The sequence below is a fragment of the Girardinichthys multiradiatus genome, chromosome 22, assembly GCF_021462225.1.
Source record: "Girardinichthys multiradiatus isolate DD_20200921_A chromosome 22, DD_fGirMul_XY1, whole genome shotgun sequence".
Classification (NCBI taxonomy): Eukaryota; Metazoa; Chordata; class Actinopteri; order Cyprinodontiformes; family Goodeidae; genus Girardinichthys; species Girardinichthys multiradiatus.
The window spans coordinates 10,857,814-10,929,902 of NC_061814.1; the positions used below are offsets into that span (position 1 = coordinate 10,857,814).

Below are 72,089 nucleotides of genomic sequence, written 5' to 3' on the forward strand. Positions count from 1 at the left end.
TCCCTGCAGCTACTCAGCCTTAAATATCTACAGAAATGTTAAAGTCATTGTCTGACTGCAGATGAGCACAGGACGAGCCTCTGTCGCTTTTAAACGGACTCAAAAATCTCTTTTTGTATATAAGGACCATGTGACTATGTGAGTGCAGATTAGATGACGTCCACACCGCCCCCACAACTCAATTTTGTGTAAACATTTTTAAATAGTTTAATTTCAGTCGCTCTGTTCATGTCTGTCTGTCTGTCTGTCTGTCTGTCTGTCTGTCTGTCTGTCTGTCTGTCTGTTTGTCTGTCTGTCTGTCTGTCTGTCTGTCTGTCTGTCTATCTATCTATCTATCTATCTATCTATCTATCTATCTATCTATCTATCTATCTATCTATCTATCTATCTATCTATCTATCTATCTATCTATCTATCTATCTATCTATCTATCTATCTATCTATCTATCTATCTATCTATCTATCTATCTATCTATCTATCTATCTATCTATCATCTATAAAAATAATAGGCCTACTTTCGTTTGAAGGCCTGTGAACAACAGCAAAAAATAAATAAATAAATAAATAAATTATGTGTAGTGACGCATTCTGACCACCGGGCGACAGTGTTGTATTTCAGTGAATCTTGGAGTGAGACAGTGTTTATTGATGACACAAAATGTATAAAAGATATGCTTGTATTTACACACACACAAACACACACACCGCGCCATAAATAAATCATAACCCTTTTGTTGTTTGTTTTCCTCAGCAGAATTAAAATCCACTGCGCCACAACAATATTTCCATCATCTTAATTAGCTGGACGTCGGGCAAAAAGGAAACATCAAGTCCAGTTTGATAATTTTTGTTGTACAATAGTGAGTTGCACTGTCTTGCAGTAATCGAAGACGTCATTTCCGCTTTTTTGTTTCACTTCAAAATAAAACAAAATACTGTGCTGTGATGAGGCCTCTGCACTCACCGGGGCAGGCGCTCAATTTATGTTGCACCTAATGACGAAACATCGAAATTACGCACTTTATTATTATGGGATGTTTTTTATGAATCTATTTTTATTAAACTCTTTGTTTTCGAATATATGAGGCTCAACATTTTGCAGAACGAATAATTATAAACGCCTCCACTTTGTTTAGGTCGAGATGATTATAAATGAATAACTGAGACCCAATCGGTTATTCGCCAGTAAATGCAATAAAACATGTGAAATTTCACCAAAATCACAGCATTGGAAACAAACACGCGCTTAAATATTTTTGTTTTGGATTACTGCAGATTTTTTTTCTGGGGACACGTTGACCAGAAATAGCAGGTCTTACAGTTTAATTAGATGTAATTGTTATACTAGTATATATTATTATTCATGTACATCTTCTATACGGCTTATTCCATAGTGGGTCACGGGGAAGCTGGTGCCTATCTCCAGCAGCCTACGGGCGAGATCGCAGGGCAATATAGAGACATACCGGACAAACAACCATACACACACTCATTCACACCTAAGAGCAATTTAGAGAAACCGATTTACCTAACAGTCATGTTTTTGGACTATGGGAGGAAGCCGGAGTACCCGGTGAGAACCCATGCACGGGGATAACATGCAGTCTCCACCTTCTTGCTGCAAGGCAACAGTGCTACCAAATGCGCCACCGTGCAGCCTATAATTATAATTATTATTATATATTATGGTTATAATTATTTATTTAAAAGCAGCGTTTAGTTGACCTTGCTTATGCGCAGCCCCCAAAAGGGGATATATAGATATATCTATATATCTATAGGCCTAAAAGAATTTGTCTATGAACGAGAGAAGGTTGCTGGGGGTAAATATTGGCTAACCAGGCTTCACTTTCAATCTTCTAGGTATATAGGCAAAAAAAAGGGCAATCACCATATTTCCGGACGAGATAAAGGCAGTGATTGGGTCGTCCTCCACTGTTTGGAGGGAATATAGTCGTCAAGTCACACCATTAGTTTGGGTTTAAAACCTCATGATGTTCTCTGTAGATGTTTTGGTTATTTTAAACATATATACATATATATATATATATATATGTATATATTTTTTGCCTGCAGCGCTGTAGAGAAGCTTGCGTCAAACGGAACACCGTTAATGAAATGTATATGAAAACCAATTAAAACAAAAAACATCAAAGCTAAATTTTCCGGATGCGGGTATTAATGTGGAACTTTCTCTTAAATGCGAATCCAAAAACCACCTCCCCTCCTCTATTTTATTCTGCACACATCCTCCCTGACATACTCACAGCTCACAAAAAACATTTTTTACGAGCGTGTACAGACCGCAATTGGTCCCAGGCGGTGGTGTGCGCGCGCGCACCGCGTGCCCTCGCGGTCAGTTTTTCTTCGCGCGCTCACGACAGCAGAGAAATGCGCCTCTGAATGCCCGCGCGCCTCCACGCTCGGTAAAGAATTTCATTCTTTTTTTGTTGCTTTTCATTAACATTTTGCAGCTTTGTTCCACAGCAGCTGCTTTGTTCGTTAACTGTTTCATTTTACGTTTAAAACATGAAACATGTTCGTATTTTGAATGAAGAAATTTGGCTTAAGAAAGGTTTACAGCTTAACAAGCAGCTGTTAAAAGTGATTTCTCCCCCATCTTCATTCATCTGTGTCCGTTGTGCCAATTATTTTTCTTTGCAAAAAATTAATACACGTTATCTGATATTTCATACGTTTTCACTTGCTGTCTGTTATTTGGATCTCAGATCGCAGCAGAGGAAGATGGAATCCATTCATGGCGGTCAAATCAGGTACCGACACTCATCCTTTGTGGAACATGGTTTAATCTATCTATGTCTAACTGTAAGCATATAATTTTCTGCATCACGCACTGCATGCAGAATGTCCCCTGAGTGTCTCATTTTGTAATTTTGTTGGTGCACATTGTGTGCCAAACTGGCTTCTAAGTATTATAAAACCAGTTCATGCACTCCCTGCATTTCCGAATGCTACTGCAAAGGCAAAGCGCCACAAGGTTTATAAGAATGAAATGTGCAAAGGGTATACGCGTTAATATATAGATGCTTTAATGAGTTGAGTTGAGGTGAAGTCATGGTTCAGCCTGAAAAAATAATCTTTGTGAATGTGTGATAGTGCAGGTCTGTAGCAACAGTTATTGATTAGGTGATAGCTCTTTAATTGTATCTGTGCAGGTGAGTTCCTAATGTTCAACTCTCAGTTTTATTGTTTTTCAAAGTAAATGAATCATAAAGGTGAAAACCCAAATATTGGCATATATTCTCTGATGTTTTGCATGTTATCTTCTTTTTCTCATCTATCAACATTGACCTGTTTAAGCTCTATATTAATGCAAAAAAGGGAAAGAAAACGAATTTAGCAGTCTTCCTTCATAAAATGCAATTGGACAGATGGACAGGGACAGATTGGGAATGCATTCCCTCCACTATTGTTTTCGTTGACGTTGTGTTTTACGAGGGCAGCCTGACTGTCGGTGAAACAAAGACGCAGTATGTTTTTCCTCTTTTTTTTTAGTTTTGCATTTGCTTTTTTCCCCCTCTGACAAGGGCAGCAGAGGGAGGGAGGGAGGGATGCAGAGAAACAAAGACAGTATTTCACTGGTGCTGCTCAGTCGAGCTCGACTGCCACTCAGTATTTACAACCTACTGCAATGCGGCAGAGAACCTGTGTGTGTTTGTGTGTGTGTGCTTCTACATCATGGTGGGGACCCAGAAATAGATGGGGTTACCAACTCATGGTATTCTCTTATATATGGGTTTTTGAGAGCTTGGTTTTGGTTAAATCTGGGTTGTGTGTGTGATGGTTATAGGTAAAGGTAATAAGCTAAAGAATGCAGTGCTTCTATAGAATGTCCCCATAGGTACAGGGAAACAGATGTGTCAATGTGCAAGTCAGAAACAAAGAAACAAAGGAAAGCTGGGGAGACAGTGATGTAACCAAAGAGGCAAACGATAAATTGAATCCCCGGAGAAACGGAAAAAGGCCAGAATGTTAAGGAAAAATTATCCCAGCAATGTGTGTTAAAAGGTTTTTGTATTTGGGTGTTGTGTAAATCATGGTTGTCTGCACGTGCGAAAGAGAATGTGTGTTCTTACCTCAGCTTCAGCATTTATCAGGGCAGAATGCATTTAGGAGGTTTCTTCCGATAAAATAGTGGTTAAAAAAAATAAAAAATTAGATAAGAATGCTGTTCAGGTATTTCTTATTGCAACTCTGACAGTTATTTGCCTGTTTTCATGTAATGTTTTAATTTAAAAATTTGTTATATGATTGTTCTTCTCTTAAACTGTATTTTCAGGATCTGCATGGCTAAAAGCAGGTAACTTCCCCATCTGAAACAGGTAAAACTTCTAAATGAAATGAGAAAAACATATATTAAGGGTTTTTATTACCTATCCATTTTTCTGTATGTGTGTGTATTTGTAAATGGACCACCATAAAGATTCTAGTGTGTGACTCCACACTGCCACCTAGATAAACGCTAGAAGTGACTCCACCTTAGGCGGATGTTGTATAATCATCTGTCCATTGAAGTGGACATCATGCATCACTTGCTATATTTTATCTGAAATCGGGATGATTACTGTCAGTAAATGTTTCTGCAGCGTGTCTAATTATGTGAGTTTACAAAAAATGTATTTTTGTTTCACAAGAAGGAAGTACAATACCTGGCATAAAGACCTGCAACCAGGGTAGTGGAGCTAATGTTTAAGTTTCTTTTGCCAAAATAGCAATTGTTATAGTATATAGCGGGGGAAAGGGGGGACATCTGAGGAGTAAAAATGACAAGGTGCAGGATGGCGGGTGTGAGACCGAAGCATGGAGCGGGAGGAGGCTGAAAGGTCAAACACTCATAGATTCATTGCATAGAAAAATCTTAGAAAACAGTAAGGGATCTGGCCTCTTTATATTATTTTAAAGTTTGGATACGTTACGTGGTATCATTTGTTTGTCTACATACAAAGTACAAACATATTTCAAAATCTAAATGCTTGTTTTTCCACTTGAGTGGGTATATGAAAAACTGTTTTAAAAGTGCATGTTTAAATAATGAAATCCATTGTTTTTCTTTGTGTATTTTTTGCATGCTGATGAAGATATCAGTCGATTCATAAAATGGGAGAAAAAAGAGGAACCAAACAACCGGAATGTGTTTTGTACTATTTCCATATTAACCTCAAAGGTGTTATTGCCGGTACGCATTACCAGGCAAAATGATGGGATTTGTAGTCCAATAGCAGTAAAGTAAGGAGCAGTGGCAGCTTTTTTAAAAAGTGAAACATGACTCACTGCCCAGGGTGAACTTCGGTCACAGGGTGGCGTCTCTGTGAATTCCTGAAAAGCAGATACTGTAAAGGAAAGATTGGCACAAAAAAGGGATTCTTAGATTTCTCAAAAGCCTAAATGTCGTCACATACAGTGATGTATTTTAAGCATTTATTTCCATAAGTCTTGCTAATTTTGGTTTATAGCTAATGAAAACCCTTAATGCAATTTTATCATAAAACGTTAAAAATCCATGAAACAAATAAAAAAGGATTTTAATACAGAAAATTATGTCAATTTTCTGAACAGTCAATCTACTCGTTACCTGGTCGAAACTACATGTGCATGAATTACTGCAATAATATGGTGTAGGATGGAAGTGGTTAGCCTGTGGCTCTGCTGAGGTATTAATAGAGGTTTTGATTTCTCAGTGTCTCATTTTCCTCTTGACAAATAAAATGTACTCTTATTTCAAGAAAAGGACTTTGGACCACAGTTCCACTGTCCAGTTCTTTTTCTCCTCAGTCCAAGTGAGATGCTCCTAATGTTGTCTCTTATTTAGGAGTGACTTAGCACAAGAAATTGTCGAACATGTCTTGGTTGCCCATGTTCCCTTAAATTCTTGAATGACCTTAGCTTTACAAACCTCGTAAGGTGGAGTTTATCAGTATTGCCTTTCCATCTTTTTATTCTGTACTTTTTCCTTCCACAAAATTTTCCACATATATGCTAGAATACAGCATTTGTGAACAGCCAGCCTTTTGCACAATGATCTTGTGTGGCCTACCCTGGTTGGAGAGAATATCAGTGACAATTTGTGAGAAACAGAATTTGGGATTTTAGTTGGTTGAGAAGCCAAATTCATCGGTATAAACGCAAATGTAATGCATTGTAAGTCATGATTAAGGATAATATATGGATTTCACTTTTTGAATTGAATTTCTAAAATCATTGACTTTTCGATTATGTTGTAATGTATTGAAATGTGAGTGTATATAAGACAAGATTCATGCAAGAACCACCTTAAGGTAAGAGGAATAAAAGCTAGATGTGAGGCTGCAGCTGTGAGGAAAAAAGCAACGCCTTGACTTCAGTGCAGCATGACGGCGTTTTTTACACCGCCATGCTGCAACACTAGATGGCGCGCTAGACTCAAGGATGGTTTGCGGCTCTGCAGATTTAGTTCAGACTCAGATTGAGGCACCATCTTTACCTCCAGGTTGGCCATTTCCGAGGTCGTGAGAGGTTTCTCCCATTTTACCCTGACTGCACCCTGAACAAAGCTACTGCCTTCAGCTGCTGGACCCAAATCATTTCATCATGGACTCCGCACTGAAATATGCGTCATTACGCACAATGCAGATACTTTGCATTCCAACCTTATTGGTTGTTCTGTGCTTGCATTTCTGCAGGACTCTTATTTTTCATTAATGAAAATGTTTCATTTTATTAATCACTACTATTGAGCGATTGCTAAAGATTTGGGAGCATTTCTGAAAAAAAAAAAATCATTAGAATTTACATTAATAACAGAAGCAGGTGCATTATCAGGTATTTGTCTTTTTAGTGAAAGATGCGTTCGCAACGCTGGCCTGTCTTGTTTTTACAGTGCACTCCCCCCAGCATGTTGGGAGCCCAGCTAAAGCAAGCAAAGCTGTGTCCAGTTTGACACAGTGACACACACAGAGCCGCAGTATGTTTTCACAGAGCTTGTTTATGGTTTTATTGCTCCCCATTAACGGAAATCAAAGCAGGAAACAAATGCTCCTGAGAGCATTCCAAACACATCCGGAAAAATGCGAGCAGCGTCCAGTTTCTGCTTGTTTTTGGAGCAAAACACGGGGGTCTCGACGGGGAGCGTCTGTTTTACGCGCACAAATATCTGATAAAAAAAAAAAAAACAACACACATTTCATACAGTAAAAGAAAGAGTAAAAGTTAAAGATTACAGATAAAATAATTAAGAGAATACGGCAAAAACAGGGTAGATTGGTTGCTACTAAAAAGACCACCGGATTGGTAATTATCCAAAGCACAGCCCCCCACTTGTAGTTGAGATTAAAGGTCTGTTCCCACTTTTTTTTTTTTCTTTGGCGCCATTATCGAATAAAGTGGCTCTCGGTGCAGGCCCCTAATAATTTATGAACCCATCCGGGAGCAAAGGAAAAAAAAAGGCGGAACACGTGACGGTAATAAAGTGTGTTTTATTGCTGCCGTTTGACAAGCCCCAAAATATAACAGAGAGAGAAACGCAGACAGGCGGCCAGATGGGACTGTGGCAGATATTTGTCCCAAATCAACAGAATGTGGCACTGGTTCTCTGCAGGGACGGATCTAATAATCAGCTTCGATCTCTTTCCAAAACGGATTTTCTTTCTTTCTTACTTTTTTTTTTTTTTTAACAGAAACCAACACATCGTGTTTTAACGCGAGATCAGGGCATAGTGAGTAAGTATACGTCTTGTTCATATTTGGCGCAAATATCTAGTTATGACTGCGGCAAAAGGAGGGACGATGAATGTTTGAAGTGCGCGCGCGCGCGCGCGCGTGTGTGTGTGTGTGTGTGTGTTTGTGTGTGTAGGGGGGTGTTCCCCAGAATTAAAGCGAAGGTCGCGGGAACCCCCCATTGGGCCACTGTAGATGCGAGCGAGGGGTTCAGAAATCCACCAGTGGTCCAGAATCAACCCAACTGGACAACTCAGACCAGAAGTTCGGTTTAGGCTTGAAAAATCGGACATTTTGATGGAGATGTAGACTATATTGAGTTAAGTTCAAAGAGAGGTTTAGTGGAATAGCCGCAGTCACGGCTTCTGTTAACCATGGTTGTCTATTTTGTCTGCAAATATTCGCTGGGGCAATTGCATATTTAGTAAAAACAAAAGCAATATATATATATATATATATATTTAAATTATTAATATTCTAACTATATACACAACTGGATTATTTGTCAATTTTATAGACATTATTTATGGAATGAAACACCAGTAGTTTATAGGACTAGCAAAACTGTTATAAATGTTGTTATAAATTTGTGAGCCAGTAAATCTTTTTTTCATGTAGCACCTTTCATACAAATGGATGCAGCTCAATGTTGTGCAAACAGAGCATGTGCATTAAACAGAACGGCAATCAGTACAAGTAGTAAAACAAAACATTTAAAATCCTCCAAATCACAAGATGGACCGAGAAATAACACATGTAGGGTACGTCAAAAAATGATGTAAGGTTGCATAAAAATAATAAAAACAAAAGGGAGGATTTTAAATAAGCATTTCGACACGTAGCAATAGTCTAAATGGCCCCAATATTTCTAAATTAACTTACAATGAAAACACTCTCAGGATACACAGAGAAAATGTGACAAATAAATGTTACCTTTATTTGTGCTTTACACGCTCCTTAATTCGTTAGCACAGACCTAGAATAATCTCACGTTGGAGTGCAGCTCACTCTGTTGCTGAAATCTTTTCTCAGTTTCATTCAGATCACATTTGCCAGCTTAATACAACAGTCAGTCAGTCAGTCAGTCATTTTCTACCGCTTATTCCATAGTGGGTCACGGAAGAGCTGGTGCCTATCTCCAGCAGTCTATGGGCGAGAGGCAGGATACACCCTGGACAGGTCGCCAGTCCGTCGCAGGGCAAATACAACAATTAGTTTTAAATATTTCCACTGTAAAACGTTTTTCGTGTTAATATGGGTTGAATTTTAAAGAAGGAATCAGATGTTCAGTTTAGAAGCGTTAAGGCCATGTTCAGTCATTATTTTGTGTGACCAGAAATCTGCTAAACTCGGTGTTTGTGTTACACGTAGTTTCAGTCTAGAGTGGTTAACAAAAATCGCAGAAAATATTGTAATAATCATCTCTTGGCCCTGTCTTGTATTAGTATGATGTTAAAAGGTCATAATAAAATATTTATTATAGTTTTCTTTCTCTGAAACATTTATTCCTTTAGAAATTAAAGGGAGGAGTGGTCAAAAAATTCCAATAATCCAAAACAATCCAATTTAATTTTTTACATTAATATTTTTTACACTTGCATTTGTACAGTTACATTTTCTTTCCCTTTTCCCCAAAATGAAACCAGCAATCCACATAAAAGACACATAAATCTCCATCACTCCATCACCCATGCGCGCTTTTAACGATCAGGCCCCGGCAGCAAATCTCCTATCACGCTGTTATATTTTAATTTCTAATTAACAGTTTCCTTTAAATATCCTGGAGAATAAAATTTACCAGACTAATCGGAAGTGCTGGAAATAGATTTGACTATTCTCCCTGAAATAAATTGATGTTTGTTCATTTTTGCGACTTCATTTCATTTTCACCAAACAATTTATGTGACTTAGATCACCAGAAAAGTGAGTCACATAGAGTGGATCGTGAGCGGCTTAAAACAATTTTTGCTGTCTTCATGTAAAATCCGACCCATTTAATTTTCGGGGACTTAATCCTCCCTTTGGCGTTTTATTTGCCTCATTTACAGTCGGACTGAGCGCCCACGCTGCTCAGCCTGAGACGACGCGGCTCCCAGAGCTTGTAGGTCGCAGTTAATGTCTAAACCGGGTTAAAGCAGCACCCAGCTCGGCTTTGACCCGGTAGCGGGCCGGGGGTGGAGGGGTGAGCCCGCGGTCAGCCTGTCTAAGATGAAAAAGTGAAACGACCCCAGAAAGAAAAGCCGCAACTGAATGGCGCTTTTTCTCTCTATACCTAACTGGCATGAGAGGGGAATTTATTTCCAACCTTCTTCTGTGACGGAGAAAACGTTGTTTGAGTTCATGCCAGCTAAAGTTTGTGATTGTTTTGGTCGCAATATGTGCAAAGATTCCTTTAGAACTGGATGCGAAGTTACGCAAAGCATCGAAATGAGCAGTATAGATCTGCAGCTGCCATATTCAGTTTAAATCATAAGAGGAGATGGATATTGGCAACACCAGCGTGACGTTAATCAATACCCTGCGAGTAATCCAATTCACAGCAGGAGAGCGTTATTTTGTAAAGAAACAAGCCAATCATGTAAATTAAAATCTTCAGAATTTGATATAAAGTTTAAAGCTGCAGCAGTTTGGCCTCCTTTATTTTCAGGGCAAAGCTTGGTTTTTGCACAACAATCATCTAAACCCGCGCGGAACAATGGGCTCGCGACTCCCGCAGGCCGCGTGAACTCTGCGTGGCTCCCCCGCACCCAGCTCTCGCCCCCGCGCTGGCCTGTCCAGCGGTCTGAGAACTAATGAAACGGTGAACCAGCGGTCAACGATTCTGATTGACCCTCCGGCGACCCGACGGCAGCTAGGCTACATTCTTAAAGAAGAATGCGCTTTGAAACAGCGAAACATCTCTCCCCTTGGTTCGTGTTGTTGTCTCCAAAAGGACCGAGTCCCACCCAAAGTTCAAACTCCATTCAGAGGTACGATCAGCTAATGACTCCTTCTATCCATTTAACCAGGGAATCTAGGCTGGAATAATCCTGAAAAATGAACTTTTTTCGGACACTGATGGTTAAAGCTGAATGGGTATTTTTGGTGCATCTGCAGAAAAGTGAAGCTTCATTTCTCATCTAAACCATCACCTCCTCCCAGTAAAATTGCAAAGAAGAGATGAATTTGCCTTCTGGTTGAACAATGCACATTCTAAAACCTGCTGGGTTAAAGTGATAAGACAGAAAATGCTTTTTGGGTGTTTTTTCGCCAGTAGATTAGTGGTTTCTTAAATCTCAAACTTAAAAGAACCTCTGTGCCGTAGCATATAGAGTAGCTCATTTCATGATGACCTTTTAAGTTAAAGTGATCAAATGTGTCTTAATACCAAATGCGTCTTAATTCCTTAATAAAAAATTAAATAGCCCTTTACAGATATGCTCAATCAGAAGCTGCAACTCAGATAGCACCATGTACAGTCAGGCCTTAAGATATCTCTTCATATCGATGAACCTAAGTCATCTGGACCTAACCAACACACATCGTTCCACTCAAAAATATACAGTTTTCACTGTAAAGTTTTTACATTGGTTAGTAAACTGTTTATTCAGAACAGAAGAAGAAAACAAAGAGGAAAGAATAACGTCATTTCTGACCAGGATAACAATGCTGTTTTTATTATGTCCTTGTTGTTCTTGAGAGATAAAGTTCTCAAAATTTGGAACATACCAGGCTCTGATTTTTTGGAAACTAGTGGTAGTGTTTCCCTTCTGTTTGTGATCTGATTTGCTGTTTTCTTCATTATGCTGTGTGTTTGATGCAACCCCCTGATTTGAACTATTATTGTCCCCTTTGGTGCATACAGTCAGTGTGGTGACAAACATCTGGGCTGCACTGGGGCATCAGCGGAGAGTCATGACAGACCCTGGGGGGTAGGTACAGATGATAACATTTACGTGACTTGCACACAAACTGCATACAAATGATAAAAAAAAAAAAAAAAAACCTCACAAAAAACAAAGCTGTCAAGTATTCAGGCCAACCCCAGTGCCTTTGGCACTCTGGACATAGAGCCATATCATCCAAACCTGCCAGCGCTGGGTCAAATACACACCAATCCACCTCTGTGTTGATTTAACTAAAGAAGTTTATGTTATGGTTTTGACCCAGCACGCTGAATTAGATTCTAGACCCAAACAATGGGTTGAAGTGGCTAATGTCTAACGTTGAGACTACCAAAGACTGGGTTGAATAGGATAAAAAATGTCAGACTGGCAGGAGCTGGTCCACTGCCAACGTCCCAAGGTGAGGCACACAGCAATCCTTTTTGGTCTACTCAGAAGCATCAATGCCTCTGTAAAAAAATCCACAACTGAAGTCTGGTAATCTGTTTTGTCTTGGTGCTTTTTAGCAAGATGGTTCCAATGTGTGTTAAAGGCACCGGCGATGCATTGAGGAGCTCCACATGTCTGCTCCCTTTAATTAGACTTTTATTGACAAACATTTTAATTTAAATAACAATATTCATACTCTTTATTTAGCACTGTGTGCTGATTCCCTACCAAGTTGTTTGTAAATGTTGATGGTAGCTAGCATTAGCTTGGGCTAATTACTCCAGGTAAAAGGCTGATGTTGTCTTCACTGAACAAACTCGTTCTCTACTGTGAGCTAAAGACATTAACACAAACCACTGGCATTACTGTTCTTAAATCGTTTCACCCTCTTACCATTTCTCACTTCATCCTGTGGATCTACTTTAACCCAACACACCGAATCAGAGTTTCGATCCAGTGTTTGGTTAAAGCTACTCACCAGCTTCCATCTCAACAACATTTAGAAAAACCCTGTACTTTTTTTTGAAAGTATGATAAAAAAGCGAAAAGACATCTTTTGATGTTTTAAGGTGGAGGAAAGGTGGTTGGTGTTGATTCAAATGGCTAACCAAGCCACACTTTAAGAGTTTTACTTTAGGTTGAAATTAGATGACAGGAAAAGAAAGCCTTCAGCTTACAACGTATTTTTCTTTGCCAAATAAAGTCAACGTCTGTCCAATCTTAACTAGACATAAAAAATGTCCATGGACGTCCAGTGTTTGGAGGGGTTGGATTGTTAAGTGTAGCTTTTGTTTTTAGCTTTCCTTCTGCCTAATGTGAAAGTAATCAAGCTTCAGTCAAAGTTTTGCTATGTCCAACACTAACCCCTTTTTTCTTTTTTTGCTTTGGACCAACAAATGGTTCTGATGGAGTTTTCACCAACTGCTTATTCAAGCAGACATGGGAACTTGATGTGACATGTAAACAGCTACAGAATAAATGTCTGCGAGAGAACAGAAAATTGCCCGGGGCAAGAAACGGAAACATAAACTTCCAAAGGCAACTTGACCAAGACGTGTCATACACATGGAAAATTATGTAACTGTCCAAAACATTCATAATAGCCCCGTTCTGTATGTGAAAAATGATAGCAGAGTGTGTGAATGGAGCAATATATTGATTCAAAATCAACACTTTGGTGATTATTTACATATGTTTTACATGTGCCCTGTTATTGATCGTTTTATATATAGGCTTTTTAAGCAAAAACAGTCCACACGACAACACCAATACACAGTGTGCTCTTGCAAACACCGAGTTATACAGCCTTGATTAAAACTTATGCAGAGCTTTGAGCTGACGGCAGATGTTGAGCCGTAAACATTTATGGAAGCTGGAAACCATCATGAATGTGAAGTTAAGTTACACCCTCAGGGCTGGAATCCTTTTGGGTACTGAGATCCCCTTCATGTCCATGCTGAGGCCCACGCAAGCCAAGCTTGGAAAAGACCACCAGCAGCTTGTCACTTGTTTACCAGCAAACCTGGCGATGGACCAGCTCTCATTCGGGCCTGATTACGCTGAGAACTGTAGAATGAAGAAAACACATCAACAGAACTTGTCTGACAAGATTAAGTAGGCTAAATGATCTCAAAAAGCAACACATCGTGTCCTGATCTATAAAATGGAGAGAGCATGGAAGTGGTGAACTTTCCCAGGAGAGGCCATCCGACAAAAATTACTCCAAGAGTGTATCAACAACTCATCCAGGAGGTTACAAAGGAACCCAGAACACCATCAATCAATGCAGGTTGTGCTTGCCTCAGTTAAAGTCAGTGTTCTTCAATCAACAGTAAGAACGAGACCGGCCCCTGTCACATTAGTGAAAAACATCTTGATGATGCCCATGATCTTTGGGAAAATATATTGTGGACTGATCAAACAAACCTGGAATGTTATTGGAAGTTGTGCATTTCACTACCTGAAATAAAAACTTATGGCATTTTCGCAAAAAGAACATCAATGTGATAGTCAAACATGGTAGAGGTAGTGTGACGGTCTGGGGACGTTTTGCTGCTTCAGGAGATGAATGAGTTGTTGTCATTGATGGAACAATGAATTCTACTCTCACAGAAAGTTCTGAAGGAGAGCGTCCAATCATTAGTTTGTGGCTATGATCCAAAGCACACACAGCAAGCCAACCTCTGAACAGCTCAAACAAGGTTTCAGGGGATTCAAGTCTAAGCTCACACTTAAATCTAATGGGGATGCTTTGCCATGACCTTAAACAGGCTGTTTACGCTTTACCATCCTTTAATGGCTCAACATAGTGCTAAGTGAGTTTGGAAAGCTTTCCTGAATAACAAAACTCATAATTTAAAAGCTTTCTGTATTTACCCTGGTTAATCTGATACTGAAATCTGTTTAATTGTCTGACTAATTTAAATGTGGCAATAAAGCAAAACAAAGAATTCAATGAAGAAACACTTTTTCACGGCACATTAAACAACCTCTAAAGTGTAGAACATCTTAATAGATCAAAGTCTGTAAAATACGAGCAGCACAACTTATTTGGCTCAAATCGACGGCATCCCAAACAAGCAACGCATGTCATTAATTGTTTTAAACCAGTATAAACGTCAACAACATGGCGTCCAGAAAGAAACGGGTACCAATGAGTCACAGACAGAATTCCCACATAAATACAGGATTGTTGATATCATTCCAGCAGTCAGGGCCAGTGCTTTTGGGCATATTAATGAACCATAGCCAACTTCTCCTGTCCATTCTGGTGGAAGATGAACTCTTGCTTCCTTTTTTCCCCTTCTGTAAATCTCTCTTCTGCTGTGTTGCAGACAGATTTAATAGTCTAACTGGTTTACAGTTATTACACACATGTATCATAATTAATGCCGTATGTTCTATTAATAAGGTATTGATGTCAAAGGATACCAGCGGTGCCTTCTATAAATCACTCAAACACGTTGAACAGCAGGAGTGTATTGAAAATGAAAGGATAGGTTTGTAGTTTTAATGTTTTTAGGCCCACATCATGCCAATAGGATGTCTCTTAGGACAATAAAACCATTGAGTCAGGAAAAATTTGTTTAAACCTCATGAAGAACAAAACAAGGAGCCATCAGCAGCCAGCCGTGAAAATATCCTTCGCTTATATATACCCTGTAGAACCGAATGTGTGTGGAGCTGCCCTGGTCACAGATTGGGTTCTAGGGGAGTCTATGAGCGATGACTTGCATCGGATCTCTCTTTCATCTGCTCGGCTCAGTAATCTTTGACGCTACAGGAATAAGTTTGGGTGTTGGGTTAGGCACAGGATCGCTTTAATCAGGTGACATGAACATCAAACTGTCATGTTGCTTTATACAAATTGAGCCACATGGTTTGTTCACTGTGAAAAATGGCATTATGCCACTGGATCTAATTGATTGTGGCATTTTGGTCGACTTAGTTAAGTCTTCATCAAAAAACATCAGTGAGGCTCTGCAAATAAAGTGATTTCTGTGGTTACTGACTCACATGCAGTATTTTGTGAAAATATTCACACTCCTTTAACTTTTTGATGTTCTGTCATGCTACATGGGATATTTCAAAATGGCTCAAAATGATTAAGATTGGATGGATAAAATCTGGATTTTTTTTTTTGTATTCTTGCCACCTTAGACAAATGTAGGTTTAGACTTTGACTGGGCCTTTTTAACACACAACTATGCCTTGATCTATTACTTTGTCACATTGGCTGTGTGTTCATGGTCGTTGTACTGCTGGAAGGTGAACCTCCAACATATTGTCTCAAGTCTTTTGCACCCTGTGATACGTTTTCTTCCAAGATCGCCCTTCATTTAGCTCTATCCATCAACTGACCCGCTTGTCCCTGATGACGGGGTGTACTCAGGCTGATGCGCAGTGTTTCTTCTGGGGGTTTGTCATATAGGTTAAACAGTTTAATTTTGGTCTCATCTGACCATCTTGTCCATTGTTGTTCCCTACATTGTTTGAGTGATATTTAAAACTGGACTTGTTTAGGGTTTTTGTCGACAGCAGATTTATTTTTGTCAAAACATGAGAACAAGTTTAAGGGGTATGAAAACTTTTGCAAAGCAGTGTATGGCTCAAATTGCTTTCCAGTTGCATCAGGCTATAAATCTGAAACAGAGATTGTTCAAGCTGACAAAAATGAGGTTAAGCAAATTTATATCTGATCAAGCATCATTATAAGCCCACTTGGGCTAATGACTCATTACATCACATAACCTTCATATAGGTATTAGTTCAATCTTCATACATTACATCCTTAGTGAGGTCCTTTCATGCTTCCGCCAAGTTCTCGCTCTTCTCTTCATTAAGCCAAAGTAATGTCGTTATTGGTTGCAACATAAGACCTGCTGCCAAAGAAGAAAACGTCCAGAGTATGTAAAAGGAAAAAGCCCTATATTTGGGAACAGAGCATAAATACTTCATTCCCAAATATAAAAATCATTTTATAGGACTTTACAAGAGAAAATGAATTATATCTGCAAGCATCCTTATTATGCGACCGTTTCTTCGTGTGAGGGCTTAGATTTTGCATAGATTTTCGATTTGTTCTCGTTTAGCATAATTGAACCCCGTTTTTCTTTTTCTTTAAAAAAGTTGCATCTTTCCCTGCTCCAGTGTCATTTTTTAGGCAAAGCAATGCATGCCTCCCCTCTTTCCCCTCCTTCGCCTAAAACACCCTGGCCTGACCCCGGCCGTAACAAAAAGCCAACTACTAGTCACTGTCTGGAGGCCTTTTATCCTTTTTTTCTTTTATTTTGGGGACCTTTTTGACCGGCCACGTTTTGTTGTCCGTCCTTTTGACTCGCCACAAGGCCAAATATGGCCCCCACGGCCCCTCAATATGGGCGAGATTAATTTTTCAGGCCAGGCCATCTGTGGGGTGAAAAAGTCATAAATCTACAGTCCGAAAGGTGGGAGGGATAGATAGATAGATAGATAGATAGATAGATAGATAGATAGATAGATAGATAGATAGATAGATAGATAGATAGATAGATAGATAGATAGATAGATAGATAGATAGATAGATAGATAGATAGATAGATAGATAGATAGATAGATAGATAGATAGATAGATAGATAGATAGATAGATAGATAGATAGATAGATAGATATTTCCTGTGATTTTTTTGTGTCCACAAACGTCGAATCGTAGTAATTTTACCAAGCAGCAAATCTTCAGTAGCTCCGCGATGAACATTTCTCATTTCTTCCAAATTATCCCATTACGTTTGACATAAACATCCCAGCGTGCCGCCTCTCATTGGCTGGCTGATGGACCACGTGACCCTCGCGGCCGTCTGTCTATTTGACAGCCGCAGGATGGCTCGATGCCAGAGGGGGAAAAAGAGACACAGTGAGGGGATAGAAAGAAAAATTAGTATTCTCCTACTAGCCTCGCTATAAATCAATCATGGAGTCCTTCGTGGTGAGCTGTAAATACGCCGAGCCGCAGTTCCCGCCTTGTGAAGAAGATTACAGTAATTTTAGTGACCAAGGGGGGTATTACAACAACCCCCAGGACAGTGGCAGTTACGCAGGGGGTTATCAGCCAATGCAGCCCCCTCCGCCTGCGTACGCACCACAACAAACGGGCTACCAACACTGTGTGCAGGCCCACCACCGGGAGGATGCAGAGGAGCGGCCGCAGCACCACACTGCTACCTACCCGGTGTACAGGGAGGCAGACGCGCCCGAGAAGGAGAGGTTCCCCCCGGGCGACCTGCAGTGCCACCAGGACTGGATGACCTGCGCCAAGCCCGCTCAGGTGCAGAGGAAAGCGTCCTGCCTTGGCAAGGACAAGCCCCCCATTGTTGTCTACCCCTGGATGAAGAAAGTGCACGTCGCGCATGGTGAGATCCATGATGATCAAATCTTTCTTTCTTTCTTTCTTTCTTTCTTTCCATTAGTGAGCATCTTCTTTCTTTCTCTCTGTCGAATAATTTACGAGCTCAGTGAGAGTAGGCGAGAATTACAGCCGCTATAAAGTTTTATGACCCTGCTGCAGCGCGTATAGGCAATTTGTGTGTGTGTGTGTGTGTGTGTGTGTGTGTGTGTGTGTGCGCGCGCGCGTGTGTGTGTGTATGCGTGCGTACGCGCTAAACGGCGTGGATGAGGATGTGCAACGATGCGGACAAACAAAAAGCTGCAAAAATCTACTAAAAAATCTCTTCTTGGATCTCTTCCCGGTCAACCACAAATGAGCATTACGCACACACAGCAAAAAAAAAATAACAGCTGTGATGTTTAGATAAGGCTTATATACACTGATTTAGTTGGATTAAGAGTCATTTAGTAAATGAGGCTTTGTTAAGGTATTCATTATTTTATTTATATTTCGTAGTAGTAGTTCTAGTAATATCAGTGTAATATTTTGTTCCTGCAATCAGTCCTAATCACATGGGATTGCCATGCTTATTGATTTATTTATTTAAAATATTTTTTATGTTTAGGTTTCATTTATTTATTTTATTTTATTTGTTTCATTAATATTATTATTTATTTATTTCCCAAATATTTTTTTTGTTATATTTAAAGTGTGCAATATGAAAACAATAATCAGTCCTAATCACATGGGATTGCCATGCTTATTGATTTATTGATTTAAAATATTTTTTATGTTTAGGTTTCATTTATTCACTTTATTTTATTTGTTTTATTAATATTATTATTTATTTATTTCCAAATAAATTGTTTTGTTATATTTAAAGTGTGCAATATGAAAACAATAAGAAGAATTAGAATTTGTATTGTTGTTGTTGTTGTATAATAAATCTAATATTTAAATATAAGTATTAGAAATATTTGAATGTAAAAATTTAAAATATCAGTTAAATTTACATTTCATGAATAATATTTATGCACAATAATTAGAAGTGTTTTTATCGTTGCTGATTTTGTATTTTCAAATTGTCTTGCAGTCAATCCCAATCACGTGGGCCCGGAACCGAAGAGGCTGCGCACGGCCTACACGCGTCAGCAGGTGCTCGAGCTCGAGAAGGAGTTCCACTTCAGCCGGTATCTCACGCGCCGCCGCCGGGTGGAGGTGGCTCACGCGCTGTGCCTGTCCGAGCGGCAGGTGAAGGTGTGGTTCCAGAACCGCAGGATGCGCTGGAAGAAAGACAACAAGCTGCCCAACACCAAAGGAAGGAGCAAAAACAAGAAAGCCACGGACAGCAACAATAACAGCAGCAGCAGCGACAGCAGCGTGAAGGCGGTGATAACAGTCTAAAACGTGATCCAAGCTGACTGTTCCGTCCTAAAACATTTGAACTGCTTTAAAATTCCAGCAACACAAAGCTTTGTGATGTTATTTTATTATTATTTGTATTCTGACGGCCATCGTTTGAAGAGGCTGCGTCCAGCCCTGTATATAAATAATCAATGAATGTATTATGGCGACCTTAACGGTTGCAGACGGCCTGTCACTCGTTTGATACAAACACGAATTATTCCCCTCCTTAATATCCGTTCGGCACTATAAGCATGGTGCCTACATGTGAGACGTGAGTCTTTTTGGAGAAAACAGGGTTTTTATTTTTTACAGGGTAAAGCATATAATACAGGGTTTTTTTTTTTTAAATAGCTACATAGAAAGTTAAAATAGCCTATAATTTATGAGTGTGCACGTTACCAAAATGGTCTGCAAGTCTGCGCTTAAAGAAGTAGAATAAACAAGACCAAATTGTTCAGCGGCTGACCAGCAGAATAGTTGGATATATAATGTTTTAGTATTTTTGTAGGAGAGTAGCCATATTGGTATTTTGTTTTCTGTTTAAAAAAATAAAATAAAATGGATCATGGGTTTATAGGTGCAAGTTTATGTTCGACCAACTAAATTGTGATGCACAACCGAGTGTAAATTCAGCTGATTCTCTCAGGGTTACATGGTTTCACAAAAATATCTTCCTGAAATATTTCAATAATTCAAATTAAAGCCAATCCTTTCTGTTCATTTCGCCTTCAAGATTATTTCCCCATTGCAGTTTAATGTGCTATTAAATCTATATAAGCCAGTACTTATTTTTTGATTATTATGTAGAAGCGCATTTTACTCTTTAAGCGACTCTTTCTCTTTGTTCCTTTCGTGTACGTCCAATTTTGAAAACAAAACTTCCTCTTGTGTAAATTTTATATGTGCAAATGTTTTGATAAAACAGATGATAAAAATAAAACAAAAATCTTAATGTTTGGTGCATCAGTTTTTTTTCATATGTGTGTAAGAGGATCAAAGGAAGTGACATATGAACACTAAGTATCACAATCCGTCAATCCATCATCCAAGGGATTTGAATGAACACATTAATTCTGCACAATTGATATCCATATAAGGCGGATACATATTTACTAAAGTAAAGATACTCTGTAGGATGCACGATCTTTGTTAGAACTCAATTTTAATTTCAGTGGATTAAATTAAACTTATTCCAAATATACAGAGTGAAATTTCTATTTCGAGTTCAGTCATTAATGTTCCAGTTCTTAAAGGCCCCGCCATGATTCTTTTAGCTTAGCCTGCTGGCAACCCGGTGGTCTGTAAGAAAAACAAAATCTAATGCAAGCCCATGTGGTTTTCTGATGGAGTGTTGATAAGTGGGATGGGAGAACTGAGAGCCCAGAGACAATAATTGGCACTTTCCGGTCCAGAAGCGGTGAAGAGTGTAGGGAAGGCAGGAAGGGGCTGACAGAACTCATGCTTGATTACAGCCTGTGGTGGTTCCTTGAAACGGAGGCTTAAACTAAAGCGTATCAACTGTTACTCACAGTGCAAAAAGATCATAAACGTGTTATGATGATTGCGCCATTTCAGCAAATTCGTTCTTCATATATTGTGCATAGATTTGTTTTTCCAACGTAAAAAAAGACGTCCATCTCCACACATCTATTGTCTATACGTGCTTCGCCGTGCAGGGGTGGTGGGGCTGACGCTAATCTCTAGCGGTCACTGTGAGAGAGGCGGGGTACACCCTGGACCAGCTCGTTTAACAAACCATCATAGCGTTCTCCTGTCCGACTGCGATAGTACAGCATCGCCACTGACTGGTAGCTTTGGGTACTGCACACAGACAGTTACACGTCAAGGACAAATGGGGATAAAGTGCCTTACAACAATATTCATAAACCTTTGAAGTTTTTCACATTTTGTCGCGTTGCAGCCACAAACTTCAATTTATGTTGCTGGGATTTTGCGTGATAGAACAAGACAAAGTAGTGCATGCGAAGTGGTTAAAACATTTGTATTTAAAAAAAATTAAAATCAGAAATATGTGACGTGCATTTGTTTTCAGCCTCCTTTATTCTGAAACTTTTATGTAAAAACCAGTGCAACCAGTTTTAGTAAATAGAGTTCACTATTTCCTATAGGTGCACAAAGGAGTATTATCACATATCCATCCTCACAGCAGCTGTTAGACTTTATGTCCATCACTGCACAAATGCATATATCCATGTTTTGTAAATGTTAAATCATCCTACTCAGTTGCACATTTCTTTTAATCTGAGTATGCTATTTTTAATAACATTGCAGTATTTTTTTCTTATGTTGAAAATTTGACTCTGTTATTCTTATTTTTGTTTGCTTTTACATATATATATATTGTTTTACCTTTGTGTCTATCTTTGCCTTTCACTTTGCTGCTAGTACAATTTCCTCACTGTGGGACAATAAAGGATATTTCTATTCTGTTCTATTAATCTAAGTATAAATACAACTGTTCTGGTTCTGTGAAGGGTTAGGTCATGAAACAGCATCAAGCTTTGAAAATTTCACAGTCACTGTTTAGTCAATTATATGAAAATGGAAAGAGACTGCAGTTCCCCGAGAGATGGTTGTCAACCTTACCTGACAGGCCTGGCTGCAGAGATCCACAGCTCAGGTTGAACAACCTATTGACATGGCAACTACAGGTCCTTCTCAAAATATTAGCATATTGTGATAAAGTTAATTATTTTCCATAATGTAATGATGAAAATTTAACATTCATATATTTTAGATTCATTGCACACTAACTGAAATATTTCAGGTCTTTTATTGTCTTAATATGGATGATTTTGGCATACAGCTCATGAAAACCCAAAATTCCTATCTCACAAAATTAGCATATTTCATCTGACCAATAAAAGAAAAGTGTTTTTAATACAAAAAACGTCAACCTTCAAATAATCATGTACAGTTATGCACTCAATACTTGGTCGGGAATCCTTTGGCAGAAATGACTGCTTCAATGCGGCGTGGCATGGAGGCCATCAGCCTGAGGCACTGCTGAGGTCTTATGGAGGCCCAGGATGCTTCGATAGCGGCCTTTAGCTCATCCAGAGTGTTGGGTCTTGAGTCTCTCAACGTTCTCTTCACAATATCCCACAGATTCTCTATGGGGTTCAGGTCAGGAGAGTTGGCAGGCCAATTGAGCACAGTGATACCATGGTCAGTAAACCATTTACCAGTGGTTTTGGCACTGTGAGCAGGTGCCAGGTCGTGCTGAAAAATGAAATCTTCATCTCCATAAAGTTTTTCAGCAGATGGAAGCATGAAGTGCTCCAAAATCTCCTGATAGCTAGCTGCATTGACCCTGCCCTTGATAAAACACAGTGGACCAACACCAGCAGCTGACACGGCACCCCAGACCATCACTGACTGTGGGTACTTGACACTGGACTTCTGGCATTTTGGCATTTCCTTCTCCCCAGTCTTCCTCCAGACTCTGGAACCTTGATTTCCAAATGACATGCAGAATTTGCTTTCATCCGAAAAAAGTACTTTGGACCACTGAGCAACAGTCCAGTGCTGCTTCTCTGTAGCCCAGGTCAGGCGCTTCTGCCGCTGTTTCTGGTTCAAAAGTGGCTTGACCTGGGGAATGTGGCACCTGTAGCCCATTTCCTGCACACGCCTGTGCACGGTGGCTCTGGATGTTTCTACTCCAGACTCAGTCCACTGCTTCCGCAGGTCCCCCAAGGTCTGGAATCGGCCCTTCTCCACAATCTTCCTCAGGGTCCGGTCACCTCTTCTCGTTGTGCAGCGTTTTCTGCCACACTTTTTCCTTCCCACAGACTTCCCACTGAGGTGCCTTGATACAGCACTCTGGGAACAGCCTATTCGTTCAGAAATGTCTTTCTGTGTCTTACCCTCTTGCTTGAGGGTGTCAATAGTGGCCTTCTGGACAGCAGTCAGGTCGGCAGTCTTACCCATGATTGGGGTTTTGAGTGATGAACCAGGCTGGGAGTTTTAAAGGCCTCAGGAATTTTTTGCAGGTGTTTAGAGTTAACTCGTTGATTCAGATGATTAGGTTCATAGCTCGTTTAGAGACCCTTTTAATGATATGCTAATTTTGTGAGATAGGAATTTTGGGTTTTCATGAGCTGTATGCCAAAATCATCCGTATTAAGACAATAAAAGACCTGAAATATTTCAGTTAGTGTGCAATGAATCTAAAATATATGAATGTTAAATTTTCATCATTACATTATGGAAAATAATGAACTTTATCACAATATGCTAATATTTTGAGAAGGACCTGTACTAGTTGTCTGATGGAAGAGTGGCAAGAAGAAACCAGCTTGTAGAACAAAGCAAACATGGCGATGGCTTTGAGCCAAACAACCACAAACTACTTCTCTCCGTTAAGGATTTATTGAAGATTCAAGTTTGCTTGTACAAGGGCTCTAGGCTACACAGGACATCCCAGAAAAGAGCAAACATCATTCAGTGCATACATGTTTTATCAGGTTGTAAATGGTATGAAGTAACCATGGCAATCTGCCTCATGTCAGCCTCATCATGTTGATCCCCTCTGCTGTCATGTATGTGCTGTGAGATAATTAGCTATAATTTGTTTAGAGAGTGTGTGTGCTGCCAAGGACTGCCGCCTTGAAATTGATGCATTCCATGGTCCTCCACTTATCAATATGTGTGTGTTTGAAGCAGCTGCTTTGTAGCTCACCTGACCTCTTACACGTAATAATTCTCAGTTGAATCTAGGTGCTTTCACCCTTTATTCTCTTTAACAGAACATCGCAACTTTAACTCTGAAACAGGCACAATGCATTTATGTGTAATGACAGAAAGAATGAAAAGAAATCCTAACAGGGGTCACAAAACAACCCAGACAAACATCTAAAGCACTGCAGGCCTCACTTGCCTCAGTTAAGGTTAGAGTTCATGGTTCAACAATAAGAAAGAGACTGGCAGTGAAACATGGTGGTGGGAGTGTGATGGTTTGGGGTTGCTTTGCTTCCTAAAGAGCTGGACGACTTGCCATAATTGATGGGATCTTAAATATGCTTTCTACCAGAACATTCTGCAGGAGAATCCAGCTATCAGTACATGCCCTTAGGCCCAGTTACACTTTGGTTATGCAGTAGGGCAATGATCCAATGTACAGAAGTACAGCCACCTCTGGGTGACTCAAAAAAAGATGTGTTGGAGTGACCTGGTCACTGGACAAATTTAGATACTGAACAACCACCTTAAAGACGCATTCATAGTCAGCGGCACCGGATTCATTTTAGAGGAGGAGGGGCCGTTGGGGTGTTGCGTTGCACATACTCAATTTTTTCACACTATAATGTTGGTGCATACTTAAGGGGCGTTTTTAGGGTCTTGACATATTAGCCCAGAACCCTCCTTCCTCCTGTTCTCTCTTTAAAATTTGCCATGCTCACCAGTATAGGCATTTGTGTCACTTTCAGGAATGTATTTCTCCAAACTCATGAGAGGTGACAGCACAATCTCTTCAGATTATATCATAATTTCATCTATACTATAACCAGAACTAATATTTCATAATTTTACTGTAGAGCTTTGGAGAAATAACGGGTCAAAGTACCTCAAAATGCTCATCCAGTATCCAACATCTGACACAGTGGTGGTCAGTGGATTACTGGAGGTCCAGGAGGACTGATCACGCTCTTCTCTATGTATGACCCGTTATTTCTCCAAAGCTCTACAGTAAAAGTATGAAATATTTATTCTGGTTATAGAATAGATGACCCTTTAATATAATCGGAAGAGAGTGTGTTGTCAACTCTCATGGTTTTGGAGAAATAAATTGCTGAAAGTGGGAGAAAAGCATATACTGGATAAGCATTAGTAGGTACTTTGACCCGTTATTTCTCCAAAACTCTACAGTAAAATGATTAAATATTTTTTTTTTACATAAAACATGTATGTGAAAGTTGCAAAAATGTCAATAATATAAATGTTCTGTTGGTTACTTTTCTGTTTTCCTCTTATTTTCTCAACCGTTGCCAGGATTGGCGTCCTTTCTGCTCCATTACCGTAATGTACCTAGTATGCGCGAAGCTAATCTTTAAGGGAGAGCTGGTATCAGCTGGCGTGACCACGTATTTCTGACTGTCGGCTCAACACCCCGGTCTCAGTATAAATGATGAGACCGGACAAGCGGTTCCCAAAGAAGACGTTTTTTCTTCAGCCTTTAGGAACCAGTAAACCCCAGACCTTAAATGGCTGCGCCTATCATAGAATCTAGGGTTATGTAACCCCAGATTCGTAAGAGAGAAGCGTAAAGAGAAGCGTAAAGGCTTCAAGTGCGTAAATACGCAGTCAGAGGCGCCCTGCGCAAATGAACAGGAAGGATAAATAATCTCATCAGGGTGGAGGCTGACATGACAAACCTGCTGCTGTGGACAATGATGACGCAGCTTAACAAACTGTAACAGTCCAGAAAAGCAGGAGCAGAACATAACAGAAGGAAAAACATCAGCAGCTGGATCATAATGACGCAGCGCAACAACCTCCTGCGTTCTTCCAGCGGCCAGAGCTGAGGGCATCTGTTCGCTACACAGCGCCAGGCCAGCTGTGGTTCTCACTGAGTCCACAGGAGGATCCACCGCCAGGAGTGGACGACTTCCCTCAGTCCATGGTCGAAGACGCTCCTTTGCGGTTTTGCTCCAGTTCGGCTGAACCCGCAGCCTCTGGATCGGGTCACAGTTCCTCCTGCGACCCATGGAGGAGCCGCAGGATCAGCGGAAAATAAAAAATAATTTTAGATAATCAAATTTGACCTTATATTAAATATTTAGTTTTTCTTGCTGTCGTATTGTTGAACAGTATAGAATTAATTAAAGCATAATTAAAAGCTTTTAAAACAACTACGTTTTAATTGAGTTAAAAACAATTAAATATGAGTTTCTATATTGGGTTCATATATTTGTACATCCGACTCTAAAGGCTTCACCAGTCATGGACCTCACCGCACGTCACTGAACTGAGATCTAATATAGCCCGGGAACTGTCAAATATGTTCATGTTACAGGCTATTATTATATCACAAATATAATATACAAATAATCCCAACAAATATATTAAGAACAATCATTAGGCCTACATTGATACACAAACCGGTAGAATAATGATAAACAGGGGTGTTTTCATTGTAAATCTGATTTGTCAGATGTAATATTTTCTTATCAAAATAAAGAAAATAAAAAAAATAAAATAAAGCATTGTCTTCTCTTTTGCCGTTATGTTGTTGAACAGTTTTGACAGAACTTTTGCTGACAAAACAACCGTTTATTCATATGAACAAATCGTCTTTAATAAAAGAAAAAAGAAAATAGAAGTTCTTCATTCATTAAAAAACGGTTTCGTGCGTCCTGGTGTCTGGAGAGATTATGTGACGGCCGTTCCTGACTGGCGTTGCATTCAGAAAACGAAACAACAACCCTGACAGGCTGCCACAGGTCCTGATTATTTTATTCTTCTATTATTTCAAAGATGTTCTAACGAACAGAGAAAGCCATTGCTGTTCTTTTCATCTGCCTGCAATTTCTCCACACAGCGACCTGCCATTGGTGAGCACTGCACGGTGCTGTACCCCCTATTCCGGCGCCACTGTTCATAGTTGAAATCCTTTTAACGTGGCTGGATTAAAACATTTCTGCAAAGGAGAGTGGGCCAAACTTTCTCAGTGGGGAAATTAAAGTTATCAGAAACTCTTGACGTCAGTTGCTAAGGGTGGCAGAACTAGTTATTAGGTTTAGGGGGCAATAATTTTTTTCGCATAGAGTCAGGTTTGGATAGCTTATTCCCTTAATAAATGAAATCATCATTTGAAAACAGATTTTTGTATTTACTCAAGTTATCTCTGTTTATCAATCTTAGGTTGATGATCTGAATAATTTAGGTGTGACAAAAAAGGAAAACAGAAGAAATCTGTAAGAGGGCAAACACTATAAATTGGCTTGAAAAGGAACTGTCCAATTTACCCCTACTGTTCATTTTTGTATAACGCTTGTAATGTACATTTACAGTAAATATTTCTACTAAGATGCCACAAATGACCTCCAGATATACTGCGGAACTTTAAATTATACATCTGAGGCTGGAAAAAAGTGAAACCATAAATAAGAAGAAACCCAGAGCTTAGGCGAAAAGCGGAACTAAATATCAGTGTAGCTCTGTTTCCTGGGGACGTTAATCGCAGGCGGAGGGTTGCATGACTGCAGAATACTTGTCCTTAACCTGACATGAAGCAGCACTGCGCTCAGCTCAGATTGTAATTACAGTCTAACAGGAACAGTATTACAACATGTCTCTGGCGGCGGAGGCTTTCGTCTCGCAAATGGCAGGTAATGCGGTCACTTAGTTCCTCAATAACTAGCTGTTATTAGGCTAACTTTAGCCAGCTAGCTCACCTAGGCTAGCTGTAGCATAGTCGTCAGTTTTAGGCTTATGCTTAAGGTAAACAAAACGATAAATTTGACAGAAACTTTAATAAAGGCAAGAACAAAAATGTGCAAAAATCGAATTGCTTTAAGTTACTTTTGGAAGGCTAATAAGCAACAGGAAGCTGCCAATCAAAAGCATATTATCAACTAAAAATAAGCAGGGGCTAAGGCCTTTAAAAAGCAAGGAAATTGTCTATTTAATGGTCAGCAGCAATCAGATTTAACGCGGTATCAGAGATGAAAAACATCAGTTGTGAGCCCGCCTATTTACAGCGAGACAGTTTAATCCCAGGTAGGAAAACACGGAACCCTGGAGCGGATGTGTGCTAAAGATCACCTTGAGATGAGAGTGCTCTGACTACAAGCTTCAGCGTGTAAAATGGTAACCCTTAAATAGACAGGCACATCCAAATCTGTTTATTATTATTTCATTAACATTTCTAATGTGTTGTTCGCATTTCCAGCCTTATATACTAAAATTAATAATCGTATTTTAGGACATTTTTCAGACTAAGACACGTTGTGAGGTAAGACGTATAGGAACTGTTTGTGCAAAATTGTTTCACATACTTTTACTTACATTGAAATAAGATAATATTGCATTAAATAGCGGTTTCCTGGAGGATTTGATCCTGGGAAAAAGTATTTACTCCCTTAAAGATTTATTTAATTTTATTTTTTTTTTACCTTTTGTCCAACTTAAATGTTTTGGATTTTCAAGCAAATTGTAAAATCGGACAAAGATAACCCGTGTACTTACAACAGGCAGTTTTTTAAATGATGATGTCATTTTTTAAGGGGAAAAAGCTATTTATACCAACCTAGACCTATGTGAAAAGCAACTAAACGACTGGTTGTTGCCCTTGGCAGCATCAGTTGCATCAAGCATTTGTGATAACTGGAAATTAATTTTATACATCTCTCTAGAGGAATTTTGACCCACTCTTCTTTGCAAAATTGCTTTAATTAATTCTCATTGGAGGATTTCCAGCATGAATGACCAGTTTAAGGTCATGCCATTGCCCCTTAATGGGATTTAAGTCTGGACTTTGACTATGCCACCCCAGAACCATCATTTCTTTAGCCATTCAGAGGTAGAGCTGCAGGTCTGCTTTAGGTTATTTGTCGGCTCTATAACCCAAGTCGGCATAATCTTAATGTCAGAAACTGATGGCGGGACATTTTCAGGATTATGTAGTGGAGAACTGAATTCACGGTTCCATCAGTTGTGTGTTGTGAGTTTTAGGCTGGCTACTCCATGTTTTCGCTGTTTGTGTATAATGGCTCTCAGTGTGATTTGCTGGAGTTCCAGAGCCTTAGAAATGGCCTTGTAGATGTTTCCAGACTGATAGACTTTGTTTCTCATTAAATTTCTTTATACCAGGGTATGATATGTTGCTATTTGAGATCCTTTAGCCTACTTCAAGCTTTCAGATCGGTAATGTTTAGGAAATGTCTTGATTATGCTGGTCTCATATGCCCCTTTTCCACTGGCTCGTTGTAGGTGGCGCAGCTCCGCTTCCCTTGGTTTCATTCTTCCTGGTACGGTACCTGTTGTATTACCACTGACCTGCTGACGGCTGGAGCTATGGCTTGAAGCTTGTGGCGCTATTAACTACTGTGCGAAACTCTAATAACAATAAAAATAATTAAATAGAAAATAAGAACACAAACTAAATACGAATAATATTTGTATTATTGTATATGCAAAAATGTCATATATGTTTTTACATGTATAAAATGATCCACTAGGATAATTATCTGGACCACATCCCAGCCAGAACTTATAGAATAAGGCTCAGGGGTTCTGATGTTAGCGGGTTGTGCCAGGAGAAGCAGAGAGGAGAGACGCTGCTGTCTGGATGGTGAAGCTCCAAGGTTTGCCTGATGAAGTTAAAATTTTGGGCATTATGAGGAAGTTTTTGTCTCAGCCATGGCAATTTCGAGGACATGGACTTTAAAGCTCAAAACCGTAGACTTTTGACCTTTGAAGTTAGTTTTAGATTGGATATTGGATGTTCGTGCTTCGTGAATTCAGCCGGACGTCCTCCCGTTTGACCAGGTCCAGGCAGTGTGATTACAGGGAGCTGCTCTCTACCTGTTTCCTCCTGCAGACGCTGGTTCTCTTGAGGACCGACAATAAATGTCCGAACCAAACACGCTGTTTCATGGTGGTTTTGTTTTGTGTGTTTTGTGTGCATCTGAACAGCTGATTCTATGTGTGATCAGCTGGTTTAGGATGTTATTAAATACAGCGCCCCCTACCTGCGTGTAATTCAGAAAGCTGATGTGTCGTTTTTCTTTTCTTTCAGCCTTCATGGTTCATAATTTATAAATAGTAAAATTATATTTCGGTTTCACCCACTCTGGCTATTGCGGTCCCTAATAATATTGTAGTCAATCTTGAGTTTTATTAACCTTTCTCTGCACTATCTCAGTGAAAACCTTCTCATTTCACTTGCCCCCATGGTCAATTAGTGAACACCAGTCTGTTCACGTCACATGTAGTCCCTACTCAGCCCCGGTCGGACCTGCTCAGGAGCAGGGACCAAAAAGTAAGTATCGGTATGGAAAAAACAGTAATGGAGTAGTGGACTTGAGTAGGGCCAAATCGAGCTGGTGGAAAAGGGACATTAGAGCCCTGTTCCTGCAGCAGCTCTGAACAGACCCTGGAAGGAGGTTATGAATACCCCGATGACCCTATAAGCTCCCCTCACTATCCTCTGCAGGGGCCTCTTGTTCGTCTCAGTAAGATGTAATACATCAACACATTCTCTAACAAAGTAACACCATCTTCCACCCATCTGCACTTCAGATAACTGTGTTCATGTACTTTTACACAACCATTTACAGTAATCTCCAATAAATACCTGAACATCTTAGGGTTTTTTTTTCTGTCTTGCTCCCTGCTCTTATTCATCCTGACTTCAGCTACCATAGCAACATGTAATTATGCTCATATCTTGTTCTTACCTGCCCTCTATATACAGTTTGTTTTCCTGATCTTCATCATTGTTTCCCTCCTCCAAATGTGACGAGCCATTGGCTGGTTAAACTATAGCCACCTCTCTCCTTCTTGGACCACACTAACTGAATTCAGAAATTCTCTGAACATGTGATTCACACAGTAATTTAAGCAGTAATGGAAATTGGGTGTGAAATAAAAATGATTACCTCACCACAGAAGGACCTAACAGGCCTCAAACATATAATTAAATCTGAGAGTAAGCCCTCCTGTTTTTTTGCTCCTATCTGGGCAACATATATCCTAGGTATGTTGCAGGTCTACAGTTAAACATGTAGTCTTTCTTTACATTGAGCATCAAAGGTCCTCTGTTTAAAAAACAAATGGTTTAATTGCATGTTTAAAGTGACTTTCCTCCATGTTTCTGTGATCAGCTTAAAAAGCGACAAACCAAATCCACCTGAGCTAGCCTCATATGCTAGGTTTGTGTTGCGTTCTGTAAAACAGCTGGTTTCTCTGAAAAAACCAACTCGGACTTCTTCGACTATAAACTAAAGGTGTGAAACTGATCTTATCTACCTCCACAAAGGTCTGAAAGTCAGCCACTGCCCCCCTTTGCTCTGCCAACAAGGAATCCTACAACTCAGGACACTTTATTGTGGTTTAAGTTGTTTTATTAGTTTGTCCTCAACTGACCTCAAACCTAGTGATTTAAAAAAAATGCAAAATACTGCTGTGCCTTTAATTTTTGGCTCAAAACAGGTCTGTAGTCTAAGCTGCTGTGCAAGTTTTGTGTGTTGTTAAATTGTGAGAAATGAAAGACTTAGGAAACAGATTGTTTTTAGTTCATTTAATTTAGTAGTTTGGACAGCAATGCTCTAAACTTTTCATTTATATTTGAGAGCTCTACCTCATGTGCAGTTAAAACCAGTTTGTATTGTTTCACGGTGATCGGCTAGAAAACTGCAATCGGTGCAACCCCATTAGAAACCTGTACTCCTGCTGAGCTTTTAAATGCATATCATACGTCCACATGCAGACTTTTGCTTTTGCTTATTTAAAATAAGTGTAAATATTCTCTAAAACAAGTAACGTTTTAAAAGGTTTTACTGTTTTATCCATCTGTATAGCCATTTATCAGACAAATAATAAAAAAAAAACTTGCATTCTTGGTCCAGCACTGTGATGCTTTAATTAAAACAAACTTGTTTTCACAAACGCTTCCTACCAGCTGTCAAGCACGGTGGTGGAGGGTGTTAATCCAGCCTTGTTTTGTAGCTGCAGGAGCATTTCAGTGATTGAATTGGACCGAGCAAACGCTGGAGCGGTTTCTGTTAGGAGACAGCTTCCACTTACAGTTGCTATGAAGAAGACAGTGTTTATTCCTTTCAACGTTTGTCATTAGCCTCGATCTGCTTTCATTCATGCCTGTTTTGACTCCAACAGCTGCTGAGCCTTGGCCTGAGAATGCAACCTTGTACCAACCTTTAAAGGGTAAGTTAGAGAATTTGCAGAAACAAACCAAGTTGCCTAGGTGACATCTAACATTGATGCATTTCTCTGCAACAGATGATCAGATCCTGCTCTCAGACCACGCCTCGTCTCTCGCTGTTCAGGTAAAGTTTGATTTCTGGGTTTTCTCTGCAGATATTTTCAGATAAATTCTGTGTGAAACGTTTACATTTCAACATGCAACATCCCAGCTTTTCTCCGGGAGCTGGACACTCTCTGAGGTCTTAATCCAATAAGAAAGGATTTAAATATTGTAAATGTGTTAGGGTAATAGTCTGATGTTGAAATTCAGAGATTATGGTCCGTTGTCTCATAAAAAAGGGCCCAATGCTGAGCAAGGAACCTCATGTTAAACTGCTGCTGCTTAACAAACGGATGTTAGATCATGCAGTGCAATTTAAAAACTGTTCTTAACAAAGAAAACAAAACAAAATGAACGAGTGAGAAGACAACGATCTCTGACGCTAATAAATGGACAAAAGGTCAAATCAAGTTAATGTTAACGAACATACAGCCACATTTTCTCCTCTTTTCATAGAAGAAAGGGGTGGAACACAGTGCATATTTTCACTGATAACTATGATGTAATGACATCATTTAAAGGGGTTGAAATCTTTATGCACATCCTGTACCACCAGCTCTGCAGGAAATGCTCTACACACTCCGGGCTAGGATAAACATAAACAGCTGACCTCATTCGCAGGTTGTAAAGCCTTTGTAGGAAAATCTGCAGTGGCCTTCATAGTTAAGTAGTGTGTGTGGGGGCGTCTCAATTTCAGAACGTATTTCATTGCAATGCTGTTAATGAAAACTGAGATAAGGGCTGATTATTATTATCATTCATTCATTTTCAAGCATTTTTACCATTACACAACGTCTCTGACAAAACACTCCATGAGCTTGAGCATCCACTAAAGAAATACTTGTGACGTGGGCATCAAGGGAAGTCCATTCAACTGGCCTGATACCTTCTAGATATGGAGAGCGTGAATGCATGAGACTTGAACTGTTATATCCTATTAAATATTGCATCCAAGCAGTTTCTTGGAATTACGATAATGCACACGCTGATATCTCAGTTTGTCATATTGTGCAGATCTACTTCTGTATTTTTCAAGTGAGGGGGGATCTTTGACATCGCCTCCATGATGGTCCTCTGGTTTACAGTGGAAGATAAGATCTGCTTATATTTCCTCTTGTTTGTCACTTTGGAGACACTACAGCCCTCCTGCAGCTCTGCAAGGATAATCTAGGATGGATGGGTGGGTGGGTGTTTGAGTGGGAGAGGTTTTGCTGCACAGGGCGCAGGATGTATTTCTTGTTCAGCCAGCCACTCAACTTTCTGTTAAGTTCTGTCCATGAAGTGTCTGTTTGCCACACTTAGGCGCTTTCAGGTTCCTCAAAATTAGGTTTTAAACCTTAAGATAATCAGGTTTTCATGTCTGGGAATAGATTCAGAAACGTCCACATCTCAGAGCATCAAAAAATAGATTTTAGTCTCCAGCAGAAATCTTTTCTGCAGTCTCTGCAGCAAACTAGACACATTTAACCAGTTTACTTCCCAACACTGATCATGGTTGAAGAGTCCAGAATAGAGGGAGGAGAGAGGACGCACAGAGGTCACTAAGTTGTTCTAAGTGCAGCATGTAGGATGGAATGATCCATGATTAGATTAAGGATTTCAACAGTCGAAACACCTGTTGGGACTTTCTTTATGCAATTAGGGGAAACTAGAATTGCCTTGAATTGTGTGAAAGGCTGAACCAACTGTCCGTTTGATGCTGCCTCATAGGTGACAATACAAACAAGGCTGGAATGAGCTGTAGTAGTGCTGTTGGTTATCAGAACATTTTGTTTTGAATTCCATTGTACAACCATTGAGGAAGAACTTCCTGTTGCTTGTGCTGTGAATGCCTTCCCTGTTCCCTTATCTGCAGGCCTACCTCCGAATGTGTGGTCTGCCAGTGCAGGTGGTTTGCAGAGCAAACGCTGAATACATGTCACCGTCTGGTCAGTACACGTCCTGCTTCATTTCATCTCGGAAGCATCTTGTATTCCTGACTTTCATTTTTTCCGTAGGTAAAATCCCCTTCATCCACGTGGGAAACCAGGTGGTGTCAGAACTGGGGCCGATAGTCCAGTTCACCAAAGCGAAGGTGATTCAACCCTACTCTCAATTATTTCATTGTGAGGAGATTGTGAAGCAGGGTGTCTCTTCCCCAGATGACTGTACTGATATTGTGGTTTTTCAGGGTCACACTCTGAGCGACTCCCTGGATGATGTTCAGAGAGCTGAGATGAAAGCGTACATGGAGCTCGTGTATAACATGCTTCTTACTGCTGAGGTTCAGAAAGCCCAAAACATTTAGAACCAATATACTGATACTTAAACACTGTGACAGCTTTTCACAGAGGTTCTTTGTCTCCTCCGCAGCTGTACGTCCAGTGGTGCGATGATGCCACAGCAGCTGAGGTGCGTGTTCTTGTCCTCATATCAAAACCAAAAACGTGAATCTCTCTCTAAAACGGCCTTTATTTTGTGTAGATTTCTAGGCCCAGATACAGCAACCCGTACTCATGGCCTCTTGGGAAAATCCTGGCCTATCAGAAGCAGTGGGAGGTGCGCAGGAAGATGAACGCCATCGGCTGGGGAGGAAAATCGCTTGAGCAGGTTAGCAGCAACCCACAGACGACGAGCTGATATGCATCAGTTTTCCTGGCGATGATCGCATTTCTTTATTTAAGCCAACTTGCTTCAAAATGGTTTTCTACATCTGGGAAGGGGTGCCTCCTAATAACTGCCGTTTACAGTGTCTGACAAGCATGCTCACATCCCCAGAACCTTTACAGATTCTGTCACATTACAACCACAAGCTTCAACGTAGTTTATAGCCAGTTTATGTGAATGACCAACACAAAGTAGTGCAGAATTGTCAAGTTTGGAAAACAGCTTTGCACGTCGAGAGACTGAAATCTTTGCCTATCTTTCTTCGTAAACTACCTCAAGCACAGTTAGACTGGATAGTGAGCTTCTGTGAACATCAGTTTTGAAGTCTGGTGACAGATTCACTATTGAACTTAGATCTGGACTTTAACTAGGCCACTCTAACACATGAACATGCTTTGTTCTGAACATTTAATAGTAGCTCTGGCTGAGTGTCGTTGTCCTGTTGGAAGTTGAACCTCTGCCCAGTCTCAGGTCTTTTACAGACTAGGTTTTCTTTCAGTATTTAGCTCCATGCATTGTCCCATCACCTCTGACAGCTTCCCTTTCCCTGCTAAAGAAAAGCTTTCCCATACCATAATGCTGCCACCACCATTTTTCATGCTTGGGATGTCTGCTTGGGGTGATGTGCTGTGTTAGTTCTTGCGTTTTTTTTGCGTAGTTTCTTTTCTTGAAACACCTGACCAGGGCACCTTCCTCCACATTTCTCCTGGCTGTGTCCCCTGCAAACGATACATCTCATTGCTTTCTTCTTGCCATTCTTCCATAAACGTCAGATTTGTGGAGTGCACAACTCCTTCCACCTGATTCCTCTACCTGAGCTGTGGGCCTCTGTAGCTCCTACAGAGTTACCATGGCCCTCTTTTTGTGTAATTTTCACAGATTTTTCCAAATAAAAATATGAAAACTGGCATTCAGCACCCTTTACTCTAAAACCCATAAATGACATTCAGTGCAAGCACCTACATTCCATTGTTACCTGTTTAATAAATACAAATAATCAGAGTACCTCCTAACTGTGATCTTCAGTGTTAGGATAAGTTAAGCTGGATCTCTCAACGAAAACTTGGATATGTCGAATCTATTCTGCAGTATAGGGCCCAGGTTTAGTTGTAAAGCAGTATCCCAAGCTCTGAACATCTCTTATTGGAAAATAAAGTATTGCAAACCTACCAAGATATGGCCGTCCATAATAACTGATAAGTCTGGGAAGGAAAAAATTACCCAGAGTATCTGCGAAGAGGCCCATTGTAACTGGCGGAGCTGCAGGGATTCACAGCTCAGGTGGGAGAATCTGTTCACAGCAAAACTATTAATGGGGCACACCAAAAATCTCCCCTTTATTGAAGAGTGGCGAGAAGAAAGCCATTTTAGAAGAAATCTCAAAGTCCCATTTTCAGTTTGCCATGTTATATGTAGGCGACTCCGCAAATAAGCGGAAGCAAGTGCTCTGGTCAGATGAGACGCAAACTGCAAACTTTGGCCTACTCAAAAACATTTGTGTCGAGGAAAACCAGCTTTGCACATTACCCTGAACACACCGTCCTAAGTGGAATATGGAGACAGCAGCATGATGCTGTGGGGTTGCTTTTCTTCAACAGGCATAGTGAAGCCGACGGGTTGGAGGTTGGAGCTAAGTACAGGGCAGTCCTGGACAAAAAGCTGTTGGAGTGGGGGAGCGACTTCCAGCAGAACATCAACCCTAAACCTGTAATGGTATTTTAAAGCCCAGACCTAAAACAGATGAAAAAATCAGTGGTAAGTCTTAGAATGTTCTGTTCACAGCAGCTCTCCATCCAGTCTGACTGAGTCAGAGCTATTTTGCAAAATAAATTAGCTAAAATATCAGGTTCTAGGTTTGCAGAGCTGGTAGAGACACCCCAAAAGATTTGCAGCTGTAACTGCAGCTAAAGGTGCTTGTCCCACAAAGCATTGGCTCAGGGAGGGTGAATGCAAATACATGCCACACTTTTCAGGTTTTTATTTGTAAAACTAGTTTACAACCATTTATCCTTTTCCTTCAACTTCACAATGAAGCACTGCTTTGTGTTGGTTGATCAGATACGATCTGAATGAAATCCATTGAACTTGGCTGTAATGTGACAAAGTGTGAAAAAGTTAAAGAGGTATGAATACTTTTACAAGTCAATGTCTTTAAACAAAAATATCTATCTGAATTCAGACCTCCTGCTTGAATGTTTGAGTGTCTGTTCTGCTTTGTGTGTTTTAGGTTTATGAAGACGTGAGTCAGTGCTGCCAGGCTCTGTCTCAGCGGCTGGGAACTCAGCCATACTTCTTTAACAAACAGTACGTATTCTGCCTGGGATTATTTTCTTGCCTCATGCACGGAGATGTGGTAAGAATGGTGGAACCGGCCAGTTGGGTGGAAACAGTCTTGCAGGTTGTGTTTTGACTTGTAGCCAAACGGCATAAACTTCTGCTTGAACACCACCCGGTGGATAATTCTTGGCATTACATCTTAGCCAATCAGAAAACAAGTTTGCTTCGTTGAAAACCATTAATTGTCCTTTCAAATATATATTTGAACAAAGACGAGAAAGTGACAAAAATTGACGTTTATTAGTGAAATTATAAGCTGAAAAGAAAGTTTGTTGTCATGATTCATCACTTCTGCTGGTTATTCTGGGTTTCCTTCAATGTAAATGCAGTTAATTATACTGCATTTATGGTTCCCTAACAAGGAGTTTAAGCAATATTACTCATATCAATGATCCTTAAACTATTTTCTATGCCAGAAATCGACACACTAACACAATGGAGAACATAACTGTGAATTGCATGACACATGATAGTTTTTTTAAACAACTAAAAATCTGAAAAATCTCCCATGTCCACCTAAGTCTCAAGCCTTTTGAAAGGCCTCCAACAGTTTTTTCCCCCAGCACTTTGTAATATCTGGCCAACCTTCGTGGCCCTGCTGAAGAGAAGCATCCCCACACATCATGATGCCTCCTCCACCGTGCTTTTTTTGGGATGTAATCAGGGTGATGTGCAGTGTTTGTTTTATTCTTCACAAACATAGTTTTGCATGTAGGCCAAAAATGTACATTCTGGTCTCATCATTGAGTACCATCTTCCACATGTTTGCTAGGTCCCCTACATGGCTTGTGGCAAATTCTGGATTTCTTGTGGATTTCTTTCAACAATGACCTTCTTCTTGCCACTCTTGAGTGGTTCAGATTTTTAGAGTGAACCACTAACCTGCTGTCAACAGATTGTCTTACCTGAGCTGTGGATCCGTGCAGCTCCTCCAATGTTACCAGGGGTCTCTTGGCTGCTTCACTAACTAATTCTCTTTTTGCCAGAGCTCATGTGGACGGACGTGTCTCGGGAGGTCTGCTGTTGGGCCATACTGTTTCCATTGAAAGCTATTGGTTGCACTTTGCATGAAGATATATGCTCCTCCTTCCAGATTTTTCTTTGTTAAAAAAATAATCATTTTCCTTCCACTTCACAATTCTGAACAGCTTTGAGTTGGTCTGTCAGATAAATCCCAATAAGATAGATTGATAATTGAAGAGTTGGGACATTAAAAATGTGAAAATGTTCCAGGAATAGGAAGACCTTGTCAGGGCACTGTAATTGGCCAGGTTCACCAGGAGCAAACCTTGTTTGTGTGTGCTTCTCTGTGTGCTGCAGGGCCACGGAACTGGACGCGCTGGTGTTCGGTCACCTCTTCACCATACTTACCACCAGGCTGACGAGCACCGAGCTGGCAGAGAGGATCAAGAGCTACAGCAACCTGCTGTCCTTCTGCAGGCGTATCGAGCAGACCTACTTTGAAGATAAAGGCTCATAAAGGACTGAAAAATGCTGCTCTCTGTCATCTCATCGACTACATTCTGTGTTTCCTTCTCTCATTCCCCACATTGTAGTAGTGACAAAGTATAAACTGCCATGCACACCAGCTGTGCTGTTCGGTTCTCCTTTCACCTCCATGCTTGTAAATGTTGCAGTTTTTCACTCACCCACACATTTTGAACAGCAGGGCAGGTTTTACAGCTGTGCAATGTGACCGGTTTTAGAGGGAAGAACTCCACTTGACCCCACCTTGAGAGGTGAAACGGTACCAGTTTATTTTTCTGTCGGGGAGTTAGGGCAAGCCACTGAAATGTGGAGCTGCTGATGTACAAATTCATAGGAACATTTTGATGGAGATTTACATTCTTGATTTTTTTCCACATTGTTTTGCTTGTGTTATTGTGAAGTGCCTATATTAGACATTCAGCTCAATAGTTTTATTTTCCCCAATAAAAAGCGTTGTCTGAACCTTGAGGGTCATTGTTTGATGTTACACAAATGCACGCGCCAAAGTGGGTCGTGTGGGGGTTTAACAAAGGTCGTATGTGTCTGATTGTGGAGAAAACCTCCCGAATCCGGGTTCAGAAGCTGCTTTGTACACTTGAATGTGCTCCTGCCTCCAGGTCTCATACAAGCTCATTGGTAAGGTCCGATCACCTCTGCTTGCCCCGCGGTTGACCGGGTTCTGTGTCTGCGCGACAGACAGAATGAGCGGCTGTCTTGCAGGTTTCCTCTGAGGTCACCGTTTGACCCGTGAACTTCCAGGAGCCGTGACACGATGAGTGATGAGCCAAGCTGACCAAACGGTGCACAGCTGGAGGTCAGCAGACAGAGAAACAAACAGACTGGCACATCTTACTAAGGAGGGGTCGGCCTTCACAAGCCTTTTGTTTTTATTGAAGCCACAGACTGCATAGTTGTAATAATAGTTACATAATACAGTTAAACGTATAATTTGCTGGTATTGGTACTTGAGAAACAAAAAGTAGACCCGCTTTTAATTGTTGAGTTTTACATGTCAGAACATAATAGATTTGTCTGGTTCTTGGCAGGTTTCAAAGTTAGTTAAATCAAACCCAAAATGTCCAAACAATTCTCTCAAACAAGACCACAGATCTGTTTCTACAGTGACTGACTCAAAACATGCCTGTTTTCTCAAGCTTTTAGTAAGGCTTGATTATTTGGTTTGGGAAAATTTATTCTCCTTGTTATTAACCTATTAATATTTCTATAATGTCCTTGATTTCCTTTTTGTGATTGTCCTGTGTTCTGTTTTAAACCTTCATTTGCTGGATTTCTTGGTTTTTCATTAGTTTTTTTGTCGCTATTTTTACATTTTCTTTCTTAGTGCACGGTCGGCTTAAGAAATGTACTTAATAAAACTGACGATGGCAACGTTGTGTTAAAATTAAGTACAACCTGTGATTTAGCAGCTTGTGGAACAATCTGCAATAACTGGAAGTTGTCTTTTGTCCAGTGATAAAGTGGTTGAGGAACCTTTCTTTCAGTTCATTCAGGTTTTCAGACAGTTTTCACACAGCTTCTTTAAGCTCCAACCCAGGGGCAGTTATTGCATAAATGCTCCAGGAATATGATCAATATATAGAATTTTGAATTCTCAAAGTTGAGAAGAGAAAACTAAGAATTTCCTTTTCTCTGTATCTTACACAAATAAATAATATTACTATTCAGCTTAGGTTTAAAATGAAAGATTTCAGGTTGAACAAAGTGTGACAGCCAAGAAGCCCATGGTAACTGTGGAGAAGCTGTTGACATGACAGCTATTAGTTGGATCCCTGACAAATTTGGCCTTCATGGAAGAGGAAAAACAACAGAAGTCCTGCTTGCAGTTTGCCACACCACAACCATATGAAAGAAGGTGCTCTGGTCAGATGGGACCAAAAGCAAACCTATTGGCATACCTTTAAAATGCTCTGTGTGGCAGAAAACATACACTGAATATCACCTGGAAAACACAGTCCTCAAAGTGAAACGTGACAGCGTCATGCTGTTGCTAGGCAAAGACAGACCGTGAGCTTAATTAAGAATCTGTGGCAAGAATTGAAATTTGATATGCAAACATGGTAGAGACATACCCCAGCAGACCTGCAGCTGGAACAACAGCTGGTTCTTTAAAGTACTAACACAGATTCTCCCACTGGACCTGTGTTTGCCTCCCTTGTTTAGTTGCTCTGGATTCTATTCAGGGATATAAGGGTAGAGGGGACAGAATTCAAAAACACGGAATACGTTCCAGATTTTTATTTGTGACAGAATTTTGAAAACCATGTCTCATGTTCTTTTTACTTCACAATTGCGCACTACTTTGTGTTTGTCTATCACATAAAAACACTGAAGTCTGTGATATCACAAAATGTAGAAATTGAAGGATTATGCATAATTTTTCATGTCGCTCTAATCTTTGTTGTATGTTGTGAGTTTTACTGACCGGTATATTGGAAATATTTAATTAAATTGTCACTTTTAAATTAATTATTCCCCTATTTACTGTTTTAAGCTCATAAGGGACGTTTTGTCAGTAGTAGTAATATTCAAGTGTTTAAAACAGTTGAATGTATCTGGGTTTCTTTTGACATATTTCTTCAAGACCTTTTTTCCTAAGTGTCTTGGTATATTTACTATAGTATACTGTCAGACTTATTTATAAATTTGTCAGATTGTTAATTTTTATTAATTCTAACTGTAATGCGAAATCTCCACCACAAGGGGGCAACATAAAGCAACAAAATGGGTTTCTTCCTGCAGTCCTTGACGATCCATTCATCATAGCTAATTGGAAGGGGGCTCTCGACATTTTAGATTTTTTATTTTAATATCTGGTAATATTCATGAAATAATGGACAGTAAATACTTCCAGCATCCCTGAGCATTTCTACAGATTTGATTGGAATATTAGATTTTTTCCCCTTCTGCTTTCTGTTAAGTAATTAAAAACCCAAAGTTCTCAGCTCTGAAATCTTCCTTTAATTGATTATGTGTTAGCCTGGTTCCTGTTCTGGACGTGCCAGTAGCAGTCCCCTCCATCTTGTAATCCAACCAGTTTCACTGATCTCCACTACGTCTATTGATGCATGTTGTGACATGATGCAATAAAATGCAAAGAAATTGTGGTAAAAGCTGCAGACCTGGATCAGACTTATCATTCAACCAGTGCAGCTTTCCATTTCACATGACAGAATGCGCCAGACATGCTGTGTTTTTGTTTCTTAATTTTATTTTAGATATGGTATTGTGTTATAAAACTAAATTGTAGACACCACTGTTCAGTTCCATGTTTTTGTGATGTTAGCAAATCAGACCATGATAAATCATTTGAATGCTTCTTTCACAGATAACGTAACATTAACTTATACAATTCAAATACTGCTACGAGTAAAAGAAAAATTGAATGTAAAAGGTGCATTAACCCGATTACATAAGTGTGCACCTTCCTAAACTGCTACTTTGTTGAAGCAAGTTTGGATTCAGTTTTAGCTTTCAGTTTTCTTTGGTAGGAGTCTATCAGCATCCTAAATGTTGACTTGGTAATAGTTTTCCTCTTTACCTTACAGATGTTCTCCAAACCTTTCATTGTTGTGAGAACATCTCCTCTCCACAATCCTCTTCAGGTGACCCCACAGATCTTCAGTTACATTTAGTTTTGAACTCTGGGTGACCCATTGCAGCACTTTAATTTTCCTGTCATGAAGCCGTTCCTTTGGTACTCTGGATGTATGCTTGCGCTCACTCAGATACTGAAAGGAATCTACAGTATCTTCATCTTCAGCTTTCCAGCAGACACTTTGGGTCAAAACTGACCCGGTCAGAATTTCCTCCACTTTACCAACACCTCATTTCCATGTGAAGAAAAGCAACCCCAGATAATGATGCTACCACCACTGTGTTTCCCTGTGGCTATGGTATTCTCCCATATGAATTAAGGAGATTTTAACCAGGTCTGGATGGATTTTTGGAAAAAAAGGCTTCTCTTTTACAGCCCAGATTTAATCCTAACCCTGCTTCTTTATGGTTGCTGTTGGCCTCTCGGCAGCCTTGATGACAAGTTTCAGTCTTGTCTTTTCATTCGGGTTGTAGAAACCGTTAATTTCTGTAAGGTACGATTGTTCTATATTTTCTCAAAATATTAATGCATGTCTCTACTGTTCCATGGTGAAAATACAGACCTGGAGAATGTTTTTGTACCCTTTTCCTGACTGGTACCTTTGCACAATGAGATCCATCTGATTCTTTGTAACCCCTCAGGTTTAGCTGAGGGATGCAACAAATGTCAGGAGAATCTTACGATGACAGATGAACGTCATTTCAGATTCATCAGATTCAATATCATTGATGGGAAGTATGAACCCAATAGGACCGATAGGTAGTTCAGCGAAGTATTAGTTAAAGGTGTACATCAGGGATGCCCAAAGTGCAGGCTGGGGACCATTAGAGGCCCTTGGAAGTATTTTGTTTGCCCTCCCGCCACCCCCTTTCCCATCTCAATTTAAGAATGGTACATTGGCTCTCAGGTGCAGGCATTTAGGGCAAATGGACACATTTAGTCATTTTTAGGGTGAGATTTTGCTTTGACGCATCACATACTGTATAAGTAAGGCAAGTTTTCTCAAGGAAAGAGTGATATTCTAACAGAAAAACACAAAACAGAAAAAATGCGACCGAAAAAAAGCAAAGTTAAGGATCTGCATGCTTTCATTTTAAAGAAGTAAATGTTTATGTTTTGGATCTATAAGGTTTTACAGATCGATTTTCTACAACAATCCGACTGTTGTTTTTCATTAAATATTGTGTGTTTCATTTATTGCTGAGCAGATAACACAAAAATGTATTTTCTTATTTGAGGGAAAAAACTGTGGCCCCTAAGGACTTCAAAATCGACAAATTTGGCCCCTGTAGTAAAAATGTGGACACCCCTGGTGTATGTACTTCATCAATGATATTAAACAATTTTTTAATTTTTCACCTTTGTTGACCTAACAGTTTTGATTCTATCACACTAAAATTGAAAAAGTTGTGAGGTGGTTTATCGTTGTTTCGTCTGTTGTTTTGTTTTATTCACAAAACCCAGGCTTATTTTAGGATGCGAACAATCGTGAGCCACTGTTAATAAAAGAAAAAAATTATTGGGTCGAAGATGTCTTTAAGAGGGAGGGTTTAAGAAGTTACTGTGGATGTGAAGTGTTAGATTAAGGCAGGAGGCTGGTAATTTTGCACAATAATCAGATTGGGTGATGATTTATAATCTGGACTCTGAGACAAAGTGAGCCAAAGAGGATTGTTTTCTGACTTACTTCAATTGCATCTGGTGAGTGGGTGAGCTGGTTTACGCATGCATATGGTGCACTGTTTTTTTTTTAAAAATTTGATCAAACCATTACAATATGTCCTTTCTGTTGCTGATCCTGTTTCTGTCTAATCTCATTCACATAAAGTGGATCAGCATGACTTTTGGTGTCAAAGCACTGAGGCACTTTCAGAGCTCTGAGCGCCTCGGGCAGGCAGAGACAGAGCTGAAGGCCGCCGGCTCCGTGTGTGTGAACCATGCACGTACACAAAAGTCGCTGTACATTACATCTTTACATGACAAAACCATCACATCCCGAAGAAACAAAGGAAACACTTTCACCGAGTTGTGCAAAACAAAAAATAGAAATAAAAAGTGACAAACGCAGGCGTTCTCTGTGGTTTCCCAATACTTCACTGTGACTGTGTGCCTGTTCAGCAGTGCTGGAAATCCTGCCCTTCCACACACACACAAGCTGTTTCAATCTATGTGGAGGAAGAAAATGTTGCAACATGTCCAAATCAAGACAAAATTCCATTAAAACTAATTAAATCTAGTTGAAATGGCTTTCAAAGTGAAACTAGAAGTATGTTTTTATACAAGGTTGTTTTATTTGTTTCAAAGAGAGAGAAAACTGTTCCATTCTGTATTTTTTGACCTTGACAAATGAAGTAAAAAAAATGTTTAGGAAGATCATCCCCACTTCTGCTTTAGATTTAGCTGTCACTCCAGAGTGGTATTTGAAAAAAATGTGCAGAAAACAATGGTCATGGCAGGTCCATTTTGTGCCTGTTGAACCATGTTCTGTGTAAGTTTGTCCGTATGTATTCAAATTATGATGCTGTTAAAGGATCTAATAATGACCCATTTTCAGTTTTCTGACATAGGCCATCCAGTTTTTACTCAGAATCGCCTTGTTTTTCAAACTATATCCTCCAATGAGATTTTCGAAGAGAAACAGGCCCACAGCATCACAGATCCTCCACCCTTCTCAACAGCGGATACAAGGTACTTTTCCTTTTAATCTGATGTTTCATGCCAAACCCACCCGAAGGATTAGTTGCTGAAAAGTTTAATTTTAGTCTCATCTGATCAAAGTGAGCAGCTTTAATAAAAGTCCCAGAAACATTTGAAACAGTTATACCGGGGATGGAAGGACAGAAACAGTTTTTCTTGAATAACTCATTTACAGCCTGCTAGCATGCAGGTTTGGGCAAATAGCAGTTTGTGCGTAAACATTTTCTGATCAACCCCTATCCACAATACTTGCAAAGTATGTTTTCTTCTCTTTCCAATTTGAACAACATTCAAGAAAATCTTTACATTTGTTATAGGAATTGTTTGGGATTGCCCATAATGGTGACATCAGTGGATTTTTGTCTTCACTGAATATATGTTTTTAAATTGAAGGCTTGCCATTGTGAGATTATGCAAATTAATAACAGATGAATCTTTCAAAGGGTTATTTTTTTTTCTACATGTGTAGTGGCACAAAGCATTTTCCCCTCATGAGGTGATGAAGATCTGTGTTGCTAATCGTCTGCTCTCATTCCTCTGCTCTTAGGTTTCTTCCTTCGAGATTATTTTCTGTCTCATCCTATCAGCCTCCTTGTTTCCTCATCGTGGCGTTCGGCCTCATCCTTCACACTCTGTTCTGATAATCTGCCTTGAACTCAGGATTTACACCCAGAAAACACACCATGAGTCTGATTTGTCTCGGGCGAGGCTGCAAGTTTCATCTAACAGGCTTTAATAATTGAAGGTTCCATTTTCACCATTTGTTTTACATTAATGAACCGTTTAACATACAGATCACTCGTACTCTGGTGGAGAGGTGATATTTATTTAAGAGAAAGACTGAAATTCTTTCTGCTCCCCCACAGGTGTTTATGCCAGAGATATGAGGTAAACGAACAGAACTCCATGCTCCTTGGGTGCATGCAGCACAGGTTTATATTTATTTTTGAACATCGGAATACAATATTCTCAGAATTCACATTCATGCTTTGTGCACTATTTTTGCACACATCAGCATGTCTCAGAGTACAAATATGTAGAAAGAAATTAGGGATAAATGCTGGATTCGAGCCCAGATTCAGGGCTGGAAGCCTTCCATCATAGCAGACGAAACACTTTAAATCCACTTTCTAAGTAAGCAATTATCTGAGCTTTTTCTGCCAATGTTTGAAAAGGAATCTAATATTCCTGAGTTGTCAGTTGCTTTGTTGATGATTTATGATTAGCTCTGTGGTCAAGACACCAGTTATTTTTGCTTGTTTCAAAAGGGATTCCTGGTACACTGAGGGCAGTTTCCATCTGTCTCTGTCTGGTTTACAGAACAATCAGGGACCGGGCTGCGTGTACACCGACACCAACACAGTTTGCCGAGTCAAATCCTGGCAAAAATAAGAGTCTTTTCTGAACATAATTAGGATGAAGTTGACTGGCAGTGAAGAGGATTATGCTGTAAGCGGGACTTTAAACTGTATCCGACATGAAAGAATGTCACTGTTGGAATCCAGTCTAACCACTGTGAATGTATCCCAGTATCCAGTTTCCCTGACGGAAAAAACTGAAAACATTTGCAGCATCTGTTTCTTTGTCAAATATCCACTAATATGCTTAACTAAACTGAATGTATTTCTTTTCTGACTGTGCGTTTTGACTGCACACCACAACATATGGTGCGTTGCAAAAGCATCCATATCCTTGGAACGTTTTCCCATTTTACCACATTAAAACTACAATGTATTTTATTGGTTTAGTTCGTTAAGTGATAGATCATAAACCCAGGAGGAGCTGCAAAGATCAACAGCTCAGGTGGGAGAATCTGCTAACCGGACAACTGTTAATTGTGCCCTCCTCAAATCTGACATTTATGGAAATGTGTCAATAGGAAAACCATAAAAAAAAATAAAATCTGCTTTACAGTGTGCTACAAGCCATACAGGGACACAGCATGCATGTATAAGAAGGGTATCTGGTCAGAGGAGAGGAAAACAGAACTTCTTGGGCTACATGCCAAGCTATATGTGTGGGAAAAAGTGACACAACACATTAATCTGAAGACACCTCCCCCAAAGTAAAATATGCAGTGTTGTGCCAGTTCACCTTTAACAAGAACTAGTTTGAAATTCAGTTCAGCTGAAAATAAATTAATTGAAATTTAAAATTTACTACTTTACTACCAATTCACAGCTCTATATGAAGTTCTCATTCATTGACCATAATTGGTCTGCTATTCATGATTAGCACGTCCATTGTTTCATTACCTAGCATTTGTAACCTGGCGTTGGTGGCTTTATCCTCTCATGTTGCCTCACATTTACTGCATTTCATAACAGACAAATTCCATAAACAGCTCCTCAATAAGTTAATGCTTTCCCTGTCAGAAATCAAAATAAGTCTGAAGTTCTGTCTGGAAAAAGGAGCCCATTTATACCACTTTAGTAATTGTGGTAACTATTTAAGCTGCAGCTCATTGCTGCAGTAAAAGGCATGAAGAGCCACAAATCAACAGAAATCTGTCAATATCTAGACATCAGTCCTGCTGTTATGTGCAAATAATTGAAATCGCATGGTCTAATATTGACTGGGGGTGTTTAAAAACGTTTCTCATGACCAAAGTATTGTACAGAGTTGTATGACTGCCAAAAGCAAAGAGACATTCACAAAACAATCTTACTGCTGCAAAACACACTAATGGCAATGGTCACATACAGTTGCATACAGATGCCCCTCATAAAATTTATGACAGAGGAATCAAAGGAATAATCAGGCGTATTGTCCAAGAGCCAAGGAGCAATCATAGGGGGCTTAAGAAAGAACAGGAAATAGCAGGCACAGTTTTTCCCACAACAATAATAAGTAATTCAATGGCCTCTATGCACGCTCACTGCATAAGACTCCACTGCTGAAGAAAAAGCTTGTTTAAAGTTTGTTGGAGAAGATATGGGCAACCCAGTGAAATACTGGAAGAATATAATCTGGTTCAGATGAGGTCATTGCATGTCATTGCACACACCATGTTTGGACGAAGAGTGGTTCTGCACATCATCCTTAAAACACTGCCCCAAAAGTAAAGTCAGCAGATGGGAATATCATTGTGTGGACTGTACTACAGCAGATGGCACTATTAATTAGTTTTAGAGAAAGAGAGGAAATCTTCTAGAATGGCAGAGTCAATAGATAGATAGATAGATAGATAGATAGATAGATAGATATATAGATAGATAGATTTATTACATACTGATAATCCAGATCGCATAAAAAACAACCAATGATAAAAGAAGAAAAAAGAATAAAAGTACATAAAAAATAAAATTTCTAAAAAAACAAAAAACAAAACACTTCTAATCTTTTAGGAGGCAATCAAGGAACAAAGGAACATGTTTATCACTGTGTTACTTCATCTTTCCTTTCAACAACACTCAATAAGCGTTCGGAAACTGAGGACACTAATTGTTGAAGCTTTGAAGGAGTTCTCTCCCATTCTTGCTTGATGAACAACTACAGTTGCTCTACAGTCCAGGGTCTTTGTTGTTGTATTTTGCGCTTCAAAATGGTTCACACATTTTCAATGGGAAACAGGTCTGAACTGCAGTCTAGTACCAGCATTAATGGTGCCTGCACAGATGTGCAAGTTACCCACGCCAAGGTCAATAACACCCCCCCATACCATCACAGATGCTGGCTTTTGAACTTTGCGCTGATAGTCCTTTTCCTGTTTGGCTGTAGGACTTGATGTCCATGATTTCCAAAATAAAATTGAAATGTGGTCTCGTCAGACCACAGCACACTTTTACACTCTGCATCAGTCCATCTCAGATGAGCTTGGGCCCAGAGAAGCCAGCGGCGTTTCCGGGTATTGTTGATTTTTGGCTTTCTTTTTGTATAGTAGAGTTTTAACTTGTAGATGTACCGACGAACTGTGTTAAATGACAATGGTGTTCTGAAGTGTTCCTGAGCCCATGTGGTAATATCGGTAATAACTGATGTTGGTTTTTAATGCAGTGTCTTCTGAGGGGTCAAAGGTCACTGGCATTCAATGTTGGTTTTCGGCCAATGTTGGTTTCAGTGTTGGTTTTCGACAGAGAAACATGTTGATGTGTTCATTACTCATTTTACCTGCTGTAAATAAATAAAAGTTACATACTGCTGCTGGATGTCTGCCAGGCTGCATGCACCGCAAAACATTAATGACACAGTTTACTTAACCGTTCGCTTTTTCCTCATTTTCCCAACACCTACAGCAGCTTAAGCTGTACAGTGGTGCAGTAGTTAAAATCCTGGAAAGGGGCTTTCTGGATGCGGTTTGAGTGTTGTTCCCATGCATGTGTGAGTTCTCTCCAGGTACGACAGCTTCCTCCCACAGTCTTTAAACCCACATTTAAATGTAACTGGCCACTCTAAATTTCCCTTAGGAGTGCGTGTGTGTTTGCTTGGTTGGTTGTTCAGTATGTTTCTGTTTTGCTGCGTGCCCCCACTCTTGCCCAATAACCACCAGAAGTAAGCACCAGTCTTCCTACAAAACTACACTGATTAAGCAGATATGAAAAATAGAGGGTTGGAATATCCCTGAGTTTTATATTGAAACTCAATTTTCACTGCATAACAGCATCTTGATTCCTTATGACTGGAAAGTGGAATTCAGTGTTCAGAGGTACATACTGATATGATTATATTGAACTAAAAAAATGTTTCTATCCAGTTTATAACCTTCCTGGTTTCCATTTCCATTTGATGTTTCATCCATACCTGAGCTTGCTACTTTATGTGAAACCCCAAGGTCCTGATTACACTGAATATGAAACATGTTTTTACATGCCTGTAAAAGACATGGCAACTATGTTGAACCACCTGAATCACCGACTATCTGATGGGCATCCTGCATTTTGTGAGGTTACAGAGCTGTGTGTCAGATCACCTAATATGCAACATAGGAGCCCCCCAGTGAACAGTATTGTCTCCTTTCCTCTTCTTCACCTACACTGCAGACTTTAAGTATTGTTCCAGGTCACGTCACCTGCAAAGGTACTCAGATAACATGGCTGTAGTGGGGTGTGCAGAGAAGGGTCAGCAGGAGGGATATAGGAAACTGGTGGACAACGATATGAGAAGGTGTGGGGAGAACCAATTACAACTACATATAGACAAGATCAAGGACATGGTGGTCAATTTTAGTCACACGAATACATACAGTGCTGCATATCTCCATCTCAACGGCAAATGTGGAGCAAGTAACATCATAGAAGTATCTCGGTGTTACTCTCGACTATAAGCTGCAGTGGACGATGAACACTGAGACTCTATTTTCTCTGTAAGTTCAGGCCCTGTAATATCTGTAGTAGGATGGTCCATATGTTTTATTACTCATCAGTGCCTAATTTCATCTTCTTTGCTGTGGAGTGCTGGGGTTGAAGATGAAGGACTCAAACAGAATCAATAAACTCAGAAAAAGAAATATTATTAAGGAAGTGTGTGGTGAAATATTCATGGAAATATTTTGGAAAAGAGCCAAATCTTTCTGGGGTAAATGGGGTTTAATGGTGTTTACTTAGTTATCAAGTTTAGTAAAATAATGTTTAAGAAACTATTATTTACTAGATTGAAAACTAACAACCTTTCTGGGTAACAATTTCTTAGCAGGCAAGCATGTGTTCTAAGCTGTTAGCAGTTCAAGCTAACAAAAGAAGCTGATAGCTTAGTACCAGAATCAAACACACACCTTTAAAATACCGTCAATAAAAGGGTTAAAATGCATAAGCTGTCGCTACATGCATGCTCAGTATGAGGGATTGCTGCAACGTCAACGCCAGTGACTGTCCACTGTCTCTACATGCTCATCCGGGAGGAGGGAATGCTGCAAGTCACTGACTGGATGCAATCTGCTGGGTTTCCTTAGATAGACAATAGACAATATGTGTTGTGAATTGGCGCTATATAAATAAAACTGAATTGAATTGAATAAGCGCGGACGGCGTTTATGATCAATCTTCTGTGTTTAAAATCACCCTTTAAATAAAGGTTGTCTTAACTTTAAAAACACACAAACACAGAACACAAAACTGAGCATGTGTGCTGCAGATAGCCTGCTAGCACTAAGATAGCAGAGTTTCACCTAAACAAAACCAAACTTCAGAAAATGAAAACGTTCAGATCATTTTACCCTAAATCTCTCTGCTCACAGCCTAACCTTGTTTGAAACGTGTTGAGGAAGAGTTGTCCGGGCGACGACGACGTCTGAAGAAAGCTCTGTGAACAAAGGGTTACCTTCCGGCTAACCTCCGGAGCAGTGACTGGGCGGCTGCTCTGTCGGGCCGACCAAACTGCACGTTACCAAGGTGATGTTGTCCTCCTTCGGGAAACTGCTCCACTCGGAGTCGTAGAGACAGCGTCTCTGCCGGGAACTCTCTATAACACAGCTTGATTCTGTAGGCCTCAGAGAGAAAAGTCAAGGCAGGCTTGTACCTTAATTCCCGTTCATGAATGAATCTACCAGATACACGAACAGTGATTCATTTGTACTTATCTTAGTGCATAAGATCGATGATTGTATGACACTCTCGGATCCAGTTTGAAGAGTTTATGTCTGTTTACCAGTAAAGAGACATTAGCGCGCTGTGCCGCCCCTATCTCAATGATTACCGGTGTGGAAGAAGCAGGATGTAGCAAGAGCAGTGCTTTTATTTGGACAGTGACATCACAGGAAGCCCGCTGTTACCCCCATTCCCCTTCTGAAGTTGTGCTGGAAGTCAGTTAAATGCAATTTATTTTGAAAGTTCCAGAAAAGTCTGTACCGGAGTTTTAATGTTGTAACCCATGGCTGTGGGTCCCAACATCCCCCCTTTAGTTCCGAAAAATGAGAAGAAGTTCACAGTCTTTGGGGCTAACCATCAGTCCTCCTCCATGTGAAAAGAGTCACTGGGTTTCTGCAAGTAGGCAGAGTTCAACAGTTCATTTTTGGTTCAGAGGTTAGTGTTTGGACAAGAGTGAGGCATGTTTGGGCAGAGACTAACACTAATAAAATGTTTAAAAAAAACAAAACAAAACAAAAATCATCTAATAATTTTCACATCATAATAATACTGCTTTTAAAACCTTAATAATTTCTCAAGGTCAAAACCATAAGAAAGAAAAAGATTAAAACAGAACATAGGGTGATGGAAATTATTTACCATCTTCATACCTTGTTTGATAGATTTTACAGGGTTGATTCTGAACTGCAACGGCTTGCCATGTCATTTAGGAACACCGTTACCTCAGTTATAACGCACCTGCAGATCATCTCAAACTCCTCCTCTGTGATGACATCTTTGGAGTGGCTCCACTCTTTACCACCAACGTTACAGTTCGATGTTGCACTGTGAAAAGGTGCTTGTCTTTTAACTGGTGGCTTGTCTTTTGGCTGACGCCAGTTACCACCCCCCTGATTCTGTTGCATCACTTGGCAACCATCTTTGCGCTTCTTATTAGGCCTGTTCTCAGTTTGAATGTTTAACACTCTAACTTTGCCTTTTCCTGCTCTGTCTGAATGGACACGTGTTTCCCACACAAGCTGAGCATATCTACGAGTATCCTGCATGGAGAGATTCTCTGTTATGCAATGCACGGTCACATCATATGGCGTGGTGGTTGTGAAGAAACAAGGACTTAAAAGTGTGGTTTTCTTCAAGACCTGGAGCATAACATCCCTGAAAATAAGCTGTCTTTAAACGGTGGAAATATTCTTGGGGAGGTTCGTCATGTTTTTGCAAAACTGTCAAAGCATTAACAGTGGCAGTGGCTTCATCTCTGTAAACATAGTACTCTTCTCTAAGAGCCTGGCAGAGAGCTGGATAGCTGTCACAAATTTCAGGAGGTAGAGTTTTAATGAACACATGAACACTCTTAGCTATTGTTTTCCAAATAAGCCTCAGCTTCTCACGATCAGAAGGAAAACGCAAGTCAAGAAGACAATGTTCAACTTCAAGCAGGTAAGCATCAATATTTGACTCCTGGCTACCTCGATCAAAAACGTCTATGTCCTTAGCAAGGGATTCAAGCTGCTTAAAACGGACACCATGCTCCGGGGGACCACGTCCATCTTAGAAGTCATGCTGGTTAGCTTCATGAAATGGTGGAAGATCAGGATCTAACCTCTGAGGAAGGAAACAAGTTTTCCCATGATTTAAATGAGAGCTTTCTAATGAATGGACTTGTGCAAGTGGTGGTGGGTCAGGTTGGATTGAGTCACCTGACAGCCATGTGTGTCTCTTCTGGCCCCTAGGGGTTGACACAGAGTCAGAAGCGAGAGGGGTGCCGATCAGGCTGGAAGGGTGCTCCTCCCACCGAATTGGACCACTTGTGCACGCTGAGTCCGGCACTTGGTCATCTTGGTGGTTGTTCACTGCAATGGGATTTGGCAGGACACCACTGGAGACCATCTGACTTCCAACAATTCTGTTAAGGTCTGTGGAAGTAAATTGAACACTTTGACACAGTTTAGGAAGGGGAGACTCTGACCTAGGTGCTGGATGTGGGCTGTCTGAGTCTGCCCCATGCTGTGGCTGCTGTGAGTGAAAATGCAAATCAGGTACCTGAGAGGTGGGGGTCTGTTCCTGCTTTTGGGATGAAGCTCTCTTGAGCTCATCTGCCTTCAGGTCCACTAACTTTGCTTCAGCTCTCTTCTCAGCTTTTGAGAGCTCAAGCTTTGCAGCATTCTCTCTTTCAAGGGTCATCTGATGGTCAGTCTGTAACTGAAAATATCTTTTAGCTTCCAGTTGTGATTTCTGCTGATACAACAAGGTAAGTTGACAAAAACATATGAAATCAGAGCATCTCTAGTCAGATACTTAATGAAGTTTACCAACTCCTGAATCCTCTTATCACATGCGGCAAGGTCAAACTGATTTAAAGCATCCCGCTCATCTGGAGACAAACGGATGAGATCAGCAACCACAACCTTCTGCATCTCCACATCTGCTGAATTCATAATGGAGTTTGATTCCATCATTCTGGCAGACACTACAAAATAACAACAAAGTTATGAGAATGTAACATTCAGATATTTTAGATTCATTGTACACTAACTGAAATATTTCAGGTCTTTTATTGTCTTAATACGGATGATTGTGGCATACAGCTCATGAAAACCCAAAATTCCTATCTCACAAAATTAGCATATTTCATCCGACCAATAAAAGAAAAGTGTTTTTAATACAAAAAACGTCAAACTTCAAATAATCATGTACAGTTATGCATTCAATACTTGGTTGGGAATCCTTTTGCAGAAATGACTGCTTCAATGCGGCGTAGCATGGAGGCAATCAGCCTGTGGCACTGCTGAGGTCTTATGGAGGCCCAGGATGCTTCGATAGCGGCCTTTAGCTCATCCAGAGTGTTGGGTCTTGAGTCTCTCAACGTTCCCTTCAAAATATCCCAGAAATTCTCCATGGGGTTCAGGTCAGGAGAGTTGGCAGGCCAATTGAGCACAGTGATACCATGGTCAATAAACCATTTACCAGTGGTTTTGGCATTGTGAGCAGGTGCCAGGTCGTGCTGAAAAATGAAATCTTCATCTCCATAAAGATTTTCAGCAGATGGAAGCATGAAGTGCTCCAAAATCTCCTGATAGCTAGCTGCATTGACCCTGCCCTTGATAAAACACAGTGGACCAACACCAGCAGCTGACAAGGCACCCCAGACCATCACTGACTGTGGGTACTTGACACTGGACTTCTGGCATTTCCTTCTCCCCAGTCTTCCTCCAGACTCTGGCACCTTGATTTCCGAATGACATGCAGAATTTGCTTTCATCCAGAAAAAGTACTTTGGACCACTGAGCAACAGTCCAGTGCTGCTTCTCTGTAGCCCAGGTCAGGCGCTTCTGTCGTTGTTTCTGGTTCAAAAGTGGCTTGACCTGGGGAATGCGGCACCTGTAGCCCATTTCCTGCACACGCCTGTGCACGGTGGCTCTGGATGTTTCTACTCCAGACTCAGCCCACTGCTTCCGCAGGTCCCCCAAGGTCTGGAATCGGCCCTTCTCCACAATTTTCCTCAGGGTCCGGTCACCTCTTCTCGTTGTGCAGCGTTTTCTGTCACACCTTTTCCTTCCCACAGACTTCCCACTGAGGTGCCTTGATACAGCACTCTGGGAACAGCCTATTTGTTCAGAAATGTCTTTCTGTGTCTTACCCTCTTGCTTGAGGGTGTCAATAGTGGCCTTCTGGACAGCAGTCAGGTCGGCAGTCTTACCCATGATTGGGGTTTTGAGTGATGAACCAGGCTGGGAGTTTTAAAGGCCTCAGGAATCTTTTGCAGGTGTTTAGAGTTAACTCGTTGATTCAGATGATTAGGTTCATAGCTCGTTTAGAGACCCTTTTAATGATATGCTAATTTTGTGAGATAGGAATTTTGGGTTTTCATGAGCTGTATGCCAAAATCATCCGTATTAAGACAATAAAAGACCTGAAATATTTAAGTTAGTGTGCAATAAATCTAAAATATATGAATGTTAAATTTTCATCATTACATTATGGAAAATAATGAACTTTATCACAATATGCTAATATTTTGAGAAGGACCTGTATGTATTTTTGACTATACATATATTGGAAACATTTGTATGAGTGTGAAACGGGCACAGAAGTTGATCATTCAACCTGTGACTTGTGACAACACTATGCTCTAAGTGATACAATGCTATTCCTTTCTCTTAGGATATTTTGTGATTTTAGCATTAATTTTTCACCTTTCTTTGGAGGAACCAGACACTACTCTTAACCTTTAAGGGAATTTTGTTTAAAAATGCAAAGGAAAAAGAAAATTGCTACATCTCCTAAGGGTAATAATTATGATTTGACTTTTGGTTCACCCCCCTTTATGGCAGGGTGGATTAGACTAAATTTTGGGATTTAATCTGGCAAAAATCCTGTTCTTTCAAAACGTAAAACAAACTATAAAGTTCTTAAATTTATACACGCATCAAAATTAGGTCAGATACTAAATTAACTGGAAAGTTAATTCAGTTTTAGATTGTGGTCTTACACAAAACACAGCCTCTGGAAACAAATGTGGAGCAACTGTCTGGACAGTGAGGTTAACTGAAGTTAAACCAAGTCTCAAGTTATTGCTTACACAGAAGAAACCAGACTGAGTCAGAACATCTAAAATTATGCCTATGTAGCAGAGTTGATTGTTACTAGCACGGAGATATTGGAGTTATTAATTTTGACAAAAGTCTAAAATTGTGAACTCCTGGAATGTAACGAGTTATAATGTTTCTGAAATATAATCAGTGACGTCTGATGTTAGAACTCTGATGTTTTGAGTCCTATTGTGACCAGTGACAGCTGGTTTTAAGCTAATCACTTGGTGCATCAATAATGTGCAGTTGTGGTTCATGATAATGCCCACCAAGGGACACCAATGTTGTTACTATGAATCTGAAAATATTATGTAATATTTAATATTAATATTTTAATATTTAATCAAATAATATTTCGGTCTGTTAAGGGTTGTCCTGTGAATAACAGTCCAGTACGGTGATGGTATTAGGACAAAATAGAAAGGTGTGAGCCAAGCTCTGACATTATTGAACAGCATAAACTCTGCAGACACATGGAATTAATTCACACAATTTCTTAAAATACTAGAATTTATTAACAAAAATAAGTCAACTCAAAGTCAAACATATTTCAATCAACAAACTCTTTACTATGCTAAAACAATCCAACTAAACTACCAAGCAGAATTAAAGAATAACAAAGACTAATGGGCTATGTACAATATAAACAAGTTGATTAAAGATAATTGGAAATCATGACCAAAAGAGTGATGCAACATTACCATTCAGTGTTCATGTTTGAGAAGCAAGGATTATCTTGAAGAATCTGGAAACAGAGTTAAGTTAGTCTTGGACCCAACTTAGGCAATAATCAGTACACTTTTAGACAACCATTCACAATGCAAGATCAGATAAAATATTTTTTTAATAATATAATGTTTTAAAGAATGATCTGCTGAATAGAACCAACCTTCTGGATGACTAATTCTCAACGGTGTCTCATTAGATGCCTTTATTTATTAAAATAATATTCAAAGAAATATTATTAAGGAAGTGGTAAAATATTCAAGAAAATATTTTGGAAAAGAGCCAAATCTTTCTGGGGAAATGGTGCTTAATGGCGTTTCTTAGTTATCAAGTTTAGTAAAATAATGTTTAGGGAACTATTATTTACTAGATTGAAAACTAACAACCTTTCTGGGTAAAAATTCTTTAGCAGGCAAGCACGTGTTCTAAGCTGTTAGCAATTCAAGCTAACAAAAGAAGCTGATATCTTAGTACCAGAATCAAACACACACCTTTAAAATACCGTCAATAAAAGGGTTAAAATTGCGTTTTATGATCAATCTTCTGTGGATAAAATCACCCTTTAAATAAAAGTTGTCTTAACTTTAAAAACACACAAACACAGAACACAAAATTGAGCATGTGTGCTGCAGATAGCCTGCTAGCACTAAGATAGCAGAGTTTCAGCCAAACAAAACCAAACTTTAGAAAATGAAAACGTTCAGATCATTTTACCCTAAATCTCTCTGCCCAAACCCAAACGTCGTTTGAAACATGTTGAGGAGGAGTTGTCCGGGCGACAACGATGTTTGAAGAAAGCTCTGTGAACAAAGGGTTAACTTCCAGCTAACCTCCGGAGCAGTGACTGGGCAGCCGCTCATGAATGAATCTACTGGATACACGAACAGTGACTCATTTGTACTTATCTTAGTGCATAAGATTGATGATTGTATGACACTCTTGGGTCCAGTTTGAAGAGTTTATGTCTGTTTACCAGTAAAGAGACATTAGCGCGCTGTGCCTCCCCTATCTCAATGATCACCAGTGTGGAAGAAGCAGGATGTAGCAAGAGCAGTGCTTTTATGTGGACAGTGACGTCACAAGAAGTCCGCTGGTACCCCCCTTCCCCTTCTGAAGTTGTGCTGGAAGTCAGTTAAATGCAATTTATTTTGAAAGTTCCAGAAAAGTCTGTACCGGAGTTTCCATGTTGCAATCCATGGCTGTGGTCCCAATAGAATGAATGAATGAATCAACCAACCAACCAATCAATCAAAGGTGGCCAAATGTTAAATCGGGCCTTAGGGCAGAAAGTAATTTGGGGGCCCAATTTCAGGTAAGTCCGTCACCCACTAAATTATCAGTAACAGTATAAGAACAACATAAGGACCCGATGAGTTTATAGAAGAACAAACTCATTGGGTCAAGAATCAGCAGCAAATGTCTTTAAGAAACAAGAGAGGAACTCCAGTTTCCTTCTGCTAAAGGACTTAGGCCTGCTGTAAGGTGAACCTCCACCCAACTCACAAGTCTTTTGCAGTCTCTATCACGTTGACCTCAGACCAGGTAAACTAATTAGGTAAGTACCGGAGGCATGCTGGTTGTACTGGATTATATTTAGAAACATTACAGTAAATGAGGCTGACTACATATGCATGGCACAGTTTTAAGATTGTCATTTGTAAAAACATCACATAAAATCCCCAAAGAAAACACTAAAGTTTGTTTGTCAATGTACAAAGGTTTCAGTGGGATGATGAATAGTTTTGCAGAGTACTGTAAGGTATGTTACTGTATCATCTGCATACAGCAATTCCATTTGATTAGGGACCACACGGTCATTTAACCAGCTTTACTGCTGCCAGAAGTCAGATTTTATTGGCGTTTTCTTTATTTTTAAACACTGAACATTAAAATAGTCTTGGACTTACCAACTCCCCTTGTGATCATTAATTGTACTGCAGTCAGAGCGGTTATTATAGCCATGTGTCATACATCATCTGCCTTGAATTTCTGATAACCACAAAGTCCAATGCTTCACTTCACATGAGTTGATAGAAATACCCCTGATGTTCTTGTTTAAAAGAAGTTGAAGAAACTTTGTGAAATAAAGCCTTGATTAATAAAGCAAAAGAGAAAAACGTGTTGACAAACTAAAAAGTAGAAAAATTAAAACAAATGCATTTACAGTGTTTAAAGTGTTTCTATAGAAAAACATTGTTATACGTCGTCCTTGTGTAAACCACTCGTGTAGTTTCTGATCCTTTCATGTTCATATTTCATGGACTAACTCAGACGCTGCTTGGATTTAAGCCTTGAAAGTGTGAGGTACTTTGACATTTTTTAAGATCATTTCCAGATGGAGAACACTGATGTGATGTCAAGAGTGTGACAGCAGGCAAAGAGTAACCTGATGCATGTGCCGATGTGAAACCCTCAGCAGAAACTCACAGCTCCTCTATGATGTTTTTACTTAACTCTTAAATTCTATTTTAATATTAAAAAGCAGCAGATGGCGTCTTTTGAAGGCAGGAAAACAATCCCCATTGTCTCCTGTTAAGCTGAGTGTGTGCAGACACGCTTGGGAACAAAATGAAGTCAAAAAACTGCGTTTCTGGCACGAGTTGCAAGAACTAATAAAAAAAAAACCTCAGCAGCATACAGCCAAAGAAGTGCTGTCTGTTCCGAGCGTGACATCTTCACACTGTGCACTCGACAGAAGGAGAGGTTCCCATCAATAAGCAGCAGGCGAGGGAAAATCTATCACAGCCGCATGTTTTACATGTAAGTAAACGGTGCTTAGATGTAATATGAGGTGTGTTTCATTTCCTGAAGCTGTCACTCTATCACCAATGACCTCACTGGCTGAATGTGAGGCCCCTCTGCAACTCTGGGGCTCAAGTGGCCTCAGAGACCCCAACACCATGTAATCACACACACACACACACACACACACACACACACACACACACACACACACACACCCACACACACACACACACACACACCCACACACACACACACACACACCAGAGTGCTGTGAAATTTAATGATCATGTGAAACATAAAAATTGTGTGTTGTGCTAAAGGCATGCATGTGCAGACTAAACACTGACCCGCATTGCTATTTTTACTGATTAGGGGTCATTCATAATGAGACCTATTACCATCAGGCCTTAAATGCACACACACACACACACACACACACACACACACACACACACACCACAGTGACACACAGAAACCTCTAACCTCAGCTATATATATGTTCTGAAAGCAGTGTGATCCTGATGTTAACAAGTGAGGAGTTTTTTTATTTTCTTTTGCTTTGCTTTTTTCACCTTTTGGTGTGCTTTATCCAAGACAAGCAAAGTAAGGTGTTATGTCAAAGAGATTGTAAGGCAGGACTTCTTTGTTTTTTTCTATTTTTATTCCAACACTGAAATCAGGCAAACCCATTGAACACCTTTAACTATTCACATTTTATTGTTGTAAATTTTTTGGGTCGATTGCTGCTACAGAACTATGAATGCAGCAGTTAATGTAACTGTCCTTCAGTCTTGCTGTTGAAGTGCAGTTGGAGTTTACCAGTGGAACATGTTTTTTTTATTGCTGATACCTTTCAGCTGCTCATGTTCTGCACAGCTGTTTTTACTAAAAAACACGAGAGCTGAAAGTAAAAGCGCGTGTGCTCGGGTATGGAGGAATGTGATTCCCGTGTACTTGTCAGGTTTACCTACAGTACACTGAGAGGTGTGTGAGAGCACATCTGTTCACCTCTTCTTTTTTCTTTCATTGGTTCCCCATTTTTATCCTCTACTACAGCTAAACATAGTTTATTAAAGGGATAGTTCAGATATGTTAAGGTGAGGTTTTAGAACATGGGCTGCATGGTGGAGCAGTTGGTAGCACTGTTACATCTCAGTGAGAAGATCCTCAGTTCAACTCCCGGCCGGGTGTCTTTCTGCATTGAGTTTGCATGTTCTTCCAATGCATACGTGGGTCCGGCTTCTTCCCACAGTCCAAAAACATGACTGTTAGGTTAATTGGTCTCTCTAAATTGTCCTTAGGTATGAACGGGTGTGTGCATGGTTGTTTGCCTTCAGTGTTGCCCTGCAAAAGACTGGGAACCTGTTCAGGGTGTACCCCGCCTCTTGCCCATGGACTCTGTACGGAAGAAGTGGGTATAGAAAATGGATGGATTGGTTTTAGGAAGATAGTCATAGTTCTGTTATGTGTAGTAGACAGATTTTATAATTTTATATAAACTCCTCAGAGAGGTTGGATTTAACGACTAATCAGAAAGGCCTCCGTTTTTTGCTGATTTCAGCAACTTAAACAACTTAAACTGAAAATGTTCATGTCCTTCGCACACATTGCTGATTTCAAACATCTACACTTTTACAACAGACCAGTTTGTAATCTGAACAACATCCATATTACAACACTAAAGTTATGCTGGATGAGACTGCCTGCTCTATTGATCCGCCCTATAAGGTGGCAGCCTCTGCTAACCTACTTTTAGCATACCGGCCTTTATTTTAAAGATGTGTTTTTTAAACTCCTACATAAGCACTCTCATACAGTCCTCCCGGTAGCAGGCCATTATAGCTCATGCTAAATAACAAAAAGAATGGTACAGAAAGTGGAGTTGTTAACAAGACAAAGAACTTAATATTTATATTCTTTTAAAATCAGTTGACTCAATTTGTGAAAAACAGATCCAGCCGTGTTTTCAATAATTACAACTTTAATATAAATGAACGGACTAAACAGTCAGTGAAATACGAGACACATTTTTGACAAATGTTTTCAAAATGATGATGTAAGCAACATTTCTGGTGTATTTTGAACTTTATTTGACCATAGGTTTGGCTGTGTAGATGCAAAAGGGACATTGCAATCAACCTACACTCACCAGCCACTTTATTAGGAACACCTGTCCAACTGCTCGTTAACGCAAATTTCTAATCAGCCAATCACATGGCAGCAACTCAATGTATTTAGGCATGTAGACATGGTTGAGACGATCTGCTGCAGTTCAAACCGAATATCAGAATGGGGAAGAAAGGTGATTTAAGTGACTTTGAACGTGGCATGTTTGTTGGTGCCAGAGGGGCTGGTCTGAGTATTTCAGAAACTGCTGATCTGCTGGGATTTTCATGCACTGCCATCTCTAGGGTTTACAGAGAATGGTCTGAAAAAGAGAAAATATCCATTGAGCGGCAGTTTTGTGGGCACAAATGCCTTGTTGATGCCAGGGGTCAGAGGAGAATGGCCAGACTGGTTCGAGCTGATGGAAAGGCAACAGTAACTCAACTAACCACTCGTTACAACCAAGGCATGCAGAAGAGCATCTCTGAATGCACAGCACGTCGAAGCTCGAGGTGGATGGGCTACAGCAGCAGAAGACCACTCCTTTCAGCTAAGAACAGGAAACTGAGGCTACAATTTGCACAGGCTCATCAGAATTGGACAATAGAAGATTGGAAAAACATTGCCTGGCCTGAGTCTCGATTTCTGCTGCAACGTTCAGATGGTAGGGTCAGAATTTGGCGTCAACAACATGAAAGCATGGATCCATCCTGCCTTGTATCAACGGTTCAGGCTGGTGGTGGTGGTGTAATGGTGTGGGGGGATATTTTCTTGGCACACTTTGGGCCCCTTAGTACCAACTGAGCATCGTGTCAACGCCACAGCCTACCTGAGTATTGTTGCTGACCATGTCCATCCCTTTATGACCACAGTGTACCCATCTTCTGATGGTTACTTCCAGCAGGTTAATGCGCCATGTCATAAAGCACAAATCATCTCAGACTGGTTTCTTGAACATGACAATGAGTTCACTGGACTCAAATCCAATCCACCAGATCTCAATCCAATAGAGCATCTTTGGGATGTGGTGGAACGGGAGATTCGCATCATGGATGTGCAGCTGACAAATCTTCAGCATCTGTGTGATGCTATCATGTCCATATGGACCAAACTCTCTGAGGAATGTTTCCAGTACCTTGTTGAATCTATGCCACGGAGGATTAAGGCAGTTCTGAAGGCAAAAGGGGGTCCAACCCGGTACTAACAAGGTGTACCTAATAAAGTGGCCGGTGAGTGTATGTACCTTTAGTATTTTTTGTGCCATTGACTCAATTAAAATTAGATTTGTTTTGGATATGCTACAATCTGATTTCCACTGTTTATATTTTCTCATGTACCTTATATTCATTAATTTCCATAAATGGCAAGGTAAACATTTGATGGTTTTGAACAAAACACAAACATTAATCATAATCAGCATGCTGCCCATTATTGACACTCCCATACTTAAATTATACCCCCCAAAAACAAAAAACATTGTACGGAGCCCAGCAAGTGTCAGCAGGTGGAAAAAAAAGAAAGCTGGTGGAAATCCGAGCTCACGCTTTACTAAACTGTGCGGTTGGTTTTGCAATCTGTGTGCACAAATTACAAGACTGTGCACTCAGTTTCTGCAATCCGAATAAGAACAAATAAGAAAGAGAGAAAGACACTTTAGTCACCAAATCTAGTTTAAAAATATATATAAAAAAATCATCATTAGTTGTAGTACTCCATTTAATAAAGGTATTTTTAAATGAATGGAAAAGTTTGCTGACACATAAAATTTCTATGGCAGTTCTTGTGACCCAGGTGGAACACAAAATGAAAGGAACCCCCAAGGCTTATATTATAAATATCTGGTTTCAGTTGCAGTATTGTAGGTCACATTTCGTTGTTCAGCTGTAATAAAAGTTAGTTTTACAGTTTATTACTGTATACTGTATACCTGGAGAAACAGTGTTCAGCCAAAGGTCCATTCCTCGACAACAGTCATAGTTATTTATGTGGCTCGTTAGGAAAAAATAATTACCCTCCCTAGGGTTGTGCATTTCTGGGTATTTTCATCACCTTTATGAAGAAACACCAGATATCTCGTTCACCTGAAAGTCTAGCCTTAAATTTTAGTACATTTATTGAGTGGGTGGGGGTCTAATGTGAAGAATTAATTGTTTTTATCATCAGTGGCACAAATTTTGCTACTCTTGCCATGAAATGTAACTGAAGTACTTCTCAAATTCTAGGTTTCTGGGAACTTGTTGTGTTTCAAGGTTTTTTCTTTTCCTGGCGTGTAAATATATCACAGAGGCTCACTGAGGCCAGTGGCAACCTGGATGAGGACCCATATTTATGTTATCACCACCACAGTGAGCAGGATGGTAAGGGAAGCAAAACAAAGTTTACTAGGTCTTCATGCCGATCATCATAATGGTAGGTAAAAACCACTACTAATAATCATTTATGCCTGATGTTTTTTTTTGCGAGGAATGCTAGAAAAAGTATTTTCTGTTCTACTATCACATATATAAATATGTGATATATGACCTCCTTCAAATACCAGGACTCTATTGGTAGACTCTAGCAGTCACTTACAAATAGGTAATTGAGTCTTTCAGCAGGATAAGACTCACCCAGCTTAAAGTGCCGACCTTCACCTGTCAGTGGATCACCAGTTTCCTATGAGGCTGGGGAGCATCTTCTCCCACACAAGACACATCAGCACCGACAACCCCCAGGGGGTTGTTCTCTCCCCACTTCTCTTCTCCCTCTATGCAAATGACTTTACTTCAGCAGAACCATCTGTGAAACCCCTAAAGTTTGCAGATGACACCACTGTTATTGGTCTGATCTAGGATACTGATGAGTCTGCATACAGACAGGAGTTGGATCAACTGTTCGACTTGTGCTGTCAGAACCACCTAGAGCTTAACCAGCTCAAGACAGTTAAAATGACGATGGACTTCCGGAGAACACCACCCACATTCCTTCCCTCACCATCCTCAACAACACTGTCTACGGTGGATCACTTCCGGTTCCTAGAAACCATCCTTTGTCAGGACCTAATGTGGTCCTCACACATGCACACTGTTCAGAAGAAGGCCTAGCAAAGACTGTACTTCCTGTGGTAACTCAAGAAATACAACCTTCCACAGGAGCCCCTGGTCATCTTCTACACTTCCATCAATCAGCCTGTTTTGTGCACATCGATCCCTGTGCGGTTTGGCTCAGCCACAAACCAGGGCAGGTCCAGACTACAAGTTACAATTAGATCTTCGGAGAGGATCATCAGGACTGACTATCCCTCCATTCAGGACTTGTACAGGTCTAGGGTCAGGAAACGGGCAGCTAACATCTCTGCAGACCCCACACATCCTGGACACACACAATTTAAACTTTTACCTTAAGGTCAGCTCTACAGCGTGCTATTTAAAAAAAAAAAAAAAAACACAGCTGCCAGATAGAGAGTTTTTTTATATTTCTGGAAAAAAAAGTCCTCATTGAGAACAAAATGGAACTGAAGCCAAATGAATGCCAAATGAATCTGATTCTGATTCTATAGTGATCCAAAACATATAATAGAATCAATACAAACTGCTTCATTGTACACCAGAACAGGCTACTTCCATGGTCATTTAAATCTCATGACCAAAGCCCTATAGAAAATAGATAGGCTGAGCTAAAGAGAAGGTAGCATCAGACAGAACCCAGAGATTGTGTAAAGAGGAATAGTCAAAGCTCCCTCTCTGATTATGCTCCAACACTGTGAAATAATATAGAAGGCTCAGTGTTGTGTTTTTCTTTATCAGGGGTACCAGGCAGTGTATACTGCTGTAAGGAAAAACTACTCTATATTGTCCTGAAACACTAGGTCAATGTTAGCTTATTTGGTGACAGTGTATTAGACCTTATAAATCTTAGATAGTTTCAAAAATCATAAAATGTTTATTTTCCCACACATTATTCAGGCTAGCTACCCCATCAAAGAAATATTTTTGACATCCCTCTGAATGCTGTCTCCTCTAACTGTAATTTATTCATATGCAAACATGCCCAACAAATGAATTGTAGAAGTCCTTTATATTGAAATAAAAAAACATGCAAAAACATCAGAGGTTAGGTTTTTAAAATAAAAAAAAAACAAAACATGTATATCTGTTGAATTTGTTATTAATTAGATTTTTTTTGTTCTCTAACATGGTTGTAAACACAGAGACTGGAATATAAAAAAGTCATCTTTTAATCAGAGAATCAACCCTTTGACCCCACAAGTCTTTTCTTTCTCCAGACTTTAACAATTCTGTTTAGAGGTTTAAGTGCTCTGTAACTCAACAAAGTACACACTCACACACGAAGAAACATACACACAACGAAAGTGGGCAGTGGCCTAAAAGCTCAAATGATGGCAACTATCCAGATCCTCTTAATGATGCTAATGTCATTAGTTCTGTAGGAGATTAATGGGACCTATTTATGGCTCATTAATCCATGCTGAGTGGGACCACAGATTAATTTGTTAATCATACATCAAATACAACTCCTGCTGTTGGCCACTATCTTAATCCTCCTGGGAGTGTGTGTGTGTGTGTAGGTGTGCTCTCCAGTATCTTTTTAGTGTTTCGCCCCGGAGTCACTAACCTAAAGAAATTCTTTAGGCTTCAGTCCTGAAATCAAAACCCGCAGCTTTTGTCGTGAGCTGCTCTGCCAGAAATAGCGACTAGGTAAACCCATCGTTTGGCTTTTGAGTGTAAAAAAATATATATATAAAAAATTCTGCCTTCCATTCTTAGAGCTCTGCTCGCTCCAGTGACTCTGTTTGTCACTAACCCTAATTTGTTTGACTGAGCAGCATGCCTACATTTTTTGGGGGAAATTATTATTCACCTTCAGGCAGTGTCTCCATTTTCTACTCAGCAGGGGCTGTGATTATGACTGTGGTCCTTTCTAGTCATGAAATAACCCTGTGTTACCTGCGTTTCAGCTTGTCCACAACAATCTGCAGCTGTCTTTAAGGTGGAATTACTTAAGTTCTTCCACAATCTCCCATTTGCAAAAATAATTTACTTATCATGTGTACCAAATACTATTACACTGATGATGTTGTATTTCACTAGCATCATCATCAGAGTGATATAGTCACATTTTTAAATGTGAATGGTCTTCAAAGTGAAAGCATTCAACATCCTTTCCAATGAAAAATAATCTCTTCCATAGAGATCATTACTGCTGCACTGCCTACATCTTGTGTACCATATTGAAATGCATACTGTTTGTCTAGAGGCTAGTTTAACTAACTAAACAAAAACCAAAGGAAAAGGATTAAACTTTTATACTACAAATTATTAATAAACATAAGCAAGTAACAAAATGTTCCCAAAATGAAAAGAAACAAATAGGCTAATAAATTATTTTGGATAAAGGAAGGTTCATGTAGAAAAAGCTGTTACTTAAAAGACGTGTCGGCAGTGAACTTTGCAAAGATCTGTTAGGCTCAGTGATGATCACTTTGTCACTCAAAGCTGTGTGCGAGGCTCTTATTTTAGCCCTTTTAGCTTATCATCAGCAGGGTTTCATTTTAAAATGTGGCTATGTGATGAGCTTCATGCCTGTGTCTGAGGAAAAGGTTGAACTAATACAGTAACTAATGAACCCTGGCTGTTTCTCTGGTGAACACTTGACAGTCACAGTTCCAGAACACCATGCATACTCGGACTGATCTCACATTATATTCTATTGTAAAGTCAATTGTGTATATATGTACATTTAAAAAGGAAAAAAGGATATTATTTACTTCACTTTTATATACAGTGGGTAGAACAAGTATTTGATACACTGCAGATTTTGCAGGTTTTCCCACTTGCAAAGTGGTACTCTTCAACTATGAGTGACGCAACGACCCATCTTCGGTGCCCTTACTGAGGGAAGGAGGTTGTTGGCTAAGATCTCCCGATACACAGCCCCATCCATCCTCCCCTTATCACGGTGCAGTCGTCCTGTCCCCTTTGCAGAAAAACATCCCCAAAGAATGATGTTTCCACCTCCATGCTTCACTGTAGGGATGTTGTTCTTGGCGTTGTACTCATCCTTCTTCTTCCTCCAAACACGGCGAGTGGAGGTTAGACCACAAAGCTCTATTTTTGTCTAATCAGACCACATGACCTTCTCCCATTCCTCCTCTGGATCATCCAGATGGTTACTGGAAAACTTAAGATGGGCCTGGACATGCACTGGCTTGAGCAGGGGGGCATGCAGGATTTTAATCCATAGTGCTGTTCTGTGTTACTAATGGTCTTAGAGACTGTGGTTCCCAGCTCTCTTTAGATCATTGACTAGGTTCTGCCACGTAGTTCTGGGCTGATCCCTCACCTTCCTCATGATTATTGATGCCCCGCGAGGTGAGATCTTGCATGGAGCCCCAGACTGAGGGAAATGGACCGTCATCTTGAACTTTTTCCATTTTCTTATAATTTCTCTAGCAGCTGTTTCCTTCTTGCCAAGCTGCTTGGCTATTTTCTTGTAGTCCATCCCAGCCTTGTGCAGGTCTTCTATTTTATTCCTGATGTCCTCACACAGGTCTCCGATTTTGGCCATTGTGGAGAGGTTGGAGTTTGTTAGATTGAGTGTATGGACAGGTGTCTTTTATACAGATAACGAGTTCAGGTGCAGTTAATACAGGTAATGAGTGGAGAACAGGAGGGCTTCTTAAAGAAGAATTAACAGGCCTGTGAGAGCCAGGATTCTTACTGGTTGGTAGGTGATTAATATTTATGTCATGCAATAAAATGCAAATTAATTACTTAAAAATCACACAATGTGATTTTCTGGATTCTTGTTTTCTGGATATACCAGGATCCTAATCAAGTCATTTTTATTTTATCTGGGTCAGAGCCTCTGACCAAACCCAACTCCAAGTCTCTGTTGCTCATGTACTCTCTACAATCTTATGTCAGCCCAACCCATAGTGTGAGTGAGCCATGCAGCTGCATTTTTCGAAGCCAATTTTTTTTTTTTTTAATCATGGCCTTTTTGTGTAAATGATATTGTTTATCTAACAAGTCCAGACTTTCTTCACAATCAAAGTTTTTTCATCTGACGTTCACATTGAAAGATAGACTGTATGGGGTTCTGCAGCTTCCTCTCTGTCTGCGTGATGAAGCAACCTTTTCAGCAAGATTTATTTTATTTATTTAACCAGGTTGAAACTTTGTTATAAAATGTCTGACAGTGAAATGTGACTACCACAATATGTTACGAGCCAAATTCTAAATAAGTCATATAAAAACAGAAAGTAAAAATGCTTACATTAGCTTAGCACACAAGGGTTTATTAAATAATGTAGCTGTATGCTATGTGGTGAGTATTTTTAGAAAAAAGAGCTAAACAGGTTTTAGATGACATGTTGTCCAAACAGCATAGTAGCTTTCTTAACCTAGTTAACCCCGTGTTGGAGGAGCATATGAAATGAAAAACTCAAGTAAGGACAAAATTGTCAGTGCTGAGTAAGTCGGATAAAAGACACACCAGTATTAGAATTTGACTCAATATTCCAAAATGCCTAATTCTATGTGACTCTGATCCATATTGGGAACAAAAACCTATCGGGACCCTGTTGTAAACTGCTTGCCCAGCCAGTTTATTTACAACTGCAACTTTCTTCAGGGCCCTTGTCAAGTTAAAAGTTTGAGATTTTGCTTTCAAGACAAACTCAAACTTTGCTTTGTAAGATTTTTGTGGTGTAAAAATAAGGCAAATGTTAAATATCAACAGACTTGCTTTCCTTCCCGATATCATTGTCTATGCCATGGGTGTTCAAAGTGCGGCCCGAGAGCCATTTGCAGCCCTTGGAATGTTTTGTGTGGCCCCCAGTTTAAGAATGGTACAAATTTGGCCCTCCAGCAAATGGATCTGATGCAGATGGACACTTTTTGTATTTTTTTAAATGAGTTTCTTAATGACAAATGAATATCTGCTTGAATGGAAAATATTAGGAACATTAATTTTTTCAGCCATGTCTTTTTTTGCTTTTATTCTAAAATCATACTGAGTAGGGCCAGAATGTGACTTTTTACTTGAAAACAGACTTGGACACCCCCATTCATTGATCTTGGCAAAACACCAAAATGGTTATGGAAGAAATATTTTTGTTGTTGTTGTTGTTGTTGTTGCTGAGAATAGAGTAAAAATATCTTCTAGACCAACAAAGTAGGAAACATTTGACTCAAAAAGTTAAGAAACTGATCACCTTTCTTTTAATAAGGCAAACATCCGAGACCCTTCTTCAGACCTATAAATATTAGTTTTTTTCTGCTTTGTTTCATTAAAATATTGCATGTTTAATTTATTGCTGAGTAGGTAAAAAAGGAAATAATTTACACTAAGATAATTTCTGCATTTTAAAAGAAACAAAGAAATTATGCCCCCTGAGTGCTGTCAATTTGCCAATTTAAACCCGCAGTGCAAAAACTTTGGACACCAAACAGCTTTTCTTTTAGAGACAACATTCCATTGTTAGATCCCCAAACCCATGAACAGTAGTGGGTGGAATGGTTTTGTCCCTTGATGGGGTCATTGCAGAGTAACATGTGGAAATTACTCCAAACAGCAGAATAATAAGAATCAGTTTCGGTTATGAAAAAAATAACTAAAACTGATTCTAAAAAAATATATGTAGTTGGTTTTGTGTTTTTTGACTTGACTAAAAGTATGAAAGATTTTTTACAAAACACTGGACAAGACAGTCACCATGCTTTTCAAAACAAACACACATGGTATAAAGCCCAATGTAGGCTTAAAACAGAAATAAAAGCTGGATTTATCCTTTAACCCACAAATCTCCTCGCTCTTATAGTTTTATTAATCCCTGATCTATAAAGGATGAAAGACACTGAACAGGTATTATAATCTTTGTTACACTGTATGATAATCCCATTCCTTTCAATGGGGAAGGGGATTTTTGTATAGACATTACTACTGGCTTAACCTTATAACAATCAATTTTCTCTCTCTATCTGGGAAGTGCTGCTTATGCAAAAATCAGAGGAGCAGTGGAGGAGAATGGATTGGATGTGGAGGCTGTAAATCCACAGGGATTTTCCATCCTTTTCCAGAAAATCTGGGTACTCTAATAACAAGCTTAGACGCCCCAGCCCTCCCTCGCCGTCCTCCCTAAAAACTAGTATGCCCAATCAAGTGGATATAAAGTCAGATCATACAGATGCACATTGAACACACATGCTGCGCTGATTAAAACACACACTCGCATACACCCACACACTGTACAGATGCTTCTGGTGCCTGGGATAAAGCCCTCCATTGTGTTCATGCCAGCAGGTTAATGTTATCTGTAGCCATTTTTCTTTTACTTTTGACCTTTTCTTTATGTGTTTTGACTAAGCAAACTGACACCTAGTTAATGCCTTGATATAAACACAGGAGCATTAGAAGTAACTATGAAAATGTTTGAGGAAAACAACATTGTACTCTGGCCAAAAGAGACAATGCTACGACCTAAGCTTACAAAGTCCACCATGTTTACTGTTTCACTTTTGCAAATACAGGAGCTTTATTGACCTTTTAATCCCCTCTCTGACCTTCGGCCTTTAAGATCCTTCATGAGGGTGGTAGTGTTACGTGGTTTCTGTAGCACAGCTAGCATCTGGGCATCATTCGGCTTTCCTGTTTGTTTGTCTCGAAGGTAGAATACCTCTGAACAAGGATTTCACTTTAGCCATTCCTAAAGAGGAAAGCCTTATTTCCGGCCATCACTGCCTTGTTGCCGGGGCCCACTGTCTTTTATTTTAAACAGGCATGCCTGGCCATCAACTTCAGGCAATTTCTTGAATTATGCACTTGAACACAAAAATGACTACAAGGAAAATAAAACTTGTACTATATACAGTGCCTTGCAAAAGTACTCGGCCCCCTTGAACTTTTCAACCTTTTGCCACATTTCAGGCTTCAAACATAAAGATATAAAATTCAAATTTTTTGTGAAGAATCAACAACAAGTGGGACACAATCGTGAAGTGGAATGAAATTTATTGGATGTGTCAAACGTTTTTAACAAATAAAAAACTGAAAGGTGGGGCGTGCAATATTATTCAGCCCCTTTACTTTCATTGCAGCAAATTCACTCCAGAAGTTCAGTGAGGATCTCTGAATGATCCAATGTTGTCCTAAATGACTGATGATGATAAATAGAATCCACCTGTGTGTAATCAAGTCTCCGTATAAATGCACCTGCTCTGTGATAGTCTCAGGGTTCTGTTCAAAGCGCAGAGAGCATCATGAAGACCAAGGAACACACCAGGCAGGTCCGAGATACTGTTGTGGAGAA

At 39.9% G+C, this 72,089-nt stretch overlaps 2 protein-coding genes across 2 annotated transcripts; both read left to right on the forward strand.

Annotated features, from left to right (window-relative positions):
- The first annotated feature begins 15,308 nt into the window (after positions 1 to 15,308).
- LOC124858769 (homeobox protein Hox-D4b-like) lies at positions 15,309 to 20,249 on the forward strand. The gene is made up of 2 exons (XM_047350981.1): positions 15,309 to 17,915; positions 18,984 to 20,249. Exons 1-2 carry the CDS (start codon positions 17,477 to 17,479, stop codon positions 19,292 to 19,294), a joined length of 750 nt encoding a protein of 249 aa, XP_047206937.1. The 5' UTR covers positions 15,309 to 17,476; the 3' UTR covers positions 19,295 to 20,249.
- Positions 20,250 to 27,489: 7,240 nt separating this feature from the next.
- On the forward strand, positions 27,490 to 39,239 carry mtx2 (metaxin 2). The gene is made up of 10 exons (XM_047352491.1): positions 27,490 to 27,648; positions 32,159 to 32,206; positions 32,282 to 32,328; positions 34,162 to 34,234; positions 34,304 to 34,380; positions 34,477 to 34,569; positions 34,659 to 34,697; positions 34,770 to 34,895; positions 37,180 to 37,256; positions 38,610 to 39,239. The coding sequence occupies exons 1-10, from the start codon at positions 27,609 to 27,611 to the stop codon at positions 38,767 to 38,769; spliced, it is 780 nt and encodes a 259-aa protein (XP_047208447.1). The 5' UTR covers positions 27,490 to 27,608; the 3' UTR covers positions 38,770 to 39,239.
- The last annotated feature ends 32,850 nt before the right edge of the window (positions 39,240 to 72,089 follow it).

Excerpts from the sequence above, each read along its gene's own strand:
- LOC124858769 (XM_047350981.1), top strand. The coding sequence starts at position 17,477 with ATGGAGTCCTTCGTGGTGAGCTGTAAATACGCCGAGCCGCAGTTCCCG. Across the intron at positions 17,916-18,983 it reads GAAAGTGCACGTCGCGCATG|TCAATCCCAATCACGTGGGC; the intron begins GTGAGATCCATG and ends ATTGTCTTGCAG.
- mtx2 (XM_047352491.1), top strand. The coding sequence starts at position 27,609 with ATGTCTCTGGCGGCGGAGGCTTTCGTCTCGCAAATGGCAG. Across the intron at positions 34,381-34,476 it reads TCCAGTTCACCAAAGCGAAG|GGTCACACTCTGAGCGACTC; the intron begins GTGATTCAACCC and ends GTGGTTTTTCAG. Across the intron at positions 37,257-38,609 it reads CCATACTTCTTTAACAAACA|GGCCACGGAACTGGACGCGC; the intron begins GTACGTATTCTG and ends TGTGTGCTGCAG.